The sequence below is a fragment of the Thamnophis elegans genome, chromosome 10 (genome assembly GCF_009769535.1).
Source record: "Thamnophis elegans isolate rThaEle1 chromosome 10, rThaEle1.pri, whole genome shotgun sequence".
In the NCBI taxonomy this organism is placed as follows: domain Eukaryota; kingdom Metazoa; phylum Chordata; class Lepidosauria; order Squamata; family Colubridae; genus Thamnophis; species Thamnophis elegans.
The window spans coordinates 32,140,292-32,212,380 of record NC_045550.1 but is presented as its reverse complement, the minus strand read 5'-3'; the positions used below and the strand labels follow the sequence as shown (position 1 = coordinate 32,212,380).

The 72,089-nt window shown below is 36.1% G+C and overlaps 1 protein-coding gene across 5 annotated transcripts; it reads right to left on the bottom strand.

Moving 5' to 3' along the window:
* Positions 1-13,264: 13,264 nt before the first annotated feature.
* Positions 13,265-46,307, bottom strand: RYK (receptor like tyrosine kinase). Of its 5 annotated transcripts, none has more exons than XM_032224992.1 (15): positions 45,904-46,307; positions 38,895-39,016; positions 37,587-37,686; positions 36,971-37,105; positions 35,982-36,038; positions 32,522-32,666; positions 28,536-28,639; positions 26,473-26,598; positions 25,159-25,245; positions 21,427-21,496; positions 20,414-20,546; positions 17,951-18,060; positions 17,333-17,492; positions 14,841-14,977; positions 13,265-14,458 (listed from the first exon to the last, which is right to left on the bottom strand). In XM_032224992.1, the coding sequence occupies exons 1-15, from the start codon at positions 46,118-46,120 to the stop codon at positions 14,347-14,349; spliced, it is 1,815 nt and encodes a 604-aa protein (XP_032080883.1). In that variant the 5' UTR covers positions 46,121-46,307; the 3' UTR covers positions 13,265-14,346. The 5 variants fall into 5 exon arrangements, with proteins under 5 accessions (XP_032080883.1, XP_032080881.1, XP_032080882.1 ...); XM_032224990.1 differs by having other exon boundaries at positions 26,473-26,607; positions 45,904-46,306; XM_032224991.1 differs by having other exon boundaries at positions 26,473-26,607; positions 28,536-28,636; positions 45,904-46,306.
* Between the last annotated feature and the right edge of the window lie 25,782 nt (positions 46,308-72,089).

Genomic DNA, 72,089 nt, shown 5'->3' with positions numbered 1-72,089 from the left:
GAATCAGTAATAGAAAAATTTGAATCCCACCACTGGAACATACTCTCTCCGCAGTCATACTGATCACCGCCCTTGCCATTTTGCCCTGAAAAAAACTTTTCATTTTCCTTTGTTTCACTGATTAACTTGTGAAACACAATCATTATTATAATTGGTTACATAGTCAGCCAACTGTTTGGACTAGGTTTAGCATTGTTATCCAACTATTGAGTCCTTTCCAAGGACATGGTGTTAAAAGTATCACTGCAGGATGTAAACTATTCCAAATAAAGCTGCCTTATGTAATTGACTGATAGGGACTCTGTCAATGTCAATGCTGTTCAAATGCTGCTCCAGATTTTTACTTTTATTTGTTTTCAGTTTTTTAAACTATTTTAGTTGTTGTTATTAGTCCTTCCATTTGATTTTTACTAAATTCTGTACTAAATTCTCCCTCCCATGTTTCCTTTCTATGTAATATGTTTCTTTCTTTGTTTATCATACTTCTAATAAATATCACTTTAGATAGATTACTTTAGATAGATTGCAATTCTAATTGTAGCATTCAAACCTTTAAATATTTTTTGTATAAAACAATGTCAATAAAATACAAATAATAAAAATACAGGAGCTTTGCCTGTATTTTGGTAAACCCCTATCAAGCCAGAGACAATCATTGGATAGGAATCAAAAATTCAAAGTGGAAATCAGAACGAAGAGCAAATTGATATAATATAAGATCCAAAAAAGCTCTTCTGGATCCTGATATCAATAGAAAGCTTTTTCTAATCCTGGTTTCCTTCCTTAATGTTCCAATAACATCAAATTGTAAATCAGTTCAGTTTTTACCATCTTAGTAATCCCTACAGCTATATTTGCATAACTCTTATTTTTTTTCAGTACATTAGAAGTGCCATCTGGAAGGCAAAAGGATTAGGAAGCTATTTTTATTTAATAGCAAGTCTTGCAAATTTTTGCAAATTATAAAGTTTTAAACACCAAACGTATAACAGACAAATTAGAGAAACGCCCAGCAATTTTCATAGGAAGCATAGCCTTGCAAAGGTGAGCCCAGAATGTATATAACTTGGAACAAGACAGTTGGGAGTTATCATTCATAGTGAGTTTTGCTTTAGATGAGCTTCAGATAATACATACCTGAAGGTTTTATGTTCTAAGACGGTTCATTGAAGCTAGGAGAGGTGGCAATCTAAGGCAGACAATCCTGTAATCACAACTGCAATTCTAGTAATTCAAAGAAAACATGCTTTAAGTTTAGTAGGTTTTGCCATGCTATATCTTCAGAAGGGATAAGAAATGGTTTGACTATAAAGCAACTTTCTGATTGAAATGTTTTTAAAACACAGTTTCTCTTCAAACCGATGCAATTTCTGTTAAATTGTTGTTTTCTATTAGACACTTGGGAAAATCCTTTAACAGAGGCTGAGGTGGGCTGCTACATCAGCATTTCCTAATAATCCATTTCTTAATAAGTGAACACTCATCAGAAAATTTGGCCAAGACTACCTTCTACGTAGGAGGTTGACGTACTGAATGAACCGGATGCCACTTGAAGCTGAATTAACTGGTTGGTATGCTAATTAATCTACATATACCCTCAAGTAATCATTCCCAATATTGCATACAAAAGTTTACATTTCTAAGCACTAATGAAGTGTTCAGTAAAGTATATAAGCCATTCCACTGCCTGAAGCAAGCTCACAGGATACAGAGCCAGAACTAAAGGAATCCAAAAGATAGCTACATAGAATAATAACTTTTCTTAAGTGTTATTGTGGGTTCTTTTAACATGAGGATACTCTGATTTTGACAAGTTATGGATTCATAATGAAAGTCCCCAAGGGTTTGCAAGCCAGTGATAATGGTATCACAGCTGCTTCTGCTGTCTAAGCAATAACTCACCTACTAAATTCTGAGATCTTTATGATATTCAGGCATTTCTACAAGTAGACTTGAGTAGAGGCTTGCCTTTACTTCTCTGAAAACCCCCCTGAGCTATGAAACTGACGTCAACAGTTAGTTGTCAAATAAAGATGATTAAAATCTGGCAAGGGGAATAAATTGATGAAAGGTAGATCTCTTGCTTCTCACACAATGGGCACATAGGTAATGCTGCTGTGGGCAAATAAATAGGCAAATATGGTAGAGAAAAGGCACAATGCAGATATACTATGATTGGTTTACACAGTGGGAGGGTTCCTACCAAGAATTTCAAATTCCAAGAACTTTGGTTTCAAGTATTCAAGATGCATGCGTGTTAAGGACAATAGCAGAGATCTTTCATGGGAAACACTGAATGTAGAAAGGGGTGACTGAATTCTAGATCATGGGCACAAGTCTGGCAGAAGAATAATTTTCTTCTGAGGGTTGTTCTATAAAAGGCTAATCCAGAACACAATAAACTCTTCAAGGAGATTTTCACTTTTCTCAACAAAAAAAAAGTTTTCTACAAAATCCACCTGAATTTTCAGGTTTTAATTAAAGCCCACTTCAACAGCATAAATGGCTTTTGAAATGCTCCACCCACAATGCAGATAGTAAAAGGAGTTATTCAACAATGATTACACAGTGAAATACAAGACATTCATGCATATACCTTGATCACATCCTCACTATGTAACATCGGAATTTGACTGAAATATTTTTTAAAGGAAATCCATTTTAACATTGCCAAATTAGAATGGTTAGGGAAAAACTGAGAAAATGTCTATCTGGCACTATTGTAAATTATTACCAGTTAGTTCTAGACACATGCTAAATACATATTAACAATGTCCAAAGCCTGTTCTGCCTTTATATTGGGGTGTCAAATTCTTTTTAAAGCTTAAATGCGGAGAAATAAAACGATTGGTTCCAAATGTTTTCATAATTACATGCACACATAGAAAATGGAGCAGGATTATGACAGAGCTTTCCACTAAATTTTCTGTTTCTGGGAAGAGCTCTTTCTCAACCCCTTTTTATTCTCTGACGGGGATCACACATCATTTAAACTTGTATAATCATAATTTAGGACATCACAGCTAATTGATGCAATATACTAAACTATAAATTGTAGTTTACAGATCACAGTGGCTCTTCACACAAATACATTAAGCCAAAATCAAAGAAAATTGCATTAAGGCAATTGTATGACCCGTGAATCAAGTCCATAACGAAGATTAAATGGGCATGTGATCAAGTGAGTACAAGTCTCTGATTCCAACAAATGGTGGGCAATTTGAAATTTTAACATATAGGGTAAGAGAGTTTTCTTAAAAAGCTATGTGCAGAGTTGAGTCAAATGGTGTTGTGTCTATTAGTCTTTTTAGCCTAACACCTTATATGAATAAAAACTATAATTAATCTGCTCTCCACCAAGAGGAACATCTGCAAATGGGTTGAAAATGACAAGATAGTTGGTGTAACTGTGTAATCAAAATCTTGCCCCTCTTTATGTGCATTGCACATGAAATTCGATCACACAGTCATGGCTCCGTCATGATCTTTTGGAACTCCTGCCATCCCCAGGTATTTTCACGACAGCAGAAAATAGTATTTGAACAAACATGTCTTTGTGAGGACACTTTTTAAATACCTCTTGCAAAATATTCAGACTGCCATATAGGAATGCTGTCATAAAATTTTCCTGGGTAATTCTGGACTCAGAGAATGTTCACTCACTCAGCTTTGAGTTTATTCCTTGGAAATGAGAAATCTTGTATGTCTACCCATACCCAAGGAAATACTAGTGGAAAATTCAGAAATGATTGAAAGAAATTACGGAGCAAAAAATAAAATTAAAACCAGAAGCTTTCTTATAAGGAATATTAGACATGAAAATGGACAAACAATTTCAATACATAATACTACTCCTACTCACTGTAGCTAGGATTACTTTCGCACAAAATTGGAAACAAATCAATACACCCGTAGATGAAACAATAATTATAAAAGTACTTGAATGTGCAGAGATGGACAAAATGACCATGGAACTAAAAGAAAGAGAAGAATAGGATTTCTATAAAATATGGAATAGAATTTATAAGTGGTTAGAAAACAGAAGCCAAAACAGGAAATAGAAGTCTTTGTGGTTTTTTAAGTAAACCAGTATTGAATAAAAATTAACCAAAGTTACTAATCACTATCAAACTTAAAGTATTGACTATAATGTAAATATAACAGTGATATGAACAATTAATATTATTACAAGTGTTAGTACTATTGTTATTATAGTATTAGAGAAGGTAAAATCAATAGGCAGGCAATGTAGAATGGAGACTTATAAAGGCTAAACATGAAAGCTGATACAGAAAACTATATAGTTACTTTATATTGTTATGTATGTTTTGTTTTTTGTTTTTCTTTTGTTGTGTTTTTCCTTCTGCTTTTAAAGGTAAAATGTTTAATAAAAATATTTAAAAAGAGAAATCTTGTATGTCTAGATTACACTGACAAATTTAGATTACAAATTATAGTGGAAGGAAGGAACCAAAGCTTCAGCTTTTGGGGATCTCCCTAATGGATCAGCAACTGCATTCATTGGCATTGCTGTTCCTTCAGACAAAGGAGTCAAATATGGGCTAAAAACATACAGAATGGATCCCTTGGTTCTGTGAAATTTCCAGAGATATGAAAAATGCCTTCATAGACATTTTCCAGAGATAACTTCACCCAAACTATTCTGAAGTTCAAATACTTAGAAGCTCCCTTGGCAATTATTATTTGCACAGAATGGCCTCTTTTTGTTCAGTTTCCCTGCTAAGCTCTATTTTCTGATCCAAGACCCTGATGATTTATTGTTTGGACTCTGATTAGTATATTTCCTCAGTTTGTTACAATTGACCAGTTCAAGCCCCCTCATAAATCTTTCAGCTCTGATTTATACTTTTGTGACTGCTCATATGTGTACGCACATGTAAATGAATTGCACAATGGAGGTAAATCTAATATAAAGGGTGGAGGGCAGGGTGGGATGTCTGCTAATTGAATGACCTCACTCCCTGTTCAGGGAACAAGTGGCACCAGAAATTTTCCAAAATAGCCTTCAATAGACTTGTATATAGCCAAGAAATGTTATTTCAAGCAACTTCAATGGGGTATTGAGAGGCACGCAATGAATTATATTGTTTACAATAAAAAATTATATATGGACTTCTCCAACCTAATGGCTTATAGTTATGTAAAGCTACCATTTCTATTATCCCTGACCAATTGGTCCATCATTTATGGGAATTCTGGGAGTTGCAGTCCCACATATAAGGAGAAAACTAAGTGTGGCATGTGCATGCATATGTATAGGTATAGATTTTTCTCCCTTTTCTGGATTTTTATCCTAAAGAAAATCCATATTAATAGTAAAAAGAAAAACAGAGTTAACAGGTACAGAAAATGACACATTATTGCATAAAATCATAAATACTTTTGTCACTTTGTCTTATGTGCTCAGAGGATATGATTTTGCATTTGTGCCCATTCTACATTCATGGGTCACATCCTTTGTTCTGAAATTCTAGTGTTATGAAAAAATCAGACAAATTGAAGTAGATGCAAACTAGGTCAACGGGAATGAGCAAGAAAGTAGAAAATAATGGTACAGAGAGAGCTTGAAGAAACTGAATGTGCTTAGCCTTGAGAAAGTGGAAAGGAAATATAAATATTCTTCAAATATCTGATGAGATATACAATAGAGATCAAGCTCTCTGACCTAGGCTTCCTGATACAGTAAAAAGCACATGCTTAGTCCCCAAAACACACTTTTTATTTCAAAGGCTGTGAATTATGTTCATTCAGAGCCCACAATGAGTCCCAAATAGATTGTACAGAATCCAACAGTAGTCTGCCAAAGTCTTTCAGGATAAGGCTGATAAACACCCACCTTTATCTTCTTTGAAACGCTGCCATAGACCTAATTGGCAATTAGCTTAGCAAGGCCACACGGAGCAAAGAGTCAAAATGGAGCTTCAGAATGTAAACCGACCAGCATGAACAAAGTTGTTTCCTGCAAAGGCTCAGGTGTCGTTGCTCTTCCTTTATGTCCTATGAGAGGGGCCAATCATCTCCAAACCTTACTCCTGAGTCATCCCTTTTGTCATAACTGTTCTTGCCTTCGGGAAGTTCTGTGCATGCACTCACTGAGAACAAGCTCCCCCTGTTCCTCTGCCTTTCTGATGTGTGACTCTGGAGGCTCCGGAGGTAGGACATAACTCTCAAATGGCCCAGAAATCCTCTCTGCCTCCGACGCAGAGCCCTTGTCCAAGTGTTCCCCAGACTCCAGGACTGGCCCATGTTCCTCCCTAACCTCCTCACTGTGCAACTCTGCTGCCAGCTCCACAGGCTACTGGCGGACCACAACACTCTGTTTCCTATTACCGGATCTATAGGACCCAGAATAATGAGTTTAAATTATAAGGGGGTTAAATGTTAAAAAAATTTCAAACTGTAAGCACAATTTGATTCAGAAAATTCAGAAAAGTGAACATGTGAGACTTTTAATTTGAATTCTTCCACTAAGCAGAGAAATGGCCTAAATGATCCCTTCCAACTTTGATATCTTTCAGAACATCAACTTCCTAGACTAGACTCTAATTGGAGAAGCAAATATTTATTTCCCTTTTTATTTTTTAATAGAAAACCCAGTAGTTACATCTTTATAGGAAAACTTGTGTGCTTCTTTACTTAAAAATCTAATATCCAGAGAAGCAATACCTTTATTAAGCCAGTTGTCAAGTGTCAAGACCATTGGAAACCAATTATGGATAAATAATCATAGATAAAAATCTAACAATGTGGTTGTTAACAGTTGAAACCGACTTGATGGCCCATAATCAATCAAATCAAGTACCGAGAAATCCTCATTGGGAAAGCTAATAGGACAGAGGGGAAATGGGGGAAAAACCCAGATAGATAAAAATGTTGCTATCTTAAAAACCATCTTTGTAGCAGTATATTAGATTAGATGATGTGATAGATGGCTTTTAGACCTGCAAATAGGTCTTATCAGATGTGGAATACTGTTAGGGTGCAATGAGTATTGTAGGAATAAACAAGTAAATATTGTAACTTGTCTATTTCTGATAATAATTCTACTTATTAGTCAGCATTATTTCCATTCTATTGAAATTCACTAATATAGAAGTCCAAATATGCTTTCCTTTGTATATTGTGTATATTATATATAGTTTGAATTATAGTGCATGCATGATTTGTTATTATTAGTTATATTTTCTTGGTTATATTTTTGCTGCCGTTCTCTGCATATGAAGGGTCTTTTTTTTTTTACTTCCTAAGTGTTTCCTGTTTCCTGTTTGCTTTTCTCTTTTGCTTTTATTTAAAGGCATGATTATAGATTGTTTATATACATAAATATGTGCTGCATTATTTTAGAAGTAGCATCTAGAAGTATGGCATATTAAACTATTGGATTTGTTGGGATTTGAATGACATATATTGGCAAATGAATGGCCAATTTCATGGGAAACCATATGAAAACTAGGTGAATCAATGACCTGGCCATGATATTTCATCAGACTTTAATAATATAAATGTACAGGTAAAACTATCCCCTATCCAGTTGTGTCTGAGTCTAGGGGACAGTGCTCATCTCTGTTTCTTAATTGAGGGAGTCAATTAATAGTCATATGCTATATGCTGAGTCACATGGAACTGTTACCATCCTACCAAAGTGGTATCTATTTATCTACTTGCATTTGCATGCTTTTGAACTGAGAGGTGGGCGGGAGCTAGATCAAGTAATGGGAGCTCACCCTGTCACATGACACTTAGGTCTCAAACCTGGACTGTCAGCCTCTGTAATGAGAAAGATGAGACAGTCGACCACTTGATCAGTGGGTGCAGCAAAATTTCACAAACTGATTACCTACAACGCCATGACCGCGTTGCTAAGATTATTCACTGGAAATTGTACCAAAAGTTTGGATTTCAGTACAGCAAAAACCACTGGGACCATCACATTGAGAAGGCTTTAGAGAATGAGAAAGTCAAGATCTTGTGGGACTTCAGAATCCAGACTGACAGGCACTTGGCCTACAACACACCTGACATAACAATAATTGAAAAGAAAAAAGTACGGTTCATTGACATTGCAATACCTGGTGATGCACGAATTGAACATAAACAGCAAGAAAAAATCACAAAATACCAGGACTTGCAAATTGAGGTTGAGTGACTGTGGAAAAAGAAATCATGTGTTGTCCCGATAATAATAACTGCTGATTGACAAACTAATCCTAATGAATTGAAAGAAAAGACGAACCAACCTGTTCATGGCTTGGATAGACTATAAGAAAACATTTGATTCAGTTCCCCATAGCTGGATCGAGAAAATCTTTGGCATCAGCAGCAACATACAAAAATTAATGGAAACTCCAATGAACCTCTGGAAAAGAAGCTTATAGATAATGAAGAAGTACTGGGTGCAGCTGAAATTAAATGAGGCATTTTCCAGGGCGATACCCTTTCACCCCTACTTTTTATACTCTCAATGCTACCACTGACAATCATTTTGAAGAAGATGAACTATGGATACAAACTTGCAAAGAAAGGACTGAAAATTTCGCACTTGGTGTACATGGATGACTTGAAGCTGTTTGGTAAAACAAAAGCTGAATTGAATGTATTAATTGAAAGCACAAAATAATTCAGCCAAGACAATGGTATGCAGTTTGGAATTGACCAATGTGCAACAATAGCAACCAAAGCAAGCAAGGTCATAGAAGATGATGGAATAGAATTTGAGAATGAAGAAATGATAAAGGCAGTAAAACCAGAAGAAGGCTACTTTGGGATTTTAGAGGCCTCTGACTTAATGCATAATACAGTCAAGGAATTAACTTCAATCAAGTACATTCGACGGATTCGCAAGATATTAAAATCCAAATTGAGTGGAGGAAACATCATAAAAGCCATAAATACCTGGGCTATACCTGTGATTCGATACTCTGCAGGAATAATTGACTGGACCTAGATGGAGTTGGACAATTTGGACAGAAAAACAAGGAAGCTTATGACAATGAATAATGCTTTGCACCCTAAAAGTGATCTTGACAGATTGCATCTACTAAGAGCAGAGGGTGGTCGAGGACTTCTACAAGTAAAACAGACTGTGGAAGAAGAAAGACACAGCTTGAATGATTACATCCAAAAAAGTGAAGAACCAATGATTTAAACTTCCCTGCCTTCAATTTTTCTTCAATTTGTAAGTCATTCACAGCTGCTCTTGTGAATTGGGCGGCCATATAAATCTATTAAGCAAAGAAAAAATATCCTTGATAAATTCCTGATGGCGTCTTATAATTCTACATGGTGTTCAATGTGCCTAAGATCACTTTCTTTAGATACATAAAAAGCAGGGATAATATAATGATATTTGAGCAAGCCGGCTAGCAGATATGAAAAGACAGTAAGTGGTTAAAATATAGTATTGCAGGCTAATTTTGCTGACTGCCAGCAGTTTGATTCTCACCAGCTCAAGGTTGACTCAGCCTTCCATCCTTCCGAGGTTAGTAAAATGTGGACCCAGATTGTTGGGGGCAATATTGTGCATTTGTAAAACCACTTAGAGAGGCAGAAGTGGTACATAACTCTAAGTGCTATTACTATCTTAATAATAACCCATTCAAGATTTCCTGTTACAATGAGTACATCACCTTTTGCCATTAGTCAGTATTTTAAAAATGAAACAGATAATTTATACATTTATACATTTACATAATAACTAGCATTGTGGAAAATTGCCCTACATGCTACTTCTCTTGTACTACTTTAACATTAGTAGGAAAGAATTATATAAATATTGTAATTAATGATTCCTGAACTGTATTTTCAATGAGGAACTATTCATGTCAATGATTCCCATTTGTGAATGATAAAATGCACGATCATAATGCATGCTGGATTAAGGTTCTAAAAAAACTTTTCAGTTCTTTGTGAATATGAAAGCATTTAAAATTTTTGGACTCCAAATGTTTGGACTCTTTTGGACTCCAAACTTTTACAAAATTATGGAAAATGTTGATATAATTATAATAATGTTAATACAGGAAACTTTAAACTTATTGTACTCTACTTAATGTTTAAAAACATTATCAATGCAAATTGAGTGTTTGATTGAAGCATTCTGAATATGGGTCTGTTTAAGGAAGAAAATTTCCCTTCAAAGCGTTCCTATCAAAGAGACATTAACCTACCAAAGTTTCATGAGTTTTTCTTGTAATTACCAACCATGGCTATTGCACTGCCCTCTAGTTAATTAGCGCTACTCCCAGTATTCCTACTTGTCAGGGTGGTTGAGTATTTAGAGCCATAATTCCCATCAAATCTCTCCACATAATTTAGAACATTTACAAATGAACCCATCTAGTAGGGTTCCTGGACTGTACCATGGAAGGTATCCCAGGTGGTTTCTGTCATCTTTGATATTTAACAAAACTGCTGTATACTAGAAAGAATCAACTTTCAAAGAACACTTAAAAAAAAAAGTCTAGGCAGTTATAGGCACCTTTTTCATTATACAGATAAGCACATAAAGTAATAAAGCAGCTGTAGATGCATGTTTTATTAGAAGTAATATATGTATTTTTGTCATGTTGACCATACCAATCAATTTGCTCCAGGTATTAAATATTTGATATCCAAAGTGGTAAAAGAGGAAGTTAAGAAGAAAACAAGATTAAAGCAAAAGCCAATTGAAAGTTTACTATAGATTTCCGTTTAAAGCTTACTAAATACTGTGTGTTGCACAATTGATTTTGCAAATTTTGTGTACAAAACTTGAAAGTACTCTTCCCTGAAGCTAGAGCTAGCATATTTATTTATTTTATTTAAATAAAAATAAATTTTATTTTATTTATATATGGGCTGGAGTGCTTGATTTTGGCCTAACTTTATTGCTATTCAAATTATTAGAAAAATATGCTGTTTTAAATGAATACTCGCTTTTTGATTAGTATCAGGTGTCAACTGGTGAAGCATTCCTGACCTTCTTTCGAGTTGCCATAGGCAGGGGGATGGGAAAACCAAGTTTCGTGGATGCATTGAGAAGCACATTCCAGCGGCAATGTCAAGGTCTTCTCCAGGGGGACCCACAGTGGCCAGAGGGAGTGACTTCTACAACCCACAAAATTGCCTCATTTGAGGAATGTGACTGATGACACATTTTGAAGGGACGGGGAAACAGGGTCAGAGCCAAGGTGCGAATTAAATGAGGTGGCTTCCTTTGGATCGTGCCAACATGAAGCTTCTAATAAATAGATTTCTTTTGAAGCTTGGCTTGAGGCTCACGATTTAATTAGGGCATTGGTCGGAACACTGACTTAAGGTTCTAAAAGAATGAATCAATCACTGCTGCTCTTGTCTCAATGGTGCCAAGTAATTTTGGGGAAGACAAAGGTCCTCATGTAACTTATAAGTTGTACACCATGTTGACTTGCTTCATAGCCTCTTTTTCATTCATGTAATTTTGTTTTGTTTTAATGTTATTCTACAATAATTGTAGTGCAACATTCTAGGAAGAATTTAAATCTAATCATTTTTGAAGTCCCAATGGTAAACTATATGAAATAACCAAGTAAGTTTTTGTCCTGAATTTTTTCCCCAATATCATCAGTGCTGGACTTTTATCTTCTTTATCATACATATGCATACATACACAAACAGAAACATCTCCATTCAGTTTGAGTCCAATATATCTAGAGCACATATTGGTAAAAGCTAATACTTCATATAGATTTGAACACTACATCCATTCTATCCATCAAACACCAAATTCTTAACATATCTTCTCTGTAACTGCACAAACTAGAACTAAAGGAAAGATTTATTCTGGATCAAAAGAAAATGTGTCAAAATTAAGACTTTTATTTTCACTTGTTCCACCATTTTTCTGCTGTATTCCCCAGACAAATTCAACTGTACTTTTGTGAGTGATCTCATGTGACACTAATAAGAAATGCAGAAAAAGGTGACAAAAATAAAACACTATGCATGTTTTAGGATGTGGAATGGTAAAACAGCAATTCTCACTGGACACATGTATGATAAAATCTTTGGACATACTGTATGTTTTTAAGTTTGATTTAAACTATATTCAATTTATATTGCAGCAGGGATTTTTATATGATCAGTCAATTACATCTGAATTGTCCAAGAGCAGGAATTCAAACAAAATGGCAGAATTGTTACCTACCGTATTTTTGGTGTATAAGACGCACCAAGGTTTTGAAGAGGCAAATTTTAAAAAAAATAGGTAGATAGAGGGATAGACAGGGAGAGAGAGAGAAATCCAGTAGGTAGGTAGGGATAGAGAGAGTAGTTAGGTAGATAAAGGGATAGAGAGAGAAATAGAGAGCGATAGAGAAATACAGTAAGTAGGTAGGTAGGTAGGTAGAGGGAGGGAGGGAGAGAGAGAGAGTAGGTAGGTAGAGGGATAGAGAGAAATACAGTAGATAGATAGGGATAGAGTGAGTGAGTAAGTAGGTTGGTAGGTAGAGGGATAGAGAAATAGAGAAATAGAGTAGATAGGGAGGGCAAGAGAGTGAGTAGGTAGGTACATAGGTAGATGGGGGGGAGAAACACAGTAGATAGGGAGGGAGACAGAGAGTAGGTAGGTAGATAGATAGAGGGAGGGAGGGTTTGTTTCTGCTGGCACAGCACTTGATCAATGTAATTCTCATCAAACAGTAAAAGAGCTTTTCAAAAGGGGGGGGGGAGTGAGTTTTTGCACCCTGCAAACCTCCCAAAAACGGTCCGTTTTTCGTGAAAACAGGCCCATTTTTTAAAGGCATAAATAGCCTTGGGGGGAGGGGGCTTGCAGAGTGCTCCTGGGGGGGCAAAAATGAACAAAAAACAGCCTGTTTTTTTGTCAAAAAAATTGCATGCATAGCCTTATGGAGGCTTATAGAGTGCTGCGGAGCGCCCATTTCTTGCTCATTTCTGTTGTCCCCAGCCCCCAGAAGCTCTCTGAAAGCCTCCATAAGGATATGCACGGCCATTTTGGTGAAGGGGGCAGGGCTTCAGGAGGCAAAAATTGCTGTATTCAGTGTATAAAATGCACCCAGATTTTCAGGAAAAAAGGTGCGTCTTATACTCCGAAAAATACGGTAAGTAAAAATATAATTTCATCATTTTAAAGGCCAATTTTTACTATCACAATGAGATCTGAGAAATTGGTAGTGAATCTCAGTATTTGAGAAATAATAAAATGGCTTCATTTATCCAAATTTTGAAATAAATGTTGATTAATTACATTTAATGCAATACTACAGTATCAAATTTAGAATTTCTCATTTAATCATAACAACAATTTCTTCTACTCATCAATTGTTTCTTTAAAATATATATATATATTTTATTCCTTTTCAGGTCATAAAAAAACCTACACGTACAAACCAGTACCATTTTAACAAGAAAAATTGCATTCTATAAACCAGGATGAAAGAATTCTAATAAAAAGACAGCTTCAACATTTTTAACATTTGTAATAATATGTTACCAGATTTTTATCACTTAGCATGAGACTTAGTTTTACTTTCAACGAATGTCCCAAGGGTGCTTTTTCAAAAGGCAACTGCACTTTTGTTTTTCCTTGAAGATGTTTTAGGAACTTCAGGACAACCATGACCTGGATGACTGAGAATCTCCACATGCACTTAATACATAATCTTTAAATAATTTCTTGCTGTCTTAGAAGGGGCACAATGACCTTAAAAGTGTTTTCCGCAATAAAAACTGCTATTGAAAAATGAGATTAAAAAAATAAGAAAAGGCCACTTGTGGTTTCAACAATACTGTGCTATCATCTTAAAATAAAAGCAATTGATACAAAGAATTCCAACTACAAACCCGAACACCCAAACCAGTCAAGTAATTTTAAATATTTTGATGCTGCAATACACAAAAGACTTTGGGGGGTAAGGAAAAGAGAGAAAAAAAGGGATGGTTTACTTTTGCCCCTTGAATCTTGATTTTTTTTTTAAATAGACATCTCCCATTTCTCAGTTATTTCTATCTACATAATGCAAAAATTAACCTTACATTTTTGTCAACTCGTTTACATGAATTCTTTTGGAAATTGGAAGAGTTTATTTTTCAAACAATTGTCCCCAATAATCCCCAAATCTTCTCCAGGATGGGTTATCTCTTTTAAGGCACGGTGATTTTGGAAAAAGATCCTCTACTGAAGCTACTGTGTAGTATGCTGACTTCATGATGTTAATATTATGCGAAGACTCCACAAAAATTAATAGAATGTTCTTCCAGGTATTTTAAGATAGAAGTTACAGTTGTATAAATAGATGGCAATGTTTTCTCTGTGAATGCAGCAATGTTTTTTAAGTTGAATGTTGATTGTCAGACATAAGCTCCCAATGCTGCATGAAATTCAGTTAGACACTGCACCAGCTGCTGGAATTTAGGTCTCTCCTCAGGATCTAGTGCCCAGCAACAAGCCATCACAGCAAATCTAAAAAAAAAAAAAAAAAAGCAAGCAGAAGTCATTCAAACTTGTCATACATACCGCAACACATTTTGTACATTGTACACCATTTAAGATCAGAAAGTTACTGTTGTATACATTTTAATATAAAACACTTTGGGATTTTTGCTGGAATTTTTTAGTGAATTTTTAAATGGTCACTAAAAATTAGTGGATTTTTTTTAACTCATTAATTAAAATTATGGTCTTAGCTATTATGGCCTTGACTATGAAAAGTTGTAAAATAAGCTCTTCCTTTGCCCACTCCTACAGAAAAAGAAATGCTGAATGTCTAGTTAAACAATTTTAAATTAGTTCTCAATGATTGATTAAGTGCAAGTCACCACCAACTGCAGGCATTTCTACTTACAATTCATCAGGGCAGTTGATTGGTTGAGCTATTCTGTATCCATCCTTAAGATAAGCAGCCATCTCAAAGGGATCAATATCTACATATGGAGTTTGTCCTAAAGTCATTAATTCCCATAAAGTCACCCCAAAAGACCACTAGAAAACATTAGATAGAACAGCTGATTAGACTTTAAAAATATTGTTTCAACATTTTTCATATTTAGGCATTCAAAGCAAATGTTTCTAAATATTTAATATAACATTTAAATACAGGTGAGTTGCAGTGAAACAGATATGGTCACAAAATTGTTTAGTTATTCTTCTAAGTACTTTTAAAAAGTTATCACTTCGTATTCAAACATAATAGAAACACACATGCAGGATACACAACCTGAATGCACAAACATATATTTAAAATATAGTCAATTTAAAAAAAAGTTATTTTATATTTAGATCAGATGACTTAACAATCATTTTTATCATCATTATGCTGTAAAAGAATTTACAGTTCAAAATAATCTAGTTAAACATTTCCTGTAATCTTAACATAAAAATGTAAAAAACATTTATAGTATTGAGATAAGTTTGCTAATTAAAGCAGTCCTAAAATTTTCCCAAAGACTAGATAAAACAATTGTCATTATGAAGTACCAGAAATGAAAATCTTTCTATAATAGAAGACTTTGAATATGGTAGTAATCAAAGCCTTCTTGTTCCACTGACATGTTAATAGATTGGATTGATAAATTATGCTAATCTCTAGGTGTCTTCTTTTCCAATGGGGGATTTCTACTTTTTATCAATGGAAGACAAAATAGAAGGAAAAATTGAAAGAAAATTATAAACTCACTCTGCAAGGCTTGAACTGGCCCACCTTTAAGAAGCAGGGATTCCATTGTCATGGCCATTTCTGTTCAACTTTGGAACTGGTCTGACAAATGTAGTTAACATATACTTCTTGCAAAGAAAACAAACTTATCTCAAAACTAACAAATCAGTGAACTTTTAATGAAAAGTGAAAATACGGTCCAGATATTACAAATCCTATTCAACATAAATGAAATAGCTTGGTTTTCTATGGAAATTATTCAGCAATCCAGCTATTAAGAATATGCAATCTAGCAAATAAACTAAGAGGCTCTATGACAGGACAGCACTCATAAGTAGCATGAACTTGCAAGTGTATTTTTATGGATTGGGAAGAGGGAACAGAAGAATAATACTTTCACAGAATGCTTTCACAGAATGCATGTCACAAAACTCAATATGTTAGATTCCCAAGTAAATGGCATGTAGCTTTAGTTGGATTTATTTTAGCCTTTATGATATCAGTAAATAATTCAGCTAAAATGGCTTAAGCTCAAGATTTCTAGGATTTCTAAATGCAATAATATGACAGAATCTTTTGGTTAATAAAAGGGAAGTAAGGTTTAAATGAGAGAAAAGTTAAACATTTAAAGCTGTAGTCTTTATTCCTTTATTATTCTGATAATTTTAATGCTACTATGGTTCAATATTTTTTGCTATCAAATAACACCATGAGTGCATAGCACTTCTCTGAAATGTTTGGCTGCAAGGATTTCTAAATACAAAATGTAGGACTAAAAACATGGGTCTCCAAACTTGGCAACTATAAGACGTGTGGATTTCAACTCCCAGAATTCCCCAACCAGAAGTTAAAGTTGCCAAGTTTGGAGATTCCTGATCTAAAATTTAACCCTATCCACACATAAACAGCTCATATATCATAATCAAGTAACCTGCATGTAGACTTAGAAGAAAGAATTAAGAATGATTTCAGCCATTAAATTACTATAGCCATGAAAGATGCAAAATCAAATATCTCATAACAATGATTAAAACAATCCAAATTATACACTTTGGTTCATCTGGAATGTATTTCCTGGTTCACTAACTTTTACATGTAATTTTAAGGGCTGGCTAGAAAGACTGGTAAAGGAGGGACAAACATTGAAAGCAACAAAAATGAGGAGCCCAAACAAAAAGGAATTGTTCTGGATCTGTTTAGAAAATGCAATATAAGACTAATTTATAATATATCGTAAGTATAATCTTTATTGTCATTGTACTTAAATACAACAAAATTGGTTGTCTTACTTTATCATCTCACTTTAAAGTTTAAGAAAGGATACTGTCATATGTTTTGAACATTGTAGTTAATAAAATTTAAGCTGATACATTCTATCTTCTTATATTGTAATGCATTTATAAAGCTTTTACATACATTCTAATATAACCAATGAAGGCAAAGTAGTACTACAAAGTAGTGGCTATAATGCTGGTAATGAATAAGGGTAACTTCTTCAAACACCTTCCAGTTATAAATGATGTATACAACTGTATTTCTCAAACCAATTTTGCTTTAAGATCATTGGCAGAAACAACCATATTGGTCACCTTAAGAAAGCTATCTGCAAGCAGCAATTTAAAAAAATATTTACATGGTTTAAAAGATTCTAATATGATATTGAATGATTTATATTAACTTACCACATCACTAGCACCAGAAAATTCATTGTTAACCAAGCTTTCAAGAGCCATCCAACGCACTGGTCTGTTTTCATTATCTCCAAGGCAATGATAATCCATTGGAAATAAGTCTCTGGATAGAGCATTATCTGTAATCTTTACCTGAAGTGCATCATCAATGCTGCATATTGAAATATATATGGACAATCATTTAGGCAAGGCAGTAAAATTTTTATAGGCAAGTCTTAATCATCTTAAGTCATTCTTCCCACACAGTGTTCAAAAAATCACACTGTATAATATAGTGTAATATTAGCAATGCAAACATAATTCATTTTATTGTTTAGGGTTTGACACTTCTTAAAATGTGTGTCCCGTCCCATTTTGCTGCCACCATGGTTCATGCAAATATATACAAATTGAAAACTTTTCATTAATTTTAAATATTGCTGCTGAAAGTAACGGAATATGGGCAAGGAATAAACTGCCAAGAAATACAGCCTTTCGTGGGTTTTGAATCCACATATTCCTGTACTATCTCTGATGAGAAAGGGTGACCTGACCTGATTGAACAGTAGAACATTTAAAATAATGTTCTTCCAACACCACTGCTTTATGTATTTATCTCTTTACACTTACACACAGTTTCTAGCAGCCAAGTCTTTATGAATAACTTCTCTTCTGGCCAAATAGCTCATTCCACAGGCAATTTGAATTGCCATATGTACAAGGTCTTGTTGAGAAATTGCCTGAAATAAAAGGTGATATTTTATTAACTTGTTTAAACAAAATTTAGTTATTATTTATTCATGATTAAAAGTTCATGACTAAAACATAGTTCACCCTAAAAAGTAAATTATCACTGAGAAAGGTCATCAAAATAAAAATCTGAATTATCATTTTGATCTATAGTTTAGATCTTACTGTAAGTCTAGATCAGGGGTGTTAAACTCAAGGCCTGGGGGCTGTATTTGGTGCTTAGATCTGGCCCACGGGACCGCACTGGAAACAGCGACGGATTGGCCCGTGGTGCGTCTGCCAGTAAAAACAGTTTTCACTGGCAGAGGGTTGCAGGAGGCCGTCGCAGCCAAAAATGGAGCTTGGGAGCCCGTTGCTGCTGGCAGAGCACTTGGGCCACCACAGGAGCCAACATGAGTGACAATGAGCTAGCCATACCCACCCTGGCCCCCCAAGGTCAAACATCACTCTCATGCGACCCTCAATGAAATCGAGTTTCACACCCCTGGTTCAGATCAAAAAGTTGCTGTTTTAGTGCCAGCAAAGCTTTCTCCAACCCAACTAAACTCAGATATTAGACAGATATGTCACATGGTTTTAAAATCAAATATAGATTCTAATGATGTAAAAATATCCTGACGGGTTATGGGAGACCAAAGGGCTATCAAATCAGATCTATGAAGTTAGATTTGCACTCTGGTCATTAGCAAGTGGAAAGGTCATAAGAATTGAGGGAATGTCTAAAAAATATGGCAAACATCAGAATACAGGTCACATAAGTCAACAAGCTAGTCTGAATGGAATATGGTGAAACAGACTTGCTCCATATTGGCAAAGGAGTTATTTGTTCAGCTTGTATGCTGAATATATGTTGAGAGAAGCTGGACTGGAAGAAGATAAGCATGTTTTTAAAACTGAAGAAAGAAACATCAATAACCTGCACTATATTGGTGACATTGCACTGATACCTGAAAATGCAAATAATCTGCAAGGTCTAGTCATGAAAGGCAAGGAGCATAGTGAAAAAATGGTACTAAGATTAAAGATAAAGAAGACCAAACTAATGATAACAGGTATAATAAGCAGCCTTAGCAATGATAATAAAGCTACTGAAATGGTGGATGGCTTCCGTCTTTTAGCATCAACTATCAATAGTAAAGAAACCAACAATCAAGAAACATACAGTAGAATAGCACTTGGTAGACTTACAATGAAGACCTTTGAAAAATTATTCAGATGCTGTGACGCAACAACATATAAAAAGATTAGAATTCATACAAATATTTTATCTGTGACATTCTATGGAAATGGAAGTTGCACTGAAGCAGTTTTAGACACATAATGAGAAGTCCTAGCTTTCTTGAGTAATCTATAATGTTTGGAAATTGTGAAAGGAAGAGAAGAACATGAACAGCAATAAGGCGGATAGACTCTTGAACTCACGATGGGGCTGGGGGCAGATCATCCTGGAAAATGCTATGTAGTCACTGAGAGTTAATACTCGAGAGCACATAATCAATTAGCAGCATTTTGATGCATTTTATTGAATAGCTTCAATAAAAGGAATCATTTTTCCATATTCGCAAACCTGTGGGCCCTAAACCAATCAAGTCATATCTTTTATTCTATAGATCAGTGATAGCGCTGAGTGCCCAAACCGGAATACGTGTGCATGTGCGCATAGCGGAGCACCAGAAATCCAAAGACCAGCTGGCTGGCACGAGCAAGCCTGCTTTTTTTGACTGTCTTGAGGGCCATTTTCCAGGCCTGAATTTGGCTGGAAAATGGCTGAGAAAATAGCCCTTTTTTGGCCATTTTCAGCCTGAGAAACGACCTGAAAATGGCCGAAAATGGGCTGGTTTTTTAGCTTTTTTTCAGGTCATTTTTTGGGGCATTTCCCGCTGCTCCAGTGCCTGTGAAGACCAGCATGTGTGCCGGAAACCAGAAGAGCAGCTGATGATGGAGTGGGTGCCCACAGAGAGAGCTCTGCATGCCACCTCTGACACATGTGCCGTAGGTTCACCATCACGCTACAGATCTTAATTTCCACTTGAAATTAATCCTTACAAGTACCTGCAGCCTACAGAATAAGTGCAAAATGATTTGCACATGCACACAATTTTAATTTGTTTTTTTTTTGGGGGGGGGGGAGATGAGACGCTTAGGTGCATATTCCGTGAAAGATTGTTATTTTGCAGTAAAAAGATTTACTGCCAAAAAAACATACTGCTTATTAAAGATTTGTCACAAAACTTGATAAAAACAAGACATTGTGAACCTCTTTCAGATCATGTCAAGAAATCTGAATGTTTATAATATCCAGAGTGGAGACTATTTTGAATCCTAAGATTAAACATATCTTACCTGAGGGTTATTAGCTTCTACAAGTTTGCATTGTCGCAAGAAAAGCTTGAGATTCCCCCAATTCATATAAGGCAACAGCACCATTGGTTTTTCTCCTTCCTCAATACAAGCATGAGTGATTGGGAGTAGATTTCTGAAAGAAATATAATGTTGGCTTGTTATAATGTTATCCCATTTCATTGTTGATTAATATTCCATGACCAATCAGTACTGCTGCATATATTGTAGAATTATCATCCTTATCATTTTTGTTTCTATTTTTCTGCAATGCATTTCTGTATAAATAGTATACAAAAATATATCTAGGAGAGGTAAATTATGACATTTTATAATTACATCAAAAAGCACAGCTGAATAAAATGAAACATATGGGAAGTGACCTTACTAGTTACTTGATAAACTTAGCTAATAAAAAGAAATCACATTCAACAAGAACTTTATCTTCTATCAAGAGATAATAAACACCCACAACTATGTATACTGTATATTGGTCAATCCAGGATCTCTTTATGTTTCTATGAATAATTATACTGAGAAAAAAAATGATGCTGCTTCAGTCTGTCACATAAAAAATAGCAATTTATTTCTCTGTATTATGAATTAAATATTAAGAAATAGCTAAAGATATGAAATGAATACTAATTTCCTATTTATCATAGGACAAAAGTAAGAAATTACTAAAAAAAATTAAAACATGTTTAGGACTGCAGAAAAGATTGATTTCATTTTAAAAATAATTCTTTTAAAATATTTTTTCAGTTACATTTCTGGACATTTTCAGATATTGCAAAAGTTTCTTGGTGAAACATGCTTTCATCACCCTCAAATGCTTCTCTTCTCTTTTGCTTTATGTTTGCTCTTTAGCAAATAATGAACAAGATATTCCTGAAGGCAGAAGTTGACAATTTTGAATCTTCAATAATTTTTTAAAAAGCTATTTGCTGAAATAAACCTTAAATAAGACTTTCAATCCCGTAAAACAATTTTAGCGTGATTTTAAAAGAAGAACTAACCTGTGATGAAGACCTCTGAGTTTACTGCTTTCTGTCAGCATCATTGTTATTTGAATTTCGGAAGCTTGATCTAGAAAGCCAAATCTTTGTTAAAGTCAATTTGTATAGACGGAAAAAAAGCTTTCTTGAAATAAGTTTGCAGACTTAAATATAAAAACTCAAAATGCCTGAAGAATGAAGAAACTGGATGAAGTAGTGTATCTCCTAACTTCGTAAATTTGATCAGAATAATTTGGTAGCACTTTTAAAAGTTCTTGATTGGTCCGGTTCCTTCAATTCCTTCTTCTTTTGTAATAAGTTGGGATCTCCGAGTAGTAAATGAAATATGCAAGTATTTTTGTATAGCATAATTTTAACTATATTTATCTGAAACAATCCTGTACTTGAATTCATTGTCATATGATACCTTATGCCAACTTTTCCATGTAAATGACTAATAAAACAAGATTCAAATTATATATAATGCTCCACATTCAATGAAAACTTGTTTATATAATAAATATACCACATTGCACCTTTTTCCTCACATACACTTCCACAAGCATTATCTGGGAAGATAAGGAATATACCGAATTGTTTCACTTAAGTGAAAATAACTACAAGGAAAATAAAGCAATAAGGCTATGCTGCTGTATTAAAGCTCTAATGCTACTTAATTTTTAGATACTACTTGATAACTGTGACCCATTGGGTAATTCTCTCAGATATATTTCTTTACCTAAACAGTGAAACAACTAGTTTTTTGTTTGTTTTGCCTTTATTTGTATGCCGCCCTTTTCCCTGGGGGGACTCAGGGCGGCTCACAATTCAAAAGGGGGGAGGGAAAGACAAACAGTAGACAATACAATACAGCATGTTAAAAAGAAAACACAACAGTCGCACAATTCGAGTGGGGCTACAATCTTAACCCCAGGCCAGCCGGGACAGCCAGATCTTTAAAGCGGTGCAGAAGGACTGGAGGGTGGTGAGGGTCCGAATCTCCATGGGGAGTTCGTTCCAAAGGGTCGGAGCAGCCACCGAGAAGGCTCTCCTCCGGGTAGTTGCCAGTCTGCACTGGCTAGAAGATGGAATTCGGAGGAGGCCTAATTGATGCGATCGTATCGGTCTAGTGGAGGTAATTGGCAGTAGGCGGTCTCTCAAGTAGTCACAGGAAGGCAAAAAGGCAGTGGAAACAGGAACAATTTATAATCTCCTGCCTGTTTTCAAATCGATGCTGCTTGTGGGAAGTGGAAAGGAGTGTTGGAAATCACTCTTCCTACTCCTCGGTTGACCCGCAGAACTGTCTACCATTTGTTGAAAAGAGGGAGAACAAAGGGAGCCAAAGACTATGAGGAAAACTGCACCTTTGTTTGCCATTCCAACAGCCCTCCCTTTCAGGGAGAAAGAGATCTGATCTCTCAACCACCATGTCCCCCAGCAAGCCCTATTTTGTCAGTAAGCATCTAGGTCACTCTCTTGTTCTATTCCTCACTCCCTACTCAGAAATTTCAGAATTGCAGCCTTGGTCGGGCCTTTCTGCCAGCTGTAGGTCAAGAAGAAAGTGGGAAAGAGGGTGGGAATACACCCTTCTCATCTTCCTTTGTGCTATGGAAGATACAAATTTCTGGGAAGTATAAGCAGAAGTCGTCGTAGCACTAAAGCAGCCACAATTTTGGTTAATTTCAGGCCCACAGAACTGATGGGTCCCAGATTTTGGATGCATTCTGTAAGGTAGCTCATTTCAGGTACCTTGGTTCAAAAATCATCGTCCTATGATACGCTGCTTCATCCAATTGAAGATCACAAATAAACAGACATGAGAGTTTTGGTAATATATCGAGTGCATGGAAAGAAATATAATTGTAATGACATAAAAATTACAGTAAAAATAACAATTGTAAAAAAGGATAGAGCAATAGAATATATCCAAATTATATATGTGTATGTGTGTGCATAGATAACATCAAAAAAGAAAATGTGCCTAAATAAATATGCTCATGAAATATTAAGCAATTAGATATTGCATATAACTCTATAACTGAAAGAAGCAATAAGACACCAAAGCATATTCATTAGATTAAATTATCACACTTTTCACTCAGAAAACATAGAATACATGCATGTGATACAAAAACAAGTTACAAGGATTGAAAATGTAATTTTATCTTAAACTACAACAATTTAAGTTAATAACTAGGTAAGTTTTAAAAACTTAGTAACTATAACTACTCTCTGGCAGACATTGATCGATTCATATTAAATTTTCTCTGGGTATCTGAATTACTGGGTGTCACATTATATTATCCATTTCTCTTGTACATATTGGACAAATTATTTTGATTGAGAAATAAAAATAGACAAACAAAAGCAAAAGATGGAAACATAAGAAAACCATATTTTGAAAGCTTTTTCTATACAAGGTGTCAACAAAATGTTAATACAGGTTATGTGCATGGAAATTACCTATTACCTAAGTTTCTTTAAAAAAACCTGTTTTAGTAATTAGATACTTTTCAAGTATGAATAGCCGAGCAAAAAGCTGACACGTTCAAATTAAAACTAGGATATTAAAATAATGTTCTATTCAATCTGCTTTATCTTTTAAAACAGTTCCAAAATTTTGGATTTGATCCCAAGTATTTGAACCATGCCTGATAGGATCATTTCCAAAGGAGAACTATTCTATTCATGCAGAATAAACTCTAGATCCAACCTATTGTTTTTTCTTATCAATATTATTTCCTTGTTGTTTCTAATAAATCATTCATTTTTCTAGGAAAACAAATCTAAGTCAGTAATAGTCAGTAATTTAAAATGCATACCCACTCTACCTAAGATGCAACCAAAGGGGACATGGAAGTGAACATTCTCTGAAAGAGTTTCCCTTCCAGAGAATGGTCTCCCATCAAACTGCACCCTCACTCTTATTTTCCAGGAAGCATTTTCAAAATGGCCTTGAAATGTGAATGTGGAGATTAAGGTGAAGATAAAGAAATACTTAAGCTGAAATAAATTTGACTATTTAGTGCTGTTTTCATATATTAATGCCATTTTGAATCTATGTTAATTCTTGATAGTACTTATAGCAATCAGTTATAATTTATCAAATGATACATGTTGATAGTACTTATGTTTCTAATTGCTAATAACTTTGATTTATATATTATGTATTTAATGTTACGCTATAAACCTCTTAGGAACTATATAACTGAAATGGATAGAAACTCCTGCAATATATTTTTAAAATACCTCATGATAAAAGGCAGCAGTAAATTCTGATTATCAATTCATTAGCAAAATAGGTGGATAGGATCCCTTTTTAGTTTTCTTAATTCTAGACTTCTTCACAAGATCATGTACTTGGTTCTTTGAAGTATAAGCTAGAGGCCCTTTCAATGTATTATTCAAAGCTAGTATGTTTATGTGTTTCTATTTTTCTTTCTCCCTGTTATCTTTTATATCGCAAACTGATTTCCCAATAGAATTTGGAATGATTTCCCATTAAAACACATATTTCTAAGGTTCTGTGGAAGGCACCAACTACCAGATTCACTAATCCAATCTCTTTACTGTTTCGTTGGCTTCTAAAAATATGCTTTAAATGTACACATATGTATAATAAAATGGGACCCTCTATTTTCTGTGAACTGAAAAAAATGTGTGCTAAAGGTCATTTCTTTTGATACACCTAGAAATGAATGTTGATGAAGAAACACGGCTCCCCAAGAATAAAATTCTATGTTAAAAACTTACCTTTTACTGTTTTGACAAAGATTTGTTTTTCTTTACTAGGATCTTTCTCTTCTATTAGAATACCATGGAAAATTCGACCAAATGTGCCTGAGAATAAGAAAAAAGAAAAAAAGTAATATAAAAATATTTGTACATACTTCAAACAACTCAACTTTGAAGAGCAATTAAGGCTAGCAATTGATCCTCCTCCTCAGAACATTCACAGCTAATGCTTCTTTGCTTTGAATCACACAGTATTTGACACCTGAACTTTGATTTGTTATTGTATAATTTGGGGAAACAAAAAAAGACTTGCCAATATAAACTTTAGAAGCTAACTCAGTTATAGTGAAACCCTCATTTTCAAAAAATGTAGAACTCATTAAACCCATCCACTCAACTAATTCAAAACACGCCCAATGTCACTGAAAGTCATGGCATACACATTTTATAAATTATTATTATTGAAATACAATTTAATATAGGCTTGCTTTTAAAGTCCATTTTAAGATAGTCAGACCAGATAAATTGAAAATCACAATCTTTCCCTAGTGAAACTTTGCAAACTTGCTCTTCCAATTGTGCACTTTGATTGCCTCCAGCACTAGAATGTTATGTCTGAATTAATTTGATTAGAAAAGCTGGGAAATGAGCAACTTAACCAGAAGTTAAAAGCTTAAGCAACATCAATTACAAGGGCTTGGACATGACATTTGAATGCAGAAACTGTAGCAATGGTTCTGTATTATGTAGCATTGAAAAGCAATTTTTGAGAACAAAAATTAACTTATAAAAATGGTAAAATAGTTATTATTTTATTATTAAATAATTTATACTCTACAGATCCTGTCTCAAAGAAACTTTTTTCCCTAAGCATTAAGCAAGAAGGAATCAGACTCGGGTGCAGTATGTTGCTAACACTTTTGACTTATTTTCGAATCTAAGCACATCGATTCTGGTTAGTAAACTGCATATGGAAACCATATATAATTCCAGGGTTGCTAGCTAGATTGGGAAGTTTCTAAAGAAGATGCTCCAATGAAAGGCATTTTTATGCTTCTCCACAGCAGTTTATTTTTAATTTGATTATTTACTCTATCAAAGACGACCAGTTTTTTCATCTTGTATTAGACATCTAAGTTTAACCTTGGAGACTTCTTTCATTAGGGGTATTCCTTGGAATCCTGACAATCAGTTTTTAAATTGACAATTTTCTTGATTATTTTGGTTAACTCTTTGATTAAAACTACCAATATCTATCTGAATAATTTACAGAAACTGTGAAAAGAGAGAAAAAATGTAAAAAAATAATAAAGAGCAACACATAAATAATACCTTCCTGAAGAACATCTTTTAGTGTTATCCTTTCTCTGGAGATTGCTATATCCTTCACTTTAGCTTTTGCCTCCATCAGAGTTACACTTTTAAGGTCATTCTTCTCTATTCGTAAAGTAGGATAACCTGAGGAACCAGCAAACCCAAACAATAGCAATATAAATATCAAATGTAAATACTTGAAGTACAAGTTTAATTAAACAATTAGAGACAAAAATATGTTGCAACTTAAAGAAAAGTCATTTTTAATACTGCAAGAAAAATACCCACTCCTGGACAATACTGTATGTATTTATTTTATTTAACCTAGAGATCAGAAGTGTCAAACTCACGTCGTCACTGCAGCGTCACGTGACATATCGGAACTCCCTCCCCCTTTGCTAAACCAGGTGTGGGCGTGTGACCCATCCAGTCCATGGGTCAGCATGACAGCCCTGCTGTAAACTGTTCGATTCAAAAATAACTACACAAAGTAAAATTAAAAACCCAACATATAAAACACTAGAAGATAAAAGCATCAATAACAAGCCAAATCAAACCCAACCCAAAACCCAATTCAATGTTTTTTACATGATAATAAAAGAATTTCCTTGTATTTAGTTACTAAACACTATACAAGCTTATAATATTTTAGTAGTCAAGAAAGCAGGCACACTGCCATCTTCTGGACTTTAAATGGCACTGTTATATGAAAGCTGTTTTATTTCTCTATATACTTTGCAAAATTAGAATTTATAGCAATTGTTTTCATAAAGATATTGCTTATTTATGGAGACTGATAAAAGTATTGTAAGGTTTGTTCAAAAATATTTTTAGTAGTAAATTAGTTGAAAATTCTCTTTTGTAGGCATGTTGATGTAAGCCCTCAATTCCTTCTACTAGTTAAAAAAGCTGATAATTAAATAACCATCTTTTATTTTAAGAATCTCTATGTGATCATTCAAGGAAAATGAACTGTATTCTACCTTATAGCCTGACAGAATTAATTTATTCAGTCACAGACAAAATTATTACAGTCATTTCAAAGAGCTAGCATATTTAAAAATGAGTTAGTTTACACATGACTTCTGAGATAGCAACGTCAAAAGCACATAAAACAACTAAGGTATCACAGAGAGTTAGTCCTGGAATTCAGATATTAGCACAAGACATACATTGCTGACTTCTGTCATGTGATGTATTTTTTTCCCCTGTAAATTCCTTTATATTAGCCTTTAACTTAGAGGCAAAACAATCTGACCTAAATAGTCAGAAACTATAATAAAAATCTCAGGACATAACTTTAATGGGTTTTTTTGTCCTTGATTGATATATAAAATAATATGCTTAACCATAATTTAAACCATAATTTATATACCAAAGGCAAATTTTAAAATATTTATTGAAATGCTGGTCTACTTAAAATAGTTTTCTTGAGAATAGTCATGCTTATTTTCTTGTGAATATGAGCATATATTAACTAATTATGATTAATTATGCAATAAAAAGAACTGCTTGAATTCAGTGACACAAAGACAATGAATAATCCAAACATTTAGGTCTTTTGATATCTGTCTATAATGGTATGATAAATCTGACTTTGTTTTCACTGCATTGCTTTGGGGTTTTTTTTTACCTGAAGCCTTTACAGCAGGTTAAAAAATAGGATTAATATTACTAGATAATAAAACAGATATACCTTCTGAAGTTTTATTGTTGAAAGTACAATAAAACTGGTTTCTCAAAATGATGGATTGAATCCTTAATTTAAGTTAGAAGAAAGTTTTGTCTATGTGCATCTTTGTTTTCTTGTAGCCCTGAAAATTTAAGGGCAAAATTAACTGTTTTTATCTCACCTCTTACTTTAACTCTTAGTCAACTTCTATTTGATTTTTTTTAAAACAATCAGTAACACTACACAGTTTTCCTCAACTTTAGCTGATTTCCAAATTATATGAATTTCAATTCCCTAAATTCTCAACAATGGACATGATAGTTGGAAATTCTGGTAGAATCTCTGGGAGTAAAAGACTACATAAAAGACTAATGAATAATGCAAAACCTGTAATTAGATAAACACTTACTGGTAATTGGTGTAGCATTATTAGGTGTGTCAGCTCTCAGATACTGGGTTGTTTGAGTTGAAGGCTGGGATAAACCTTGAGAACTACTGCTGTTACTAATGCTACTTTGGAAAACAAACACAAAATACATTATTGTTTCCAAAACGTTCACTTGAAGTTTAAAAAAATATCTTCTTCAGTTTTCTGAGGATATAGCATAATTTCAACTTTTCTAAATTACTTGTGCATTTCTAGTCTAAACACTACAAAATGTAGTTTGTATTCCATCAAAGATATTAAAAGACTTAAGCAACCACAATCAAGCTAGGAAATAGAAAAAAACCATTCAGCAGCAATTTCTAAGAAATATAATTTAAAACAAATCAAACTTTAAGTCCTGTATACTTTTTTCTAAAAGAACAGATAAAATTTGTAGTATAATGGCAGAGATAGGATCCACATTTGCATATTTATATTCAATATTAGCTATGTTTTCTTTTTCAAACCAGAAAAGTTAAAGAAAGAAAAACAAAATGTAGGAACTTAGCCGATGATATCCATAACAAAAGACTACAAAGGAGTTGCTGATGCTCCAAATACAGAAACAAAGTTTCACCATGCTTATGACACATATAAGGTTTTTGAAATATTCAGAATGAGTAGTACTTAAGTTTTCTACAAAACTACAAAGGCTAGAAAGGTGGAGGCAATAGCATATTTTATATCTATTTTACTATTATGCACATATCCACATTGGTCTAGTGAAACGAAAAAAGCTGAAAGGAGACCACTCAGATATGTTCTATTAGGTGCTACCTTCTAAACTGCTTGGTTCAAAACAAAATACGGTACATGGTCCATTTGCTAATTTGCAGAAGACGTCATTGGCATATTATATTTGACCTTAGTTGTTTATCAATAGATTTATGAATATAATTCCTAATTATAACTTATAAAATTGTAAATGGTTTGCTGCTAGGGTACCTTCAAGAACTTTATTTTGTTCAATTATTATTCTGCTAATAATTTCATCTATTATACACTAATTACAGCAAAGGCAAAATAACGGACATCATAAGAGAGTATGAGCCTTGATAATTAGAAGAAACACATCCAATAGGAAAACTAACCTGTAGTTAGTTTTTATTTTATTTTTTATTTTATTATTATTTTCATGTCTATTATTGTAGATGCTTCAGCCCTTTGTGAACTAAAAGCAAGCATATGATTTTGGCAGCATATGCATAAATAAATAAGTTACATGTCATTTTAAGCTTACCCTATTATTTTATTTAATTTTTGTAGCAATCTATCTCATGCATGTGACTCTTGGCAGCACACATAATTAAAATACAATGTTAAACAATCAACATAACTCAAACACAACCACTAAAATACAATTAAAAGCATTTAAAACAACTTTGGCATCTCTACCATTTTTGGCATATTTATCATCCCTTTGAAGGAAAATCAGAGGCACAATTAGAGAATGGATGTCACAGATAACTTAAGAATCATATTTGCTTTTTAAAATTGGATCAGCCTTGCATAGACAAAACATGCTCTACGCTTCTCTCCTTACTTTGTGCAAAGCTGAGTCTAATTTGAAAATCTCTCTGTCATAAGTGTTATTGAATTGTAAAGCATTTGTGATATATTTCTTTCTTTCCCAACATCATCTCTAGTTAATCTGTAGTTATGTTCACAGGTGGTCTCACACACTGATATATTATTTTTAAGAATCTTGGGTTTTTTAAATTCAAATTTAGCATCTGTGAATAGACTTTTTAAAATTGGGAAAGAAGAATAACCTCCATTTCAATGTCAGGCATTTCAGATGGAACTGAATGTATGGTGTGTTTAGTATGACAATTTAGTACTGAGTTATAACTGCTAAAAATAATCTTGCATTGTCTCAATAACATATTTGTTTGCAGATGTCTCATAATCATATCCAAAGATGTTTTATAAATGATTCAAATATAGCAAAAGAAAAAAAGGAAAATAGGCTGCATAAAGCATGTTATAACTAATAGTTTCAGGGACATGCAGTCACTAGAGGCAGGGGAGGCAGGGCCTCACCAGTCTCATGAGAAAAAGGAAAGAATTTTAAAGAATTTTTAAAAAATAATTAAAAGGGCCAAGGTAGTTGCTGCCAGACTCCAAGTCACAGTGACTTTGAGTCTGTTTAGCGTTAACTGTAGGGGAAGGTGCCCCTTTGCATAAGGAATTTTTCCTTAAGCAAGGGTTAAAAAGCGAAAAATTTCGTGTGCAAAGGAGGCACGTGATTCTCCCGCCTCCTGATCTGGGAGCAGCGAATCATGCCTTGCAGTTGAGCACGCTTATGTTGGGCGGGTTATTCCGCTCTTGTCATAAGAGACCACACAAGAGCTGGGTCCGGGAGGAGTCAGTTCTTCGAGCAAACTTCAGGCTCGAGGAACCGCCTTTCCTCCCGCAGCTCGGTTTATTTTTTTGCAAAGGAGCCGGCACTCCTGGAGGCTTCAGAGTAACAGCCGTGATTGCGGTGGGCTTTGACTCAGCTGGCTGGGTTTGTGATTCTACCACCCCAGATGGTGTGGAAGGGGAAAGAGACTCTTGGGGCTGAAAACGCGGCGTCCTCCCCACCGCCCGAGCAGAAGGTAAGCAGAGCGCTGGCTGGAGGGAACGGCGTGCTGCCTTTTTGGCCCTCAGGCCCATGTCAAGTTGCGGGTGGCCCTCTGTAGGCACTCAGACAGCGTGGCTGCCTGTAGTAGAAACTTTCGGGGGGTTGAAGTCAAGGACTCCGTAAAAGGGCGAGTCTTTCAAAGCCCGTAAGGCGCGACGGGCGGCGTCCTTGTTTGGGTCCAAGATAAGGCAGAGTTAACCTCCAAGAGTTGTCTGTGGCTGAGTTTTTCTCCCTTCTCTCTCTTTCGCTCTCTCCTTTCAACCCTCCACCTTGGACAAATCGCTGGCACCAAGATGTCTGCTTTATAGACTGGTGCTTGGAGATAGACCTCGATCTCGACCAGGTGAACCGCGAGGGGCAGGGAGGGAGGGAGGGGCTGCCTGCCTGCCTGCCTGCCTAGAGTGCGAAAGCGAGAAACTGGTATGACTGAGGGCAGCCAGAGGTGCACGCCTGGGTTTTTGGGATGCGCTCTGTATGTGTGTAAATGTGTGAGTGAGGGGGGAGGAGAGCCCAGAGTGGTAGTCACCCACCTACCCTCCTCCCTGCCCTTGCCCCGTGCAGCTTGAGGGCCATGCTAGGGAAGAGGTCACGCTTCCCAAACTTCCTGCCCCTCTCGGTCGGCCAACGGGTGCCAAGAGCTGCCACCATGACCGCCGCCGAACGAGCACTTCCTTAGCAAGGGGACCGCAGGAGCCGCCGCAGTCGCTCCCCAGGGAGGACCTGAGCGCTCACCCTCTTCTCCCTCACAGAGTGTGCGCACGCCGGCTGGCGAGATGAGCGGGCCTCCACTTCAGGGCCCCGGCGGCAGGACTTTAAAGTCCCGACCCGGTCCCAGTCTATGGCGGATGCCGCCGGGGCCCTGCCGCCACTTTAAAGCCCCGGCGGCAGGGCTTTAAAGTCCCAGCACCGCGTCTGCCATAGAGTGGATCCCGGTCCCGCTCTATGGCGGACGTGGTGTCAGGGCTTCAGCAGGGCTTTCGCGCTTGCCTTACCGGCCATGAAGCACACTGCACGTCTTTGAATAGTTTATATTTTAGCATGAAATTAATAGTACATTAAAATAACTATATAAGTATCAGATGGCTACATGAATACAATGATTTCAGAAGTATAATATATTTTAAATCATGGTTCAGGTGCTATTTGGTTGCATCAGAAAATATTTTCTTTAATGTGCAATCATTACTTAAAGTAACTAAAGTTTCCGTGCTTCATGTTAGAATATTAGGAAAATTAAACAATTGTCAGCTCTATCCAAACATATTGGGTATTTTTTCATAACAAATAATCCCGTTATAATCTTCTCATATGAAAACTGAAAGAAAATGTAAGACCCTTTTACCTGTCTTCTAATTCTATTCTTTTCATACTGTGAAGATGCAAAACAGCTAGTATTATTGCTACCAGGAATATGACCGCACAGCAAACTCCTACACTGATATAAAACACACGTGTCGAAGTGGTGGGAGCTGCATTTACAGGATCAACTGAAATGGAACATAGAATTCAACAAAGAATTAGTGCAAATTAAATGCACATAATATTTGACAGATCTTAGCTCAAGAAAAAATTATTATGTTATGCAGCATCATTATGTTGTATAAAGCTCAATTTTTAATTTACAGAACTTCAAATTTTAAAAGTGCATTATTGCCAGATTTAAATTTGGTTATATCCAATCCATAACAAATATAAAAAAAATTATGTATAAAAGTAACTGATAGAAAAATTGAATTGGTTACTATAAAAACAACAAGAACTTAATAATATGACATTGGAGCAGCTTATTTATTTATTCCTGTATGGATCTATACCACCCATTCATGAAGACTTGGCGGCTATCGATCAAAAACAGCATGAAATAAAAAGACCCCCTTCCCAAATAGCTATAAATGGTAGAGGCATTCATAACGTAAAAGTAAATTGAAAAGATATATTTTATTTATTTAATTTATATGGCTGCTCAACTGTGATAATGCAGTTTTTGTGGCATATAAAAATCTGTGTCTGCCAGATTCTGATCTTCATTCAAAATATTCCGTTGCTGAATTAGTTCGAATAACCAGATTTACCAATAGGCACACTCAAGTAGGCACTATCCCAGGAAAGGTGTCTTAGTATTTTATTTCATTATATTGATAATGCTCAAGCATAAACTTCTAATTCGGTTAATATTCTTAGTGTAGGAGAGGACTAGGCTGAGGGGGTCAAATACATCATCAATTTGGAATACCTAAGCACCCATATGTAAGTATGGGATGTAAATTCAGCCTCCACTTGAAATCTGTTGACTCTTATCTGGCACCAATTTTGCTTTAACCATTAGTAGTTCAGAATCTTGAATATACACTATAGCAGTGGTCCCCAACCTTTTTATCGCCGTGGACCAGTCAGCCTTTGATAATTTTACCGTGGCCCGCTGAGCGCGCGCAGGGGTGGGGGGGCATTGTTCACGACGACACATTGATTGCGTACCTGCGCGGGGCTCTCTTCCCTGGAGCCTTTGCGCACAGCCCAGGAGCTTTTGCGCATGGCCCAGGAGCCTTTGCGCTGCAGCGATCATGTCCCCCGGCCGCTGCAGCGATCATGTCCCCCGGCCGCTGCAGCGATCATGGCCCCCGGCCGCTGCGTGGCCCGGTGCCAGGTACTCCATGGCCCGGCACCGGTCCGCGGACCGGGGGTTGGGGACCACTGCACTATAGTGCCAAAAGTATTCACTCACCCATCCACATAATCAAAATCAGTTGTGAGCAAATACTTTTGGCAATATAGTGTAGGTAGCATTTTGAACTCTATCCTGGCACCTGATTTCTTGCTGCTGACACTTAGCGTCCAATATAGTGTCCCAGTACTAAGTAACTTAAGATCTTTAAACAGGAATGAAAAAAGGTTTGAAGGTCTGAGCAAATTTTCCCTCGATGCCGAGGGAGGGTCTTGCTCAGATTTCCTGGAATGAGTTCCAGCTTGTCACCCCTGAGGAAGTGGACAAGGCCATGGGAGCGATGAGTGTCTCCACCTGTTTACTGGATCTGTGTCCCTCCTGGCTGGTCTCGACCAGCAGGGAGGTAACAAGAGGCTGGCTCCAGAGAATTACAAACTCGTCTTTGCGGGAGGGATCTTTTCCACAACCTCTGAAGGAGGCGGTGCTAAGACCCCCCCCTCAAGAAGCCTTCTCTGGACCCAGCTATTCTTAAAAACTATGGTCCAGTCTCCAACCTCCCTTTTTTAGGGGAGGTTGTTGAGAAGGTGGTGGCCCTTCAACTCCGACGGACCTTGGATGAAGCAGATTATCTAAACCCTTTTCAGTCCGGTTTCAGGCCTGGTTACTCCACCGAAACCGCTTTGGTCGCACTGACCGATGATCTCTGGCGGGCCAGGGATAGAGGACATTCCTCTATCCTAGTGCTCCTTGACCTCTCAGCGGCCTTCGATACCATCGACCATGGTATCCTTCTGCAACAGCTGGAGGAGGTGGGAGTGGGAGGCACCGTTCTACGGTGGTTCTCCTTTTACCTCTCCGACAGGTCACAGTCGGTGTTGGTTGGAGGGCACAGGTCGACCCCTAGGCCCCTTAATTATGGGGTGCCGCAGGGGGCTGTCTTGTCCCCCCTCCTATTTAATATCTACATGAAGCCACTGGGTGAGATCATTCGTCGACACGGGATTAAATACCACCAGTACGCGGATGACACACAGTTGTATCTTTCCGCCCCGTGCCAACTCAGCGTAGCGGTGGAAGTGATGTGACAGTGTCTGGAAGCTGTTAGGGTCTGGATGGGAATGAACAAACTCGCACTCAATCCTGACAAGACCAAGTGGCTGTGGATGTTGCCCCCTAAGGACAGCCCAGCTAGTCTGTCTCTAAGCCTGGGGGGAGAAAACTTGGGGGTCCTCCTGGATCCGCAGCTGACGTTAGAACATCACCTGTCGGCTGTAACCAGGGGGGCCTTTGCCCAGGTTCGCCTGGTGCACCAGCTGCGGCCCTATTTGGACCGGGAGGCACTGCAAACAGTCACTTACGCTCTCGTCACCTCAAGACTTGATTACTGTAATGCGCTCTACATGGGGCTGCCCCTGAAAAGTGTTCGGAGACTACAATTAGTCCAGAATGCAGCCGCGCGAGCAATACTGGGTGTACCAAGGCACCCACACTACACCTATCCTCCGTGAGCTGCACTGGCTTCCTATTGGTCTCCGAGCACGATTCAAGGTGCTGGTTATTGCCTTTAAAGCCCTACATGGCCTAGGACCGGGTTAGTTCGTCTTCTGCCGCACATCTCCCAACGACCGATAAGATCGCACAGGGTGGGCCTTCTCCAGGTGCCATCAGCTAGACAATGTCGGCTAGCGGCGCCATGGGGGAGGGTCTTCTCTGTAGCTGCTCCGGCCCTATGGAATGAACTACCCCCAGAGATCCAGACCCTACTCACTCTCATGGCCTTCCGAAAGGCTATCAAAACCTGGCTATTCCGGCAGGCCTGGGGCTGTTGACCTCTCGACCGAGGTCCAGCCCCGATTAGACTGGGTGCATGATGTGTTTCTTTTAATCCGCTTTCTTCTGTTTGTTTTTAACCCTTCTCTTAAAATTTTATTTTCTGTAAGCCGCCCGGAGTCCTTCGGGATTGTGCGGCCTATAAATTTAATAAATCCAATCCAATCCAAGTTTGGGAAGAATTTAGTTTCTGATTCCTATATGAGCAGGTAATACAAAAAGAATACATATGATCTTCCTCATGCAAATCATAACATGAATTAAAATAAGGAACAAAAATCCCCATCATTGTGTATAAACATTTACTTACAAATGGCTTTAGTATTATTTTTGTCTGATATTGGCAGCTTTACTTCTAAATCAAGTTCTAAAGATAAGAGGAGAAAAAGGGCATTTTAGGTAAGTTTTCTTATATATTCCTTTATTAGAAAAGAACTAAAAAGAGGTTACCCAAGCACCAACAGAAACACAAAGCTTTGAAAGTTTGGTTATTTTAAAAATTCTATCCAATCCACGGTCTACAGAGGAAATACCACAGCATGTAGTACCATTGCCTTCAAACCTCCAGAAAAAAGGGGATTACAACTTATGCAACTGATTAAAATTATTTTTATTAAAATAAATTTCATTTATTAAAAATGAAATACCCTCATATAAATATATCTATTTCATAGGGAACAGGGAGAAACATAAACTAAAATTAAATTGAGAATGTATTGTGATCCAAGGAAAGAGATGAATGAATTTGTCCAACATATTTAAAGGGAAACATAATTTTTAACTTTCTAAATTAAATTCATATTCTGCATTCAAATCCTGATTTTTTTCATATACTAAAATGTAAATTATTGGGGGAAAGTATTGTGAAACTGATATAATCAATAAAACATATTCTTTACATAATATTGAATATACTAAAATAGATTAGTAGGTATTATCTAGCAGGAAATTGTGAACAATGATAAAAAGAAAATTTACATTTTCCTGTAGTTATTGGTTACTATTGCATTTCATTTCATTTTTATTTCCATTAGTTTATAAATATTGACATATTGTTATTGAAAATCTAGATTATTTCTCTCCCACAAGGACATAATTGTATTGTCCTCAATATTCTATTTCTACCATAGTAGCTATCTATTTTAGGGGCAAAATCTGCAAACTAATTTTTTTCTGCACTTTAAAGTGATGAAGTTAAAAGAGGAAGCGCAGTGACAAAGAGCTTTCCAATGGAGATTCTATGAAAAGTTTGTAAATTGATTTCTTGCAAAATAAAAAACCAAAAAAGCCATAACTTACTTTTATGACACATTTTCCTCCTTTTGAAATTTAATACTGTGATATTTTTAGAAGTATTAACTGTTGTGTTGAGTTGCATTAGTACTGTAACATCAAAGTCTAACTTGCCAGTACAAGACAGTTCCATCCGAAACACTGTAAATAGGAAGATAAAACAAAAGTTAATCTTATTATTTTAAATAACTTCAACACTTTGCTATAATTTAAAAATCTAATATAAGTATAATTTAGAAAGCAAGCATGACTCTTTCATTATTTTTAATTTATTTCCAAATCACATACATTACATACATCATCAGTCTGTTATTTATTTATTCCAGCAAGTGAGCCACCATAGTCTAATTAACATGATAAGCTCAAACGGCTTATCATATTAATTAATTATCACACAGCAGCAAAATCTGGCAGCATCTTTCTTTAACCTATCATACTCTAACTACAAAAAAAGATGGCACTTCCTTGGTCAATGTCAAGCAGAAGCACCCAGAGATCCTCTTTCTTATTGGAGAATCTCAATTCCATGTGGTCAGCTGCTCAGAATCACATGTGCTTGGTGGTTCTGTTAACTGTATTTGAATATTCTCTTGTGTGCCAGATCTAATGAAAATGCACTCACCTGATAAAGTTCGAGGAACTTCTCCTTGTTCAGAAATATTTACCTGTGGCATATCCATAGCCAACAGATTATCTACTTGAAATCCCAGTTTATATTCAATCTGTAATAATAAGCAGAAAGATATCAAACTAAAAAACTAAAAAGATTATGTCATTCAAGTTACAGTTACACTGTTAAAAAAACATGTTTGCTAGGTGCCACATTATATCTGAGGGACAGATTTAGATAAAAAATTAAATAATGCTTTATAAATCACTTTTATACCAAGAAGCAGGAATAATCAAAGAGAATGAAACAAAAATTATTTTATATAGAAAAATATACATATTCATTTCTTCATAAATGTGCTCAATGTTTACATATTTAATGCTTTTATTAAACTAGGTGGTAAAATATAAATGTTGGAATAGTAGTGAAATATTTAATATTTAAATTATACTGAAATATTGAAAGCAGAAACCAAGAAATACAACATATTGCACTTATTATTCCACTCACAATGGAATGGATGTTATTTGAATTACCATCTACATAGTTCACCAAAATTGAATTAAATACATTTTATACATACTAGATTTGTACCAGCATAGATTTCCATCTGGAATAATTTAAAGCTTGTAAAATCACAAAAGAACTCTTATTATTCCTATGTGGGATTGTAGAATAGAATAACAGAATTGGAAGGGACATTGAAGGTCTTCTAGTACAATAACCTGCTCAGGAATACCATTTCAGACAAATGGTTGTCCAATCTCTCCTTAAAAACCTCTGGAGTTGTTCCACTGATTAATTGTTCTAACAGTCAGGAAATTTCTTCTTAATTCTAGGTTTCTTCTCTCCTTGATTAGTTTCTATCCATTGCTTCTTGTCCTGCCCTCAGGTACTTTGGTGAATAGCTCGACTCTCTATGGCAACCCCTGAGATATTGGAACACTGCTATCACGTCCTTTTTCATTAAACCAGAACTTATCCAATTCCAGCAACTGTTCTTTATATGTTATAACCTCCAGACCCCTAGTCATCTTTGTTGCTCTTCTCTGCACTCTTTCCAGAGTCTCAACATCTTTTTTACATGGTGGTGACCAAAACTGGATACAGTATTCCAAATGTATCGTGTTTTATAATTAGACATGATTCATGCTGAAACCGTCTGTTCAGACACAATAACCTAAGATGAATAAAAATGTTCTCTGTCACTCAACAAATCAGGATAGCAGGTTCTATAAATTTACAGTGTTTTTTTTTAACAAACCTCAGTTACAACTAAACAATCAATTCTTTTGCAGCCTGAAAATAGCTTTTGCTTACCTTAGACTTCGCATGCCAAGTGAAATGAAGGCTGTTTGTCTCTACTGGTACTTGTAGATTAAATGACAAAGCGAAGTGATTGATAAGGTCATTCCTCACATAATAAAGTTCTGCATCAATACCTAAATATTTTTAAAATGATAAAAAAGGATGAAAACAAAGTTATAAAATCAGTTCAAGGAAAAGCTTAATGCTGTACTTTTTTAGGAGAAACAAGCTAATGTTTAATGCCAATAAAACACTTCAAAGCATACATATGTTGGCATTTCTGAGAAACATTGTTATCATTGTAGAAGGTAATAATTATATTGTCACCCTTCTTCAGTCTTTTTAAATGATAAAGTAGATCTGTTCTCCATCTTAAATACTATCAAACTTTTTTTGTAGATGTTGCCCTGATACATATGGTATATTTCCTTGGTGGCAAATATTAAGATACTGTACTATAAATTACATTTTTTGTTCTATCCCAACCTTATACACTGTCTCTCCTCCCCCCACCCGCAATAATTTAAGATGTCTGGCAGGAGAGATTAAACGTAAGGCAAGACTGAAAAGAGATATTAGAAAGTTTCTTTTGAACTGAGCTTAAGTGTAGCCTAGAGCTGACAGAATAGCATGGGATTCATGGAAGCTCAACCAACTGATTTTAAGACATTTATTATCTCTCTCAACTTAGCATATCCCACAATGTTCCTGCTGCGAAGAAACACTGGAAGAATTATGTATCCACTGTCTTGAATTCCTGACAGAAACGTAAGATATAAAATAATAGGCACTCCAATAATGTTTTCTTGGCCGACATTATAGAAATCACATATTAAAATAGTTTTAAACTGTGGTTTCCTCCTCCTCAAGAAATGTATTGACATAAAAAAGTTTACTGTATCATTGTTGGTTTGGAGAAATAAAGTGTATATGTTTGAATTATGTTTTGTAAGAATATAGAATTGAAATTATTGAATATTCTGAGAATAACATGTGAAGTAAAACATGCATGGCATATTCTATTTATTCAATAGAATTGTTCGATATTGAATAGTGAATAAAACAGAGAATAAAAGTGTTTAACGATTTATGAATAAATAATGGGGGATTGATATCTGAACAGTTCTGTTACAATGTAATGCCACAGATAATGAAATAGCAAACAATAAGACCTTGAGTCTATGAGAATTGGGAGACCAGATTCCAAAATCTACAATAATTGTTTTCACAATGCACAAAAGGACTAGAGTTTCTTTTTTTCACAGCATGACACCCCCCCCCTCCACAATCCAGCCCACAAATGCCATACAAAGATGGTTTTTTTGGCAAACTGAAGTCCTGGGATTACAATTTGCTTTGTTTCCCCATAGCGCCCAGGCTGGGCATACTTCATCAGCAATGGGAGCAAGAAAATGGCGACGGTCAATAGTTTATAGGGCAGATGTACTGTCAGAATTCAAAAAATTCAGGGTGGCTGCATTTTTTTTTGCCAGAAAATGGAAGTAAACAGAGAGCCCAAAATGTGATAATGTGAATGTGGGGGGTATTAGTGGCTTTTGGGACTTTGAATATGTAATAAATAGCCCTTGGAAGGTTCTTCTTAACTTTTATGGTCCCTGAATGACCAATCATAAATTGAGCACTATCTGAGCACTAGATGTGTCAACATTCAAGATACCTTAGAAGATATTTCTTATTTACAAAAGCAGATTTAATTTAAAAATGGTGGAAAGTGACTTGATGGCTAATAGCAGAAATGAGGCACATAATTGAAAAAGCACAATGATCAAACAATATCAAATAAGGAGACATAACAATGTGTGAAAACTATTTTACATTATATTTAACTTCATATGCTATCAAAATAAAGTATAGAAGTTTAAAGTTGTACATGAAAATTGAGATGATAAAAATTCAAGCTGGTTTTTGAAAAAAACTAAAAGCTAAGAAATATTGTTGAAATGTGATAAAAACCAAAATTATATCTTTATATACATATCAATTCAGTTTTATTGATCATAGAAAGGCTTCAGTTGTGTTGACCCTTAGGAAAACAAGAATCCTTTAACAACTCATTATCCTTATGACGAACCTATAAAAAGAAACCATATGCAACATGGCAAGAAGCTCACTCCAGGTCAGAATAGGAGTGCACAAAGATTATTTATTCATTCAGCCTACAGTGCTATAAATATAGATAGGGAACTTGGATTGGAAGAAAATGAACACATATTTAAATCTGGAGGGAAAATAATCGATAACCTGCACCTTAGTGATGACACTATGATTTGGAAGGTCATATTATTTAAGTCAATAAGGATAGTGGAAAAAAATGGGACCAAGAGTAAATATAAACCCCAAACTAATGGCAGTTACAGCACCTAGTGACAGAACTGACAAGTTATTATAGTTGCAGGCAGTTTTAGAGTCAATTATTAACACTAAAGAACCAGCAGTCAAGAAATATGTCACTGGTAGAATTGATTGAGTAGAAATTAATACCTTGAAAAAAGAATTACCATGCCATGTTTATACTGCAAAGATGAAAATGGTGTGTAGGCAGTAGTTTTTCCTATCACAATCTATGGAAGCAAAATTGGGGACTTTTAGGCAGAATAATACTGTGTTTACTATGAATGGAGAGGATTCCTGAAAAGACCAAGATGGATAGAGAAGACGGCAAACAAATTTAACACAGAAAAAATTCAGAATTCTAATTTGAGGCACAAATGACCAATCTGAAATTCACCTATTCTCCTCTCTGCCTCTGCTTCCTGTGTATAAGACGCCCCTCCATTATGTATTCATTGGGGAGTTCCGTCCACCTCCACATGGTACAAATTTGATTTTTTAAAAACTTTGCAATATATAAGTTTTTGAATTATACAGAAAATAGATGCTCAGAATATAGATTTTAGAAAGTTAACAATGATTAAAGGTCTAGATTGATTTGGAATGGCCTATGATTTAATTAAAACTAATTTTCTCATGAGACAATGGCATTTGTTTTGACTTTTTTATGATAAGAGGACCTTGAAGGCTGAAGCACTAAAGGGAGTTAGAGAATAAAAAAAAATAGAGCAGAATTTTATAACAGAAGCTATTGCACACTTTTTTTTGCCAATCTCTGTGAAAAAATAAATAATCTACTTCATAAAATGGACAAAGCATGTTACAATGATGTTACAGATCAAGAATAAGCTTCAATGGAAAAATTTGAAATTACTTTGAGGCGGGATATGACCTTGGTAAGCAACAGTGTAGATACTTCTTGACTTCCAATTACAATTGGGAACAAAATCTTCATTGTTGAATGAAGCAGTCATTAAACAAGATCTTCATGTGACTGTTACGCTCAACAACAGCAATTCTTGCATTCCTGATTCTAGGTTTTTAGATGGAATGCCTGCCAAACAATTTCAAATCTGTCTGGAACTAAAATCGTCTCTGCAGGCAGCTCTTTCGTGTTCAAACTTTTGTGCTGCCCGCCAACGGATTTCAGCTATAGAAATGATGCAGAAATCTTCACAATTTCAGTTTGGTTCCTGCAACCTGCCAAAGGTTTTCCATGCATGGAGGGGAAATCCTTCATGGTGATGCAGAAACAGAGCTGAAATCTTTAGTATTTAAGCTTTGTTCCTGCAGCTCCCTGTAGAATTACCCCTCCCTTCTAGGCATGGAGGAGAATTCTTTTGTTCAGCTGCATAAATGGAGCTGAAAAGATAGGCAGAATGGCTGGGTAAGCACAACCTAATGGCAATGCAGCTTGGGATGGCTCCTGTCAACTGAGAGAGGGTTTGTGGGTGGCTAGGGAGAGTGTGCAAGTGGCCAGAGAGTCTGGCACAAGTACAGTGAGTCTAGGGCAGATGCACAAAGTTGTGTTACCCAAGGTATGAACACAGAGGAGGCAGGCAATAATTTATGGATGAGGAAGCCTTGTTGCAGAAATTTGCAACCTTTCCTACCAGTTTCCCTTTACCTATGGGTAGCCAAAACAGAACATTGGCAATCATGATCATGTGACTACAGAATGCCCAAATTGTGATCATGTGACTGTGGAAGCATTGGACTCATTGTAACCACTACTCTCATCACCATTGTAACTCTGAATAGTAGATATATTAGTGGTTGTTAGCTGACTACCTGTAAACTGAAAGTGAATGAATGAATGCTCAGACTGAATATTTAAAAAATGATCAATGCAAACAATGAGTTGGATCATATAAAGAATGAAATAGGAATGAAATGCAAAATAAATATATGAGGGAAGAGCACATTTCTTGAGAGATGGGAAGTTTGAGAAAGTAATGCTTATGCTGAATTAATGAGGCATTCAAAAAGAGAGGAGCTAGATTTAAAGAATAGTGTGCAAAACATGAATCCATATATGGATATGATGAAAGCAAAAAAGATTTGTAAGGGAAGAAAAGTACAGACAGGTATTATGAATGGAGCTGCTGTAAATTAGCCTTAAATGTATTTCATTTTTGTTTCCTTTAATTTGCTCCTCTTTTTCTGTGCTACGCCTAACACAGCTTGTTATAGAAGAGAAAAGCATCATTAGCATATATGTATGCATGCATGTAGTTCCACATGTAGTGTGATAAGCTCTGGTTTCTATCAGATCTGTGAGCTATACTGGCATTTAAATGAATTTCAGCATTACTGTTTATGATGAAATTGGACTCTTTTTGCCAAATATTACATTGTTTCCAACTTCATGTAAGTTTGGTTGAGAAAAGGAATTATAAAAACCAACAGGAAATAAACATCCACTATTTTATTCAAACATTTAATACCAAGTGGACAGACAATTGTGTGTCTTTCAGATGTAAATTCAGAATTTATAGATTTCTATAGGTAGCATAGCCAATTGTCTGTGTTCCAGGAAAAAAGTTCAGCATTAGGTATATTATGGCATTGATTTGGTTTAGTGTGTTGTTTGAACAGACTGCAAAACATAGTTTTCAGTTTATTCCACGAATCGCTGAAAGTAGTTTACAAAAATTAACCAATGTTGTATTTATGCCTGAAATGAGAAACTTTGAATTATGTATCAGGCAGATTCAAATGATAATTTATTACTATATTTATAACGTATCTGATGGCTAAGATAGTTATAATTGTTTGTCATGCCTAATCAATGTTATTGGGTGAGGAGACCAAAAGAAAAGCTCAAATATGGGACACAACATTTTGCAATAAGAGGGGAGAATTGCAAATAGAGACAGCTTATTTATTTGTTCAGTTTATAAACTGTTTGGTTATCCAATATACACAACACATTCTCTCTCTTCCTCTCTCCGCTACATATGAAGAAATTCAGATAAAAACTTATACTAATTGTAATCTAGATTATTGAATAAGAGCACAAAGATCAAATTTTAGAATTCAACTTTTGGTTAATTTGCCAACAGTATTGCTCAGGAAAAAATGCTTCTCTTTTATTACATTATTTATAAAGGCAGACCAACAATACAGCTGCTGAAAAGGTTCTCATTCTCAAATACCTCCTGTATTTTCAAAAGGTGAAAAATCTAATCCATTCAACTACCATCCAATGTATATTCTAAGAACACTTAGTCAACTATATATACTACACCTATGTAACAAATCCCTTACTTAAGGACAATAAACTGGCCATCCACCTTTGATTACTGCATCATTCTCTATCTCACTAAGGTATCATGTTTACCATAAGGATCTTTTCATGCTACTTTCATCATTTATAAGATGAATAAATTCCAAGAAAAAGATTGTGGGAGAAACGAGCAGCAACCTCTATTGATTGCTTACTCTGATACTCCTTTGGAAGAATACTAATATAGAATAAAGCATGATACTTTCCTCATTGAGGCTATCTCCATCATAATGGATATCAAATGGGGTCTATTCTCATTTACCCAATATCTATTTTAATTGGACTCCATAGACTTTGCCAAGTAACAAGTTTCAGTCCTCAGCATTAAAACAAACTCAACTCCTTCCCACTACATGTCAATAGTGTTACTATTTTTTTCCTGTTTTATGCATGTTTGGAGGGACCTTAATTATCTTTTGCCACCAATAAACACTTATAGTGTTTATTCAAAATGAAGATTGTCCTATTTACAAAAAAATGATGCTTTAACTGCAATTTAAATGGATAATTAATTAGATAAATTTGTGCAAACCAAGTGCTTTAACTATTGAGGCAATATCTTCCACTTATTTTCCACAAGGAATCAACAAATGAAACAATTAGGTACATGTGCTGTAGCTATAAAGGTAACATTTTTTTTTGTTTCTGAAGCAGTTAAACTATTCAAGATGGGAATTTAACTTCTGCTCCAAATTATTTCTTCTGAAGGTACTGTAAAAACATTATCCTGTCAATAGGAAACAGAAATCATTTCTTGTCAAAAGCATTAGTTTCTACAAAATAAAATCATAATTTGCAAAGTAACATTAGTCTTGGATTTGGGGTACGATTGCTCTCAACTTCACCGTGACTTTGCTTGGATGGCAAAACCAGGGGAAAATAATCCCAGCCGGCTGTTGACAAAGACAGAATTTGGAAAGTGTTCAGAGAAGCACCTTTTAAGTGACCACCAAAACGCAAACAACCTAAACCTAAAACGGGCACTCTTCCTCCTCTTCCAAAGTCACGTACGTGCTGCATTTGTTTCCACCCCGAAATCCCATCCCAGGCGGCGTGCGCTCACGGCACAAAGATGGCTAAGTTGCACGGGCTCAGCAAGGCCCAACAAGGAACGGAGGAGCCAGGCGATGGGAGAGATAGCCCGGCCGGAGGAAGAGGAAGAATCCCGACGCCGATCGGCCTACCGCCATTTAACCCACACGATCTGAGTCCTTTGACGGCGGGCTCTCTCCCTTGTCTTCCCCCAAAATAGCCACATCCCTACCAAAGAAAGAGACTCTGATTACACGTCAGAATCCCTTTCTTTCTCTCACTCACTCTCTCACGCACAAACACACGGGAGCGCGCACCCGGGCCAAGGCACATCCGCCTTTCACTCACCGATAAGGCGCAGGACCTCTTCTTGACTCATATAAACACTGAGGCCCGGTCCCGTGGCTCCAAGGGATGCCTGAAGCGGGCCCTTCTGGCTTTCGGAGCTCGCGGGAGGGAACAGCAGCAGCAGCAGCAGCGACAACAGGCGGGAACCGTGGCGGCGGACGAGCCGCGTCTCGGCGGCAGCGTCGTAGCTTCCATCCCGCCGGCTGCCCCGCACCATCGCTTGCCCCCGGTTCCCCACGGAGGAGGGGAACCGGGTCCCGGCCCGAGGCCTCACACTCGACGACCGTTCATGCTCCGGCCACGCGCGCTCGCGCCCTCCGGGCCGGGTTCATGAGCTCCTTTTCCCTCACGCGCGCACTCGCGGTCCCTTGACCCGCCCCTCCGGCCGAGGAGCCAGCACATCCGACCAGGAGAGGCAAGGCCTGGCTCTCTCCGCATGCGCATTTCTTTTTCCCGCGGCCTCTTCTTCGCGCCTGCGCGAAAGAACCTTAACATAAACATTGGAAGTTCTCTTCAGGCTTAGCGGGAGGTGTCGCCTTCCTTTTCCCTTTGTCAGATTGCTAAAGCGCAGTAGTGTCCTTCCCAGAATCTGGTACTTGGACCTCACTTGTTATCATTGGCACAATTTATTGAGCGTAGTAAGTTATTTTGTGGGTTGTTTAGTGTTGCTGTAGTGGGCTGTCCTTTGACCACAATGGCTCTAAAATGGGTATCTAAACTCAGTTACTACTTGCTAAATCATAATTTCAAAGCTGTGTCATAGCATGATCTATTCGTTTACTCCAGCCTATAGCTAAATGGAACTATTAACAGAAGTTCTGTTTGAAGAAAAGAGCCTCTGATGCCTGCTGAAGGTAAAAAGAAATGAAGGGAGTGTTTTTGTATTGTAACAGTTCATACTGTTACATAAAAAACATATAGGATATATATGTAAGAGCATGGCTGGAGAATTCTGGGAATTGAAACCCCGTACATCTTAAATCAAGGTTGAGAAATACTGCTTTATAATGCCACACCTGGCATCTTTGGTGTCATGTCTGTAGCACAGGACTGTCAAACTTGTGGCCCGTGGGCTATGCACATGCCCAGTTTATTGAAGGGGAAAAATTCTTGATATGTCACATGATGTCACTGTGACAACGCACGTTTGACACCCATGCTGTAGCATCTTGTACCCCTCAGATTCCCACTTGCTGTTTTGTTATTCTTTTACACTGTGTAATATCAGCGAGATAATATACATGAAAAGAAAATGCCAATCTTCACAATCTTTTATTTCCAAAAATGCTTCTGGGTCAAACAGGAAGAGCCCAAGATGTCATTGAGCATCTTTGTCATTTGATTGAAGAAACTTTGGCTTGGAGTAGAGATGCTTAACTTTTTTCTGGCTGATAGTGTATTGATTGTCACACCGTAAATAATGGGAGGCCAAGATAAAAACTAAATTGGGTTTTATTCCACCATGAAGATTAAATTACTGAAAAAATGATTACTTGCATGCATTTAATAATTTTACCCTTCTATCACTTTATTATAGTTCAGGACTAACCTTTAGAACACAAACGATCTTATCGCCTCAGTTGGTGGACTTTTGGCGTAGAATGATATGTAAACTTATTCAACAATAGAAAACCAATAGCAGCAGTCAGTAGTGAATACCCATTCCCAGAATTATGATAGACAGCAGGTTTAAAGGAAAGGGAAAGAAGAGAAAAGAAAAATGACCAAATAGTACTTATCCCCAATCCTGGGCTACAGCTATATGTGATAACAAACTGCAAACTAACATATCTTTTCTTCCATTTCCTACAATTCCCTACCACTTGCTATGGTGAAATTGGCAGAATTATTTATGCAATGGCTCTCTTATTTTCTTCCTATTGAAGTCCCTGGCAGGAAAATTACTTACCCCCAAGTAGAAATTGTACATAGTTTTAATTCTAGCCCTTATTCTCCCAATCTACCATCTAATATCTGGGATATTAAGTTATTGCTATTTAACAATAGCTCTAATAACATAAAACATCAACATCTGCCTATCCCAGATCCTAAAGGGCTCAATAGGTGGATAAAAATACCAAATCCAGTCTGAATATATGGCTGACTGTGCAACAAACAAGGAATTATTTTATTTTTAAAAGTCAACAGTAAAGATGTTGAAGAATAGTTCTAATGCTACAAAGCACATGATATTGAGTAAATATGGCAGGTGCAAAAGTCTGGATATCCTTTCAGTCAAAACTTTGTAAAAATCTCGTTTTTCAGAAATAATGAGTTTGAAAGGTTTCCTGTGGCCACTTATGAATCGTCTACTGTAATTTTATAAATGTTTTCTTTTATAATTCTTCTAATTTAGAAAGATTCTTAGGTTTCATTCTATTAACTGTAGGTGGATGATTCCCCATACAAATTTTCAATAATATTCAAGTTTGAAAACTGAAGACTATACAAAGCCTTTCTTTTTGATAAATATTTTACAGTTTATTTGGAGGTGAGCTTAGTTATCTTGCTAAAATATCTAATTTTTTTTCCAGTTTAAGTTCCTTCACTGACTGTGAGATTAGCTTCTAGGGTATGTTAATACTGTACTTAATTGAATCCATCTTTCACTGGCATAATAATATGGTGCTTCCTGTGCCACAGGCAGCCATATCCTCCTAAAGCATAAAAGAGGTGCTGCTTGCACCCCAACCACTTAAAGAATGACAAGTTGTTCGTTTTTTCAAATGTTTCAACTTTTTTTCCACTAAATGTATATTATATTGTTGTGGCTGAACAGTTCAATTTAGATTTATCTGTCCCAAGCACTTTGTTGCAAAAGTTTCAAGCTTATCAAGGTTTTCTTTGCATACTTTAGATAATGACTTTCATATGGCTTGCAGAAAAAGTTTCTTTTAGACAACTGTCTCATGCAGCTCATTGTTCTATAAGCTATATTTTAATGTTAATATTTATTTCAGTATCAACTATTACCTTTTCAGTGAAATGTGAGTTTTGTTTGCAGATCTGGTCAATTTTCAGGCAGTTCTAAAAAAACTGCCTGAACTTCCCCTAAAATAAGAAACAGCTTGCATCATCTGATGATATCAGTCACTATCAAACTTCCACATCTGCCTATAGTAGATCCGTGGGAAGGACTTGATAGGTGGACAAAAAGGCCAAATCCAGTTTGAACATCTGGCAATGTTGTTCAACATTATGTGTGCAATGAAGCAACATTTAATAGAGTTGAGACATATGTAATACAATATTGTGCACACGAATTGACATATATTGATTGCTCACACAACATCCTGATCCAAGGTCAAATTGAAGTGCCAGGTCTTCAGGATCTTTCTAAATGCTAGCAGATCCATCTGGATTTGGTAGAGATGTTGCTCTTTCAGAATGCAGGTGCACTACATAAGAGGCATGCTTCCTGGCTACTTGGAAACATTCTGCTGGTAATGTACAGTTTAGTTTGCATCCTACACAATCGCAGTTAATCCCCACAGCCAGGTTAAAGCAAGCACATATGTATTCAGTTCAGTTAGTAAAAATATAGCTTCATGTTTATTTATTAAGCATCAATAATCCACTCATAGTGGTTACCTGGCAAAACAGGTAAAAGGGCAGTCAAAAGCAAGAGAAACAAGAGCAATATGCAAGACTCTATCCATCTGTCTGAAACAGAATTTTTCAGGGACACTAGAAATACAATAGTTTGGATAGCATGGACAGTGCTTAAATGAGTGGCTTTGGTCATTCCAGTTGAAATTCATTTCTTCTTCTACAGAACAGCAGTTGAATAGAGATACAAGCAGAACGGTGGGTAATCCATCTATTATCTGCACCAGTAAAGCTACAATTTGGTAGATGGGGATGATGTGCTCAATAGATAGCATAAAAATGGATTTAATGTTTAAGCTGCTATAGAAATGATTCGTATCTCATGCTCATAGTGATGGAGATTTCTTCAATCTCTTTAATGAAGAGTACTGCCTTTCAGAAGCTGGGCAATTGGTACAGTTTTATAAGATAATGCAGAGTGGTTTATGGCATGCTTCTTTCATTTCTATGTTGAAACATCGGAAGTTTAGCAATGAGCATAAGGGCAATTTTGGAAAAACACAGCCTTCAATGTTTGGGAACAGTAACAAATGCATTGTTTCTACAATTACATGAAATAAGCACACACATGTGGATTGAGGCTGCAAAAAAGCAGAGCATCTGCACATTATTATACTTTGTGGTTAGGCGCTTACGTACCATTCCTTTGTTTGCTTATAAGATTGAAGGGGCTGTGTGATGTGCGGTATAATGGGACTTAGCATGAAAGTGCTTTTTCTCCGGGATTCTATATTTAGGCCATTGCTCCTATGCCTATTTCTGTGTGAATTCTGGCCAAACTTCAATGTAATCTGAATATTTATCCTACATTTCTGAAATAGTGTTATGGTGATTAGATGACAGTACCATGGGTTGTTCAAGCTGCAAGAACATATCACTTTCCAGTTACATATAATTCTGTTTAGCAGAATAGAGCATAATGTGGCAGAGAAAATGAGGGTATTCCCCTTTTCCTGGCCTTTCCTCAAAATAAACTTCAGATAGATCAGTCTGCTGTTCACTTTTAAATCTCTGAAATGCTCAAAGTATCCATAAACATATTCCATTTATTTTCCTTATATCATTATTTGATAGGGATGGATAGGATCTTTTATGGATTATTTTTTTCAACCCATATGCTCCCCAATTTCACACGTTAGAATCTATAGATTAGATTTCTTCTTTCTTTCTTTCTTTCTTTCTTTCTTTCTTTCTTTCTTTCTTCCCTCCTTTCCTTTTATTTTTTCCTCCCTCCCTCTCTTCCTTCATTTCTTCCCTCCCTGTTTATCAACATGATAAAATAATGAAAAAATAGTAAATAAAACAATGATTCAAAATCATAAATTAAAAATGGCCTCTGTTTAGACACCAAAATCCCACTTGTTTAGTTTCACTTGGTTGAAATTATCACATGGCAAAATGTGATAGCATCTTTTTCTTTTTTTCTTGAAAGAAGCTCATATTTAAATTTAGGCATTACTTGGTAGAATGTCATGGCCAAATAAATGTACTTATAATTCTAGATAACATGCCTGAAGCAATTCAGTACATATCTAATGCATTCCTAAGATTTTTCTTCATGGCTATATTCATCGTGGGAAGACTACAATATGTTATTCAATATAACCTACTTTTTATTATTATAAATCATACTTCTTTATATCTTCCTTAAAAATCAAAAGGTACACTTAATGGCAGGTTAGTTTAATGAGATGGTGATGATTAACTTTTTTTATATATTAAAATTTTTTAATTTTTAATTTAAAACAAATACAACATCCTTCTTTACATGCTATAGAAAGTGTATCAGTTGGTTACAAATAGACTTTTGCGCATCTCTTCCACAGTCAACAAACATAGTTCATGTTAACTCGAGCATTTAACTCAAATATTCATACATGTCACCATCATCATATATCCATTTTCATTTGACTATAATTGTTATTATTATTAATAATAATAATAATAATAATAACTCCGCCATTGCCGGTCCCAAGCCCGGATGAGAAAGGAGGAAGGTTGGGATCAGGTTGGCATCTGGTCCCGTAAAAAAAACCCCGCCAACCCATACAATATGGTGAAAAAAACGAATAAGAATTCCATACCGCATCAGTCGTCGCGCGGGTTAACAAGGGCCGCGGCGGATGTTGGGGTCCCTGGACATCCGTCGACAAGTGGGCTACAAGTGGACCAGCCAACAAAACGACAAAAATATAGTGCAGATGAAAACCGTGCCATAATGGCCTGTTACTACAACTCAGAGCCAGAAAAAAGAGGATATTTAAAGCGAATGTATGAATTATGGAAACAACAATATCCAGATTCAAATGTTAGTGAACAACGACTAGCAGATCAAAGGCGATTTATTATACGGAATAAAGTGTTTAGTGAAGTTGAACATGAGGAAATTCAGGCAAATTGCAAAACCCAAAAAACAATATCACAAGCGGAAATAACTGATATTCAAGACACAACTAAAGACACTATAGTAGAACTCCCAGAAGAAGCTCTCAGGGAGGAAATAACATCACCACCACTAGAACCAGTTATCACTGAACCAACTGATGAACTAACTCAAAAACAAAAAGAATTGAAGGATAAGATCATGGAGCATTTTCTGCTTAATGAGGAAAGGCAACGTTTACCATCACTAAAAACTGTGCCTAAGAAAATTTTGGCCCCTATCATGAAAATGGTTAATGCAGTGTTTTCAACAATTGAACCGGGATCCATCTTGGAAACAAACCAGTTAATGTACAGCGCAGCTGTAATAGTCACTAACGAACTAGGCATTAAAATTAAAGTACCTAGTCACACAACAGAAAAAGCATCAAAGCCAAAGTGGAAAATCCGTCTAGAACAAAAAATCAAAAAATTAAGGGCAGATGCTAGTAACTTAAAGAACATGCATGAGCAACGGCTTAAAAACAACAAAATCATAGATCGGCTAATCAGAAGATATAGATTGGATACAAGAAACATCAATGAAGCTGTAGAGATTGTAAAACAGCAGATAACAGCAACAGCTAGAAAAATTGAAAGATATGAGGCACGAATCATCCAATATAAACAAAATCAGCAATTTCGATCAGACCAACGGCGTTTTTATCAAAGTCTTAATGTGAATGGTGACACCAAAAGTGAAAAACCAGAAAAGCAGGCCACAGTTGAATTCTGGAAAGAATTGTGGGGAAATGCAAAGGACTACAACAAGGAAGCAAAGTGGATACATGACTTTGAGAAAAGCATTGGCAACAAACAAATGCAAGTATTAGAAATAACAACTGAGATGATCAAAAATCGAGTTAAAAAGGTAAAGAATTGGACATCACCTGGAAAGGACCAATTACATGGTTTCTGGCTCAAATATCTGACCAGTTTACATGCAATATTGGCCAGGCAACTGAATGAAATTTTACAAAAGGGCCAAATTGATGAATGGTTGACAACTGGAAAAACATACTTGATTCAGAAAGATCCAACTAAAGGAACAACACCTGAAAACTATAGACCAATAACATGCTTACCAACAACCTTCAAATTACTCACAGGCATTATTGCAGATAACATGATGGATTATTTGGAAACAAACAACATCTTGCCAGTAGAGCAAAAAGGCAACAAAAGAAGGAGCAGGGGCACAAAAGATCAGCTTCTAATTGATAAAATGATATTAGAAAATTGTAAGAACAGAAAAACGAACTTGAATATGGTCTGGATTGATTACAAAAAGGCATTTGACTCACTGCCACATAGTTGGATCATAAAATGCTTAGAAACAACTGGCATTAGCAAAAATATTACATCCTTTACTGAAAAGGCAATGAAACAATGGAGAACTGAGTTGGCAGTAGGGAATGAGAGCTACGGAATGGTTAATATCAAGCGAGGAATTTTCCAGGGTGATTCACTTTCACCTCTTCTCTTCATCATCGCAATGATCCCACTATCAGTAATCTTAAAAAAAATGAAATTAGGCTACCAAACAGCCAAAAAAGCTGAAAAAATTTCGCATTTACTATATATGGATGATTTGAAACTCTATGGAAAGTCAGAAATAGAAATCCAATCATTGACAAATACAGTCCGAGTATTCAGCACCGATATTTCAATGCAGTTTGGCATGGAAAAATGTGCCACTGTATCCATAAAAAGGGGCAAAATCACTGCATCTGAGGGAATTGAAATGCCCAATGGCCAACTAATTAAATGCAAAGAAAATGAAGCCTACAAATACTTAGGCATTCTGCAGTTGGATAACATCAAGCATGGAGAAGTAAAAACTATTGTCAGGCGAGAGTACACCAACAGAGTTAGGAAAATTTTAAAATCTAAATTGAATGGTGGAAATACAATCAAGGCCATAAATACCTGGGCAATACCAGTTATAAGATACACAGCTGGCATAGTTAACTGGACACAAGCTGATTTGGACCTTTTGGACCGAAAAACCAGGAAACTAATGACAATACACTACAGTTTACATCCACGTGGTGATACTGATAGACTATATCTGCCCCGAAAATCAGGTGGCAGAGGATTATTACAAGTGAAGCAAACAGTTGAAGAAGAAAAACATGCACTGGCTGATTATTTAAAAGACACTCAAGAACATCTATTAATCGAGGTAAAGAACAAAAATCTACTGAAGGCCCAACAGACAAAACAAGAATACAGAAAAGATGTGATAAAATCAAGAATGGAGAGTTGGCGGAACAAAGCACTGCATGGTCAATTTCTGGAAAAAATAAAAGATAAAGTGGACAGTGAACAAACTTGGTTATGGTTAAAAACAGGTACATTAAAGAAAGAAACAGAGTCACTAATCCTGGCTGCGCAAGAACAAGCTATCCGCACAAATGCCATTAAGGCCAAAATCGAAAAATCCTCTGATGATGCCAAATGCAGACTTTGCAAAGAAGCTGATGAAACTGTTGATCACATACTCAGCTGCTGTAAAAAAATCACGCAGACTGATTATAAATTGCGGCACAATTCAGTAGCACAAATGATCCATTGGAATTTGTGCAAAAATTATAATATTAAAACAGCAACAAACTGGTGGGAACATCAGCCTGAAAAAGTCACCGAAAATCAGATGGTCAAGATCTTGTGGGATTTCCGTATACAAACGGACAAAATACTGGCGCATAATACACCAGACATCACACTGGTTGAGAAAAACAAGGTTACAATCATAGATATTGCAATACCAGGTGAGTATTGCAATACCATGTTCCGAGAAGGAACATGAAAAAACCGCAAAATACCAGGACTTAAAAATCGAAATTCAGCGACTATGGCACAAACCAGCAGTGGTAATTCCAGTGGTAATTCCAGTGGTAATTGGCACACTGGGTGCTATTCCAAAAGCACTGGAATTACATTTAAAACAGTTAAAAATTGACAAAATCACCACCAGTCAAATGCAAAAAGCCACACTGCTTGGATCTGCATGCATATTACGAAAATACGTTACGACGTCCTAGGCCCCTGGGTGGGGACCGACTAGTAACCAATGCCAAATCCGGCGAAACAACTGGCCGCTGTGATACAATTGTATAATGATAATAATAATAATAATAATAATAATAATAATAATAATAATTTTTGTTTCTTAAACAATACATGCCCACACCAGTGGGAAAAGAAAAAAAAAAAAACAAAGAAGACAAAAAGAACAAAAAACAAGGCAGGGAAAAAAAAGAAAAACAAAAGAACCCCCCCCCCCCCAAAAAAAACCACAGGTATATATTATAAAAAAAAGTATATCAGCTGGTTACAACATATTTTGGTGCATCTCTTCCATTAATTCATATTAATTCAAATATCTTAACTCAAATGTTTACTATATTGACATCATTATACCTCCACTTTTAGTTGACTACAGTTATTTAAACATCCTTCATCCTTAACTATGCGAAAAATTTAATCCATAACCACATGCTGACATTTCATTTACTTGTTTGTAAAATCCTCTATTAACATCAAATCCTCATATCCTATTTTAGCTGAACATCCATAATATTTAATACCAAGAATTCCATCTTCCATGCAGTATAGTTTATTATCATTCTCCCTTCTTTATGTAATTATATTGTATATCGTAACATTTTCCCCATATTAGTTAACATTTAACTGTATATATTTATTTTATTTTTTAATAGTGATAATTATTGTGATTAATAACCTTTGTATATGGTCCAAAAATATTTCCAACCTTCCCTTCTCATATCCAATTATTATTTATCATATCAACTCCACATTATATACATTACTATCAATATCAATTATTATTCAGCTATGTCTATTACAAATAAGAGTAATTAGATTTAGCTAATTTTAAATTGTATTCTTCCATCTATCAGCCTATGTCTCTCCAATAACAAAACCTCATTAGTCCTATTGCCATTCATGGAACAGATTTACCAAATGTTTTTATAAGCAAGTCCAAACAGGAATATCTTCGCACCTTTTTGCTCAGGATGCCTCTGATGTAATAATAACGTTGTCCCAGGCTTGTTGCACTTTTCAGTTTGCCTTTAATTCTCAAGGGTGGTATCGAAAATTCTGCAAATGATGTTTCATAAAGTATAGGTTCTTTAATGCTTCTCATTCCTCCTGCGCTCTGTCTTTTGAAATAAATCTTCTGTATGGCTGCCCCCCTTTCAAGCGTTACATCTCTTTCTCCCTCCGAAGTAAACCAGACGCCCGGCGTGTCAGCAAGTTGAGAAACTTCATTTCTGACATTCTCCATTTTGTATTTCAGGAACATTCAAACATTCAACGTTCTCACTTTTTTCTTCATATTTTAATGTTAAATAGTCCAGCTTTTTTTCAAATCTTTCATATGTGTCAAACAACTTTTGAAATGCAGAGAAAATCATTTGAAACGAATCACTTGAAGCATGTATAGACGCCATGTTGTGACGCAGCTAGAAGCTCTAAGATATTTGCAAGTAAGAACACACTGGGAGCTGTGCGATCTTATCTGATCTTAGACCAACACAGCCAAGCAATAAAAGTGTCAGATCGTAAGAAGCCAAATTGTAGTAAATTAGTTTACAGCCCACTTAAGAAAAGTCAGAGGGAATGTTGAAGTAATCTTTAAAACATTTAAGAAATAGGGTAACCACCAGCCATAAATCCATAAAAAAAAAAAAACCAATTTGGCGCTAGATTCTTCTGTTCTTTGGTTTCACTTAGCTTAAATTTTAATGCGGACCGTATCTCTTTGAGTAATAAAATCAGCTTACCAGTTGAAATCACTTCCACCATTCTTAGGGGCAACCTGCAGTTTCGGTTAGCTTACAGCTAATCCAGAAGGAGCTGGCAAAAGGGGTTAAATTCCAAGCACCCCAGAGACTTGCGAACGTCTCTGAGGTCACTGGATCTCCCCTAACTTTTCACTGTCTCTCCGGGACAGCTAGGGTCCGAAACGACCCGTTCTATTGCTTCGGAATAGGGGAATTTCAGGAATAGCCTGAAACTCCGTCTTCTCACTGCTAAGCCCCGCCTTCTTCCCAGTGATGATTAACTTTTAATAGTAAAAGTGTTTTTGGAAGGCAGTTTTCAAGTAGATCTTTCAGATTTTTTTACTCAGGTTAGCCAGTCAGACTTGCTTCTTCCAAGATATTAAGTTGTATTCTTGCTTTCTCAATGACCCATCTTGGTATTTGGTACTTGGTATTTAAAACCATGCAACTGGCTCTTTATGATTATACTTCATACATAGTTTTCCAGTGAAAAACCTTGAAATTCCCCACAACTTGCTGATCCTGCCATCCCTTTTATTTTTGGATGTGCCATGTTGGCAAATAAAATATTATTTCCTTAGAAATAATTAAAAATCCCTATTGATTCACTAACATTCAAATAAGCTCATTTTAAAAGAATATAGTAGATACCTGGATAATGAATTTAATATGTGTCTACTTCTTTAAAATAGTTGTGATCTTAATGCTGGAACAGTTTTCACAAATATAAACAATTAAAAATATTCATGAAACTTAATGCTACAAATTTAAATGCTTCTGAAAAAAAAAAGATATTAATTGTTTAAAATTTCTCAGGTATGTCGCATGCCTGTTATAAGGCAAATGATCATTTGAGGAGTTTCTTAATCCAAACCAGCATATCTCAAGACACAATCAGTAACCTTCTCTGCGAATCATAAGGAAAAGGCGGGCAAAGAATCATCCTTTTAGATATATCCATCATGCCAAGGAATGTTGCTAAACATAGCTCCCAGCATTCAGCCATATTGACCACACTGGATAAAGAAAATATTTAAATAAATTGTTGTGAAAATACAAAGTATTTTATAAAATATAAAAATATTTAGTAATATTTAAGGGAGACTAGTTCAATCCCTATTTATCTTCCAGAAGTCCCTCAATCTCAGGCTGTGTCATCAGGACTGGGGGTTCCAAAGGATAATAACATTGTAAATTAGTGCCATTATTATAGCTGATATTCTCTCTCCGCCCTGTGCCTTGCAGATTTTTTGTTATTTTAATGTTTTAATAATGAGTGGCTCAGTGGCTAAGATGCTGACCTTGTTGATCAGAAAGGTCGGCAGTTCAGCGGTTCGAATCCCTAGCACCGTGTAACGGAGTGAGCACCCGTTATTTGTCCAGCTTCTGCCAACCTAGCAGTTCGAAAGCATGTAAGAAATGCAAGTAGAAAAATAGGGACCACCTTTGGTGGGAAGGTAACAGCGTTCCATGCACCTTTGGCGCTTAGTCACGCTGACCACATGACCATGGAGATGACTTCACACAGCGCTGGCCCTTCGGCTTTGAAACGGAGGTGACCACCTCCCCTTAGAGTCAGGAATGACCAGCACATATGTGCAAAGGGAACCTTTACCTTTATTTATATTTATAATATGATTTTAATATATTTATTGTTTTACTTAATTGTTGTACGCCACTAGGGTATTTTTGTGAAATGGATAGCAAATAAAATTTATAAATAATAAATAAAATATATGGAGAGTGCTAGCCTTAATTTAGAATTTTTAAAGGAGTAATCACTATTTGCAACTTTGTTTGCTGACACATCAATTCCTAACTGCAATGATGCCAAAATGTACACAGCAGGATGAAAAGTCTACCTTTTTTTATTTGCAAGCAACATGTATGCAAGCAGCTGTCAGCTCTCTCAGGTAAACCAGAAAGGAGACACAAGGAGAAAAACTTGTTTGACTTTATTGTAAGGCTACATTAATGGACTCTTGCAAATCTCAGACATTCCTCACATTAGATTTAACTGCTTGATCCATTAAAGCAAGTCCTTCCTAAGGTTCTTTCTCTGACTGTTAAGCCACTGGAGGCTCCTGACTCCCTTGTCTGATTGCTTAATCACCCCCTACCCCACTCCCCCATTTCAGCCATAGATACCCTTGTACTGAAAGCCAATTCTAGCTTTAAGAGGTCATACTTTCCAGCATGAGGTTACTTACAAAATCCCCTTGTTGACACATCAGCTATTAACAAGTTCACCCAAGATTAACTAAAGCCCAGTTTACTCAACAAAATGTTTTTCACTGTATATATATATATATATGTTTGTGTGTGTGTGTGTATATATATATATATATGTATATATATATATATATACACACATGTATATGTATATGTATATGTATATGTATATATATATATATATATATATATACATACATACATACACATACATACATACATACATACATACATACATATATATATGCTATATTTATGCTGATAAATAAATAAAGGGAGACTAGTATAGATCTATTTCAAGCTATTTAGCTCTCATCAGCTAGCCATACCCAAGTTTTTTGGGAATCGAACCTGTGCTCTATTGCCTCCCAGGCAGGGAGTTAACCATTTGAGCTACAGAGAACGACTCCTTATCAGCCAGCCAGGGTGGGAGGTATATACTTAAAGTCACAACCTCTGGTATGCCCAAGTATGGGAGGAAGGTCACACTTCTACTCTCTGTCATTAGGCTAAATGAGAGCTAAATAGCTTGAAATAGATCTATACTAGTCTCCCTTTATTTATTTATCAGCATAAATATAGCAAATGTAACAAAAAGGCAACAGTAAAAAATATTGGGTTTCTGTCTGGATGGTCTCTTGTGACGAGCCTAATGACAGAGAGTAGAAGTGTGACCTTCCTCCCATACTTGGGCATACCAGGGGTTGTGACTTTAAGTGTATGTATGTATGTATGAATGTATGAATGTATGTATGTATGTATGTATGTATGTATGTATGTATGTATGTATATATATATATATATATATATATATATATATATATATATATATGTTATATTTATGCTGATAAATAAAGGGAGACTAGTATAGATCTATTTCAAGCTATTTAGCTCTCATCAGCTAGCCATACCCTTGGCTAGCCATACCATATATATATATATATATATATATATATATATATATATATATATATATATATATATATATATATATATATATATATATATATGAATGAAACGTACATTTATAATATAAGTATCAAATTCAAGGCATGTCCCTGTACCACTAGGTGTCAGTGTTTTCAAAGGCCCTGACTTAATAAAAATGACTTCAGAAAGAATCCTGGATAAAAAAAATTGGGGAGAGGGGGAGAGATTTTTGTGGCATTTTAATGACAAGCACATTTATCATTGCATAAGTTTTTCTTAATCATAGCCTGCTTCATAAGTGCATGGAGATTTTCCAGCAAATTCTCCATCTGTGTAGTGATTAACTGTTACATTTTTTCTTACCCTGGCAAGATTTTTGTTTTAAGAGGAAAGTTTCAGATATTTCGTTAGAAATAATTAAAAATCCCTATTGATTCACTAACATTAAAATAAGCTCATTTTAAAAGAATATAGTAGATATGGGAATAGGAGACTTAATTTCTTTCATATGAATGAAAAGCCAACACTCATCTAATCTTCCCACGTGGTCATAATTTTGTCCAGTGAATACATATCACTTCTCTATTGCCTCATGTGTTTGGCATATATCCTTTTAAGATGAAAATCTTCTACTTTAAAAACTATGGCAATCCAACAAGTTTTCTTGATAAAGTCCATTTATGATTATCATATGCATTTAGCCTACTCTTTCTACATTTATGCTTTTCCTGTACATATCTTTTGCATGGGAATACATACCCAGGCATGTGTTTGTATAATCAACATGATAAACAACTGTGCAGATTTCTGATCAGTGATACAGTGAGATATCTGAACAACAAGAACACTCCAAACCATCAAGCATTGAGCATTGAGAAAGTCTACAATGGATAAAATGTGCAAATATCATCTTAATGTGTTCATGTGGAAATATCAATAAACTATAGGGGAAAATATATGTGTGGAGATATTAAATAATGAATGTTACGGTAAAATTAATGAATCACATACAATGGCTGCCTAACATCCAAGTTTAAAAGAATAACCAATATCAGTCAGAAATTGATATTTCTGGATTGAATCTTATTGCTATTGCTGGAACTATTTTTCATTTGGTGTTTAATTAATGTACTATTTGTATTGTTGCTGCAAATGAGCTAATATCCACTTCCACATGTGGATACTATGCCAGTTTGAAAACAGCTCCAGATCTCTCTGTTCCCATGATGTCAGAAGAACAGAGAGCTGAGGTGATTTATTCCTGACTCAGATGCAGTATAACTGAAACTACTATGAAGCTGGTATTTTGCTTAGTTTTTGAGATATTATGTTTTCATTTCTTCATTGGAATTCTCCCCTTAATTTCTCTTTTTTCATTCTGTGCTTACCAGTTCTAGTGGCTTAGCCAAGGGTTTTCTTTTCTGTACTGTAGAGTAGAGGTTAATGAGATGTTTATTGCTGCATATCAGTATGGCGGTATGGTGATTTTCAGTCATAGCTTCCCTTTAAACAGCATCTCAGAATTTGGGGAATGAAAATCTTGGCAGCGAGAAGGGTCATCTTTTGTGTAATGTTAAAAAAAACTATACAAAGAAGTAAATGGAAGCTAGTTTTCATACAATTTATAGTTGACCATTGGTATAGGACAAGGTACATACATTTCAGGAGGATAATTAGGGTAAAAGATGCACTAGCCAAATTCAAGGAAGATAAAAGTCTTCATTAATTACCAAATGTAGCTAAGGTTTCATCCAGCTCCTAGTAAATGAATACATGACCCTTGATTAGGGATGGTCTAGTGGGAGGAGAGCTGTGTTAATCTATGATAGCAAAATATCAAAGGAGTCTGGTAGCACTTTAAACATTTCATTAAAAAGATCATGAAAGTGTACTCTCATTAATAAATTGTGTTAATTGGAAAAATAGCTACTGGACTCCTAAATGTACAAACTGTTTTGTCCAAGGACTTCAGTTGGTTTTGAAGGGTTACTATTACCATATTTAATGTTTATTTAATAATTTCCTCTTCTGTTCCATTCAAAATTGTATTTACCATTAGTTTTTGTAGACTTGTTCACCTTAATAGGCTTCAGAACTGTTGAGGTGTTCTTACGTTCCAAGTTACAAATTGAAATTAATTATTTACAGTGTGGAAGGGAGATTGTAGGATATTAAAAACTATCTGCCACATTATCTCTTCATCTTATATTGGAAATCAGTTTGGTTCAGCTTTGCTTGTTTCATTTTTTGTGTGTCTGTTCAACAATTCTTCTCTTTCCTAAACTCCCTCTTGCTGTTTAGTAGTTTGATTTGCTGATCCACATTTTTTTCCCTAAAATATTTGACCATGTTTGATACAGGAAAAATTCCAGTATTCAGATAAAATGCCCTCAAGGTCTAGAACATAGGCAGAACAGGGGGTGGAGGGAGCAGGAACAATGCATTTTTGAAGGCAAGAATTCCAACAGTTCTTTTCCTGATTATATGTTGTAAATCCCCAATACTCTTAAGAGATTTCAGTTCAAAAACAACCACAGTAATTGATCTCCAGCGGGATTTTACTGGGATCTTTCACCCCAATATAAACAGTACTCCCACATTTTCTCCAAAGGGAATCATAGAATTTCTGGGAGCAATATCATGCAGGAATGTGGCTGCTGGCATCAGACTAAATGCTGACATTCCAATCCATGTCCAAGAATGTGGACAGAATGTTCATTCCCAAATCATGGCACATGAGGTCATTCATCTTCTATGCACAGTGATAGGAGATGTAAAATGAGGTGATGATGGTTGCTGGAGAGAATTGGGGAAAGGAAAATATGAGGTGGAGATGTTTAGTTTTCTTCATTTATGAATAAGCCCGAGTTTTCTGCTTTCTGCTATTATTCAAATCACTCTGCTGTAACTCTAGCTGTGAAATACTTTCCTAATCAAGATTGCATATTAATTGAGAAACACTGTCGCCTCCTATTTACACTTGTATGAAATATTGTGACAGCAGCAATTGCTATGTGTTGGGGAAAAAGAAAATTGGAATTTCTTTAATATTATTTAAATTATGGACATTTGGAGTTTATATACATCTTTACAAACTGTCTATTAGATATTCTGAAGAATTGATAGCAGGCTGCAGATTTTATTCAATATGATTTTTAGATGTTGTGTATCGTAATTGGGATTTCATTCAGTAATGCAAACTAGGTCATTTGGAATGAAGGCCTTGAAAAGTCGGCATTGCCAACTTTCAACCATCTAAATCCATCTTTTCCTGTCAATTGCAAATCCTAACTCTCTAACCCTTGTGTATCTCATAAGTAGTAAATTGTAATTATAGTCAAGTAATTATCCACCCATCAGACACACCCCTTGAAAAGTCAGGCACATTGCTATTTATTTTTAAGTATTGTCATGCATAAGATTGGTTCAAACAGGATATTCCTGTTGACTTTTGGTGCAATTTCATCTGACATTCCTTGGTGCACACTGGTATTCTTGTTGCCTGTTCCTTCCTGTGTTATCCTACATACTGCACATTTTCCGTTTGCGAAATCAATCCATAAGAATTACTTTGCTGAAGGAGACTAAGAGTCTACGTTTCAGCTTCTAGGAACAGCCAGCTTCTGATACTCAGAAGTCCCATGCTATCAATCAAGTTGATGCAGCAAATGATCACTTGGTCCCATCCTCCCCAAACATATTTGAGGACTGAAAACAGTAGTGCCGATCTTCTAGCCTGCAGACTAGATACAGCCTGTCAGATGTTGCTATGCGGCTCACTGAAGGCCCTTCCTCCCCTTCATTGAAGTCTAACTCAACATGTGATCAAGTGCCAGTAAGATGCCTGAAGTATTTCTGACAGCAACAAGACACATGGTCCAGGTGGAGATATAAACATTACATGCTTTGAATTTTCTGTGTAGCTTCATTGTGAACTTCTCAGAAACTGTATGGATAAATGGGTGGTGCCAGAGGTAGCATAAATGGGACCATAGGCAACACAAAAAGGGATACGTAATTTTTTAAAAGCTGAAATATTACAAGCTCATTCAATCTTGTGATATTTACATTTTCTCATCAGAGATCTCTTGCAATATTCTGCTTAAGAGTACATTCTTATTTTATTTAATTGTATTCATGGTCAGATGAATTTTTCTATGTAACTTCATTATGAACTTCATTTAAACATTGTTTCTTTTGGGGGCTCAAATTGCATGATTATATTGTGGCTCACTATCTGAAAAGGCTGCTTACCCCAGGCCTAAAAGAATACCCTTTGACCTGTTCTCTAGTTCAGTGGTCCCCAACCCCCGGTCCGCGGACCGGTGCCGGGCCGTGGAGTACCTGGCACTGGGCCGCGCAGCGGCCGGGGGCCATGATCGCTGCAGCGGCCGGGGGCCATGATCCCTGCTGCCTCTTCACCCACATGCGCAGCCTGAGATCAACCCCGGGACTCGAACCCGAGAGCTGCCTCTCCGGTCCAAACCCCACTCCCACCCCGGCCGCCCGCCCAGCCGCCTTGGTAGCCCGTGGAGATGGAGCGCGTTCGGTTCGCCGCTACCTGGGGGCGCCGTCCCCATGACGTCACCGCGGAGTCCTCGCCTCCTTCCCTGGCGAGGCTTTCTCCCCGCCAGCCAATCAGAGGCCAGTCCCCGGGCAAGCGGGGACAAGTTGCTGGCCGGTCGAAGCAGAAGCGGGAGATTGGAGGGGGGGGAGAGAGAGAGAGAGCGAGAGAGCGAGCGCTGGGCAGGTGGCAGCGCGTTCCACAGCGGACTAGGCGCGCCGCGGGCTGCCAACCCCCCCCCCCCACACACACGTACACACACTGCCTCTCTGGCAATTGGCTGCCCAGGAAGGGAGCGGGGAGCTTTCACAGATAGGAACGTGATGGGGTTTGTTTTCTTCCCCCACTCCTGAGCCTTTTTTTTTTTTTGCTTGCCTTCTGGGGTCTCCGCCGTGGAGCAGCCGAGGTCAGATGGGGAGGCGGAGAGAGAGAGAGAGAGAGAGAGATGGGCGGGTGGCAGCTGTCTGTGAAACATCTTCCCCTCCCCACCTCCTGGGCAGCCAATTGCCAGAGAGGCACGGTGGGGGTGGTGGGGGTGGAAGGAAATAAAAAGAGAAGTTGCCCTTTCATTTTGCAATCTCTCTCTACGACCTTGTTTCATTCTCTTCCCTTTTGTTTCGTCCTCATTTCTCAATCTCAGCAACTTTAACACTTTTGGACTTCAACTCCCCAAATTGCCCAGCCAGCTAGAATAGATAGATAGATGGTGGATAGGTGATTGATAGATAGCAATAGCAATAGCAATAGCAGTAGACTTATATACCGCTTCATAGGCCTAGATAGAGAGGGATGGATGGATGGATGGATGGATAAATAGATAAATAGATAGATAGATGATAGATAGATAGAGGATATATACACATACACGCATACACACATACATACACACAGAGAGAGAGAGACAGAGACAGACATGGATGGATAGATATCACAGAAGTGAGTACACCCCCTCACATTTTATCAATATTTAAGTATATCTTGCAGCAGTTTAGACATTAATGGCTGGGGGCCATGATCGCTGCAGAACAACGCCCCCCCACCCCTGCGCGCGCTCAGCGGGCCACGGTAAAATTATCAAAGGCTGACTGGTCCGCGGCGATAAAAAGGTTGGGGACCACTGCTCTAGTTCATACCAAAAGGGGAAATTGTTAATTGTTAATTAAATTACTATAAGTTATATTGCATTGTGATGCATTGCATCAGAAACAATCTTCCATATGCACGTGACTTCCCTAGGGTAAAACACAGAAGGTTTAACTCAGTGTTTTTCAACCTTGGCAACTTTAAGATGTGTGGATTTCAATTCTCAGAATTCCCCAGCCAGCATTCTTGGAGTTGAAGTCCACACATCTTAAAGCTGTCAGAGTTTTTAAAAAAATACTGGTTTAACTGTTTAAGATAGAAAGCTGGGGCCCTTTGATCCTTCATCACATATATAAGATGAAAACTATTAGCTTGGGATTTTAGTATCTTTAACAGAATGGTTAATATTAACACAAATGTTTCCTTTGCATGAATATGTTTTCCCACTTTGCAATTCCAGCTGTTAGATTTTTTTATTATGAATCACTATTTTAATGGCAAATGAAAAGAGATTTTAATACATGCATGTCAGGCTGAAACTAATTTTAATTCCAGTGAAAAGAAGAACCCCCACATTTAGTGCAGTCAAACTTTTTCCAGAAAATGGGCAGCTTTTTGTCTTTCCCTGGCTCAGTTCCAAATGCAGATAACACACCTCATGCTTTTCACAGGTTCCTCATTCTTCTCAACTGATTTGATTTATGAGGCAAAGGTTAATACTTGATTAAGCTCCATAGTTATTTTTATTCTTTTCAACCCAATGGAATGTTGGATAGGTATTATGTAAAGCAGCTTGGACTCTGTTTATTTGCTATCTGTTTGCCAGCAGAACAATTCTGCACAGCCAGAGCACACAGAATTTTTGACATGGGACAGATTAAGGATTGAATTTTTAAAAAATGCCTGAATTTAGCCAGTGGGATGTTTAAAATTTAATTCACCTGACTCGCCCATTTTGAAATTCATAAACATGTTCATCTATTCTAAATCTTTTAGGGATTATTTTTCTCAACCCATATGATCACCAATTCTCAGTTTTTCATCTTTTAAAATCTACAGATTTCCTTCCTTCCTTCCTTCCTTCCTTCCTTCCTTCCTTCCTTCCTTCCTTCCTTCCTTCCTCTGCTTTAAGGGTGGGAAAAGAGAGCTGAAATCAAATGTCTTTCCCATTTATTTCATTTTCTCAGAATTTCCTCTCTTGGTTTCATTTTTTTCCTCCTTAGATTCAATATTTCTGACAACTGGAAAAAGTAATGTTTTCATTTCCATGGCAATACAATTCTAAACTTTGGATGGTTTCTAAGGAATGTATCTGGGCCATCAAGTAATCTGTTGAGAAGCTATTACAGTTTCAAAGTCTTGGTAACTAGTTCGGATGTCTATGCTAGTAATTTTTGCAATAGATTTTGCAGAGTGGATACTGATATGGCTTCAAAACCATACCATACAATTTCAAAACATTGTGTTCAAGAACATGGTATAATTTCATATTTTGTGATATAAAAAAGGAGAGAGAAACAGTTGCATGCTACAGCAATTATAATATGGGTGGGTACCTATTTTTCAGTAAGTACAACTTTCTACATAAGACAGTTTGTATTTACATTTCTGGCATCTAACCAATCTTACAGAATTTAAGTATACTATAATAAATAGATTTGAATCCTTCGCAAAGCATAGTAATCGAAGTTATATCGATACCATATTAATATTGTTGGAACAAATGGCATATAGTTTCTATAGATTTTAAATAGCTAAACAATCATACTGCTTCAAAAGTCTTAAAAATCCAGCATCAAGCTCTCTTGAGGAGTAACTGCATAGTTCCTAAAATTCCAATCTTCAGTTGTCTTCACTTTCTTTCCTATCTATTAAATATGTGACACAGTTTTTGTTGTTGTTGATTGTATTTGGTCTCCCCACTTTTTTGAATTTTTATGTGTTGTCACAATATTTTTAATTGTTGTTTCATAGGCTTTTCTTTCTTCTTTTTTACAATTATCTTACTGTTTCTGCAAGATGGAGGTGATGCTGTTTTACTAATATGTTAGTACTTTGCTGTTGTACTGTAATATATTTATTTATCCAGGGTATTTTGGGACAGAAAAACAAAAGATAGACATCTTAGCTTTATAATTTGAGGCCTACTTATGGAACACAACAGAGTACAGTCATCATCCAAATTAAGATGACTAGAAATAGGACTTCCTTGCTGTGGTGTTCCATTTGTGGAATTCTATCTTTAAAGAAGCCTGCTAATTTTGTTCCACTGGAAACTGTAGGAAATTAGTCAACACTGATCACATTTGCCAATTTCCTTGAAAGTTAGGAACTGTTACATCTGCTTCTTATTGCTTTAATACCATTGTCTCTAACTTTTTAAAAGAAATGTTTTAATTTTATATGAGATATAAAAATAGTGTTATGTATTTGAAAAGAACATCTATTGACTGATTGGTGTTCATTTCTTCATTAATTTCCAGGATAAATTAGAAATATAATCTTATTTTGATTTAAAAGCAAAATAGCAGAGGTCCAGAATGCTCTATGTGCTTTTTAAATTTCTATGATTACCTTATGCCAGTACATTGATTAAATGAACAGGAATGTGTACCATCTACAAAATCATGGTTTAAATGTAAATTTATAAAACAACTTTCCGATAAAAGCCTATTTTCTAATGTATAAAAAATGTAGAATTCTTTTTTCTGTACCATAATGAATCATAGGTCCACATAATGAACTATTTAACATCATTTAAAGATAACAAAATGTGATTCTGTGGGTTGTTTTACTTTTTAAAAAAAATATTCTTCTAAATATATCAGTATATTTGGTTTTAGCTTTTGTTTTAAATTTAAGCTTGTCATCTTTTAGAATATATTGAATGCTACTTAGCCGTCTACTATGATAAAATCTTAAAACTTTTTCATCCCGATTTCGATTTTTCAGATTAGAAAATATAGGCTTTTGTATTTATGGATAGATTTTTTACAATATTTTATCTGTTTAATATTTCCTCTTTTCATTTATTGATTCAGCTACATTTTATTTTATTGATACTTAAAATTTTCCATTTTGCTTTTGTGGTACTTGTATATTCCTCTTCTGAATGGTAATAAATATAAATAAAAATGCCTTTATTAAAAAGAAAAAAAATGCTGCTGGACTTCACAATAATAACTCACGTATACTAACTTAGAATCAAGACATTCTTTGAAAGTAGTTCCAAAGTCTGTCTTCCATATGAAATGTCCTAAACTTTCCTACAATCAGTAATCTAAAAAAGTATTACTCTACTTTTCAGTTTGCAGCATGTGTTTAATTTGTTAAATCAGAGGCATTGGGTGTGGGTCTGGAAATCAGACCTCCTAGTATGTGGCTATGTGAGAAATTTGACTGCTTTTATAATTACTCAGTTTTAAGGACTTGTATGTCCTCAATGGTATATTACAGCTGAGCCTTGGAATTTTAAAATATGCTGATCCTTGCTTCAGTTTAAGCTCTTTGTGAAATATTTTCTACACACAAGGCTCCTGTGTAGTTTCACCACCCAAGATTTTGCTCAGAGGCATAGCAGAGGACTGAGCTACAAACTGTATAATCTATCATAGCTTGAATTATGATACACATAATTTTACAGTGCTGAATTTCTTCAGTTCTAGATCTCAACTATGCCAAAGCTTTGCACTGAATATACATTGAGCAAGGAGAAATTTGTCATCATTTTGAAACTTTGTGACCAAGCAACCTACCAAACTTAGTTCTACATGCAGGCTATGAATGCCATCTTCTTGCACTATAGGTCTAATAATGCATTCGTTGTTTGAAGAAAATTATTGCCACATTATGGGGTCTGCAATCTTAAAATCGGTAGCCTGTTACTGAGGATTAGAAAACTCAAGTTCAGCGAGAGATCATTCACTTTGTAATACTGGAAGACGGATCAGCTCTCACATTCATGTTATTAAGCTATGAATGCAGGCAACATTGTGGTTGTGTGAAAAATTAATGAAGGCTTAGAAATTGAAAAACAGAAAAAGATAGCAATATTGGAGAATTATATTTCTATAAGACACCTGCAGAGGTATTTGCAGAGATATGAAGTCCATTGGATCTCCATCAACGGGGAAAACGGGGGGTTATACAAAGTCATACTGAACAAAGACTCATTACTAAAATGTTATGTTTTCCTTGTTAGTGTCCTTGAACTCTATTGGGTTTTGGGGGTATTACCGACTATGATTTATGGGATATATAGAATATGCCAATTGCGAAAAGCTGGAACCATTTTTTAAAAAAAGACACGTTCATCTCATTTTGAACACTCATTTTTGTAAAAATATCTGTGACATTCTCTCAAATTCCAAATGTACCAGTTGGTATTTTATTATTTGTCAATCAGCCTTAGCTTGGCCCTGTTTGGCTCTTCCCATTTTTACTATATTTGTGAAGGAGGGAGTTTATGTCAACCTTCTCATCCATATTCCATATGATTTTACCCATGTTTTAACAAGAAATTACTAAGAGATTTGCTCATAATGCAGGCATCCTAAGCAAACATACCAATCAACTTATAGGTTTATCTTATTTCATAAACCTGGAAGCTTTTTCAGTTGGACTTTGTGCTTGGTTAATACATGGCATTTGTACAAACAGTCCCATCCAGTTGCCCTGACTCTGCTCCAAATGGGATTATAAGATCGTAAAAGGATTTTTAAAAAATTCATCGTCTTTGTGAAATGAAAACCTCAATTGATTTTCACTTTTTAAAAAATCATCACCTACAGCAGGGCTGTCAAACTCCTGGCCTGTGGGCTGGCCACACCCACGCCCAGTTTAGCGAAGGGAAAAAAAGCCCCGATACGTCACATGAGGACATGAGTTTGACACACCTGACCTTCAGGAACAGAGGTGATGGATAACATGTGGGTCGTTGCATATAAGAAGCTTATCTGCTTCTGAGCAACTTTTTGAAATACCCCCTCTAAATTAATTTCATGGTCTGTGAAAATATCCAGGAGCAAGTTCACTTTCCTTCTGAACAAGGTGAGACAACAAAAGCCAGCACTGCATGTTGCTTAATGAATACCCAAGCATCCAAAGTATTCCAACTATTTTCCAGAGGTTAAACAAACAAGGATTAATCCAGCCTATGTTTGAATTTGTAATTATTAAATGGAGGCAAGATAAAGAGTATCCAGAAAATGTTCTCTTTTGAACCAGCAACTGATTATGCAGATACAGGCAAAGACTAGTGAGACAACAATTTCTAGAATGCCTAGAAGCATGACCAATGGGTGCTGAAGTCCCCATACAAGACAGAGTCATCAGATTGAAAAAGACTGTTCTAAAAACTTTTTGTCAATTAAAACATTTTTTTAAAAATCTTTGAAAAAGAGAAACATTTACCTTGGTTCCTTGTTGCTTCTGTGCTATCACTACTTATCCTCTTATTTAGTACATCTTATAATTCCTCTAGATATTTTAGGATTGCAAAATGCTCTCTTTAACAGTTGCCATGAATACCCTGATTTGGTATCACTTTGAGGCATTTGGGAGATTAGACATAACTGCTAGTGCTGTTCGTGCTGATGGCTGTTCGGATCACTAACAGTACAGCTGAGTAAATCTAACTAATCTCATGCAAAAAAGTGGTGCTGCTTTGCCCAGTGTTCATTTGTATCTGGAGTTGATTCTGCTTATGCTTCTTCTGAAGAAGAAACCAGAATCTTGTAGAGCACTTTTGCAAGTTGACAGAAAATGCCATTTGGCCTGTCTCAGGCTAGTGCTTTCCAGATATCTTGAATGACAGTTGACTAGTGTTGAAGAAACTGCAATGCAGTTTAAGGGCAGCAAGTTCAGAAAAGACTCTTTTCCTATGGCTTTTGATTCCACAACTGATTCAGACAATTGATTCAAGTGGAACTGTACTCCTTTATGCCACTGAGGTAACTCATTCCTGCTTCCTTAGCATAATAAATGCCATTCCATACACTTATAATATTAACGTAGATATCTAATCAGCTCCAATTAACAAAAGCTGGCTGGTACCTTCATTTTTTTTCACGAGAGAGATGTTGCTACATAAATTTTAAAGATGTGAATCATTTCATTAATGAAATGTGCAATGCAAGGCGTTACATAAAGCATATAATTATATGTACCTTTTCCCCCAACCCTAATTCCTCATATGTGGGTACCAAAGAAAAGTGGGTTAGTTCCTGTAAATCTCTTGCAATAACTTAAATGAACTCTTCCATCCTGATGGAATCTTACAGTGCCATTGATTCAGCTATTTTAAAAACAGATGACTTAAGCATTCAATATCTCTTTCAGCTCATATTGAGGCTGAGATAGGGCTTGCAACATATTGTACATCATACATTTTTTTAAATTAAAAGCAACTGACAATCAATTACCTAATATCCCATAACTAAAATCATTTTCTTTTCTTGGCAAATAGCTATACAGTCACAAGTCCAATAACATTATTTTATAACCTAAGTAGTACAGGCTGCATGCACATATTT

Bases quoted from the DNA above. Each gene is read 5' to 3' on its own strand.
- RYK (XM_032224990.1), bottom strand. From the start codon at position 46,120: ATGGTGCGGGGCAGCCGGCGGGATGGAAGCTACGACGCTGCCGCCGAG. The intron at 39,017-45,903 runs GTGAGTGAAAGG...AAAAATATTTAG, and splicing joins AGAGGTCCTGCGCCTTATCG to GTATTGATGCAGAACTTTAT. The intron at 32,667-35,981 runs GTAAGTAAATGT...GTTCCATTTCAG, and splicing joins AAATAATACTAAAGCCATTT to TTGATCCTGTAAATGCAGCT.